At 46.0% G+C, this 72,089-nt stretch overlaps 1 protein-coding gene across 1 annotated transcript; it reads left to right on the top strand.

The window, feature by feature from the left end:
• The first annotated feature begins 17,469 nt into the window (after positions 1-17,469).
• Positions 17,470-51,007, top strand: ATP6AP2 (ATPase H(+)-transporting accessory protein 2). The gene is made up of 8 exons (XM_084595514.1): positions 17,470-17,571; positions 18,141-18,283; positions 21,028-21,159; positions 22,301-22,402; positions 26,518-26,709; positions 30,567-30,713; positions 44,033-44,149; positions 48,558-51,007. The coding sequence occupies exons 1-8, from the start codon at positions 17,544-17,546 to the stop codon at positions 48,831-48,833; spliced, it is 1,137 nt and encodes a 378-aa protein (XP_084451640.1). The 5' UTR covers positions 17,470-17,543; the 3' UTR covers positions 48,834-51,007.
• Positions 51,008-72,089: the final 21,082 nt, after the last annotated feature.

Raw genomic sequence — 72,089 nt, 5'->3', positions numbered from 1 at the left:
GACGCAGGGACCTCATCATCGCTCACTTCTGGACTTCATAAAATCAGCCAACCTTTTTTCATTCATTTAATCATTTATTCATCCTTCATCTCACAACCTACTGATGCCCTGAGGCAATAAATATCGACTAAAAAAAAAAAAGAACTTACAAAAATTAACAGTCAGCTTACCATCCTTTAGAACCAGAACAAACTTCAACCAACCAAAGAACCAAGCAGGCTTTCGTAAAGGGTACTATATACTATCGACCATATCCATACTATCAACCAGGTGACAGTAAAATGCTTGGAATATAACCAGCCCTTATGCAAATATAGCATTCATTGATTACAAAAAATAATTTGACTCGTGTCGAAACCTCGGCAGTGATATAGGCACTGCGAAATAGGGTTAGACGAGCTATCCATGAAAGGATATTGTGGAAGATATAAATAGTGGCTAGTACATAGTAACCATAGTTCGGCATAAAGAGAATAATATTCCCATAAAGAAAGCTGTTACATATGATAGGCAAGGAGACATATCTCCCCAGTACTATTCACAGATTGCTTAGAGGAAGTATTCAGAGGCTTGGAATCATGAGCAATTAGGAATAAGGTTGATGGATTCGCTGATGACCGATATATATACTCATATCTTGAACACAGATTATCTCACATGCCAAAAAAAGGAAAATATTAGCGAAGGGATTGTAGAAAGCGCTCAATGACAAAGTTTTGGTATTGTATTTGTGGTTTAACATGACGCCGTACTGAATGTCTGACATAGCGCATATCGTCGCGTAGTACACGAGTGCCTTGCGTTTCGCCAGAGTCCTAGCTCTAATTGAAGGACTGTGTTTTCACTTCCATGAAAACGCGGCCACCGAGGCCGAGATTGAACCCGCCTGTTCGGGCTCAATAGTCGAGCACCGCGGCGGTGTGGAACAGTTTTCTCTGCATTGAATTTTCAATAAGTATTAGTACAGAAGGCAGCTTTCACAACTTTTGCAGGAAGAAGATGAGTATACTTTATTTGGAGGCAGTGTATGAGAGCATCACGCAGAGAAGAGAGAGAAAAAGGCTCTTTCATGAAGCAGACATTTTAGCTGCGTTAAAGTAATGTCTCGTAGCCGTTGAGCCAATATCATAAAAATATAATGAAACTGTGTATATTTTGGCGCGACTCTGATACGAAAATCTTATTACGGTCAGCCGTTTACACTATGCCTACTTCGATACCTCTCACATATATGGAAAAAACAATTTGAATTTCTAGCAATTGTGCTTGCATTCCGGTACACAAAGTGTATTTAATGTGCGCGATGGGAAGATCGGCACATGCGGCTACGAAGACGAACCATTGGCGACCGAAAAGAGGCGTTTTGCCTAAACTGCCATTATTCCACGGCTCGGAGATCCGGCTGCCTCTTGCGTATCACTGCACCATCGAGCCAAATCGATGCAGTACATCCGCGTGCACGAAGCTGTCAATAATTGAGAAAGACCAGATATGCTTTTTTTTTTCCACTAGAAGACGTGTAGCATATCAACCTTAAACCTATCTGTTCGACTGCACTCGGACACCGCACCGACGAGTAACAACGCGATCAGTCAAGTATTGTAGCATTACCTGTTGCAGGGAAAATATGAGTAGTACACTTACACACTGTCACGCACATGTCTGTAGAGTGCTGCAGATGCAGAAGAGGTCCCGCCTGATGTTGATGTGTGTCGGGTTCAGGGGGCGAGCTTCACCGCAGCGGTCTCAGGAGGCGACGAGGCATCGAGGCGGGAGACAGCCAGGGAGGAGAGGCAAAAAGTAAAATTTATATACACTTTCTACATACTAAAGAGGGTACAAGCCATGAGAGGAAAACGGAGCTATCTGTACAAACAAAATCCGTCAGTTAAATATGGTTTGTTATCCCCAGTTCCCTAGCTGGGGAAACTAAGTTCATCGATGCTATCCAATCAGTGGGGGCAAGGGATCACTCGAGGTGCCGCCCACTGCCGAGGGTGAACCTCCTTGCACATCTTCCGGTGGCGAGGGCAAATCTTCTGATGTCGATGACGATTTTGTGCGGGCGATGGAGTTTCGGTAACAGGGCAAAATGGTCCGAGAAGTCGCCTATTGACGGTGGTCATTCACCCCGCGAAATTCCAAGGGGGCCACCTGCTTGCCTCGAGAATTCGGCGAGTGGGGTCAATGCTGCTCGGCGATGCGTCTCGTGCCCATTAAAGGGGGCATGAAACGGCTAGAAAGGTCACTGACAAACGTTTTTAATGTGTAGAATAAATGCTTCCGAGCAGTCGTCCAAAGTAAAACTCCTCGGAAAAAATCCAGCGAATTATTAATTTTTAAAAACAGCGTTTTTTGAAATTCGCGGGCTGCACCATTTCCGCGTGGCGGCGAGATTCGGGACTATTATGCCGTGATTACCTACGTCAGAAGTCACAGAGTGACAGGCCACGACAGGCTGCCATTGGCTGCAGCCGCGACGGTCACTACGTCACGGACACACTTCCGGTAGCTGCGAAAGTCGTCTGCTCGAGTGCTGCAATGACATGTGCAATGCATGCCAGAACCCAAGCTTGGCGCTTCGGTTCGCGATGTTAACCGAAAAGGTGGTGGCGTCCGACTGAAAGTGCGCGTCGCTGCAGGAGTGCGAAACGAGCACCAGCTGGTCTGATTTAACACCGTACCGAATTAATAGGCAGCATAAACCTTCATGTACCGACCGACGGCGCAGCGTACTGTACTGTCCAAGGAAAAATTAGCATGGTTTAAACTAAGGTTAAACCGAGTTTACGTACGGAGTCTTCTCTCCCGTTCCAAGTAAGCCTGCCGAGCACGGCACGCTTCTTCGGCCGAGACAGTATAGTCCCGTGTCCCGTCTTGTCTTTGCCGCATTGAGCATTTGTGCGGCGTATTGATAATTGAATGGAACGTGCGTCAAAAAAAAAAAAAAAAAAAAAAAAGGTCTACCCTCATCTTCATCGCAAAAGTACACAAATTCGCACTGCGTAAGTAGCGTAAGTGCAGCACCCGATGCCGCCAGGCGCGGGCGCTGCGGCCGACGGTACTCCGGTCGTGCGCTGCTCCCTGCTCCTCGCTAGGCCTTGTTTCTTTTGCATCGCAGCCACGGCGGACGGCGTTTTAGAATCGTCCGCTTCGCTGCGTCTCTAGTGTAGTCGCTCGCGTGCTCCTGTGCACGATTCTTGCGTGTAGCTTCGGAAAGCGGTGACAACCTGCGCTGCCGAACTGCATGTGGCGAGCTGCTTTGCTCATGTTTTGCGCCGTTGTTTCTGGCTCGGCCGATGCGTACACACGAGATAAAACACGCGTGCACGTTACGCATTGGCACTTCCTAAACGATGTGCGTCCGACTGAAAGTGCGCGTCGGTGCAGCAGTGCGAAAAGAGCCCGAGCTGGTCCGATTCAACACCGTACCGGTTAAAAAGGCAGCATCAACCTTCGTGTAAATGAAAACGTGCGTCAAAAAAGGTCTGTCCTCAGCTTTATCGCGAAAGTACAAAAATTCGCACCGCTTATGTGCAGCACCGGATGTCGCCAGGTTACTGCAGAGATGCCGTCCGCGGGCGCTGCGGCCGACGGCACTCCGATCGTGCGCTGCTCCCTGGTCGTCGCTAGGCCTCGTTTATTTGCGTTGAAGCCACGGCGGACGGCGTTTTGGAATCGCCCGCTTCGCTGCGTCTCTAGCGTAGCCGCTCGCATGCTCATGTGCGCGATTCTTGCGTGTCGCTGCGAAAATCAGTGACAACCTGCGCTGCCGAACTGAATGTGCCGAGCTGCTTGCTGTTCTGCGCCGTCGATTCTGGCTCGGACGATGCGTACACATGCGATAAACACGCGTGCACGCTACGCATTGGCACTTCCTAAACGATTTGCGAAAGGACGTCAAAAAAAAAAAAAAAAAAGCACTACACTATCCTTTTTGTTAATCTCAATTTTAAGATTCGCGGACGAATAATTCGTGCTCACCTAGTCATCCGATATCCAAACTCTGTAGCGATCATCAGTCCGTGCTCTCGTCGGTGATACGTACGCGTATACATTCCATTCGTTATGCACAAGAAATGCCTCTCGCCGACCATAATGAAAGCAGCTCCGGACTAAAAACGACGACGGCATATGTTTGCACACGGGCAACTCGCACGCTCGATCGTTTGCTAGCATCCATGCAGAGTCGATGCTATCGCGTCAACTCCGCGAGGGGTCACCGGCCGCCGTTGGTCAAACCGCAGAAGACGGTACCGAAGAGACTGACCCAGGCAGCGCGAGAGAAGAAAGCGGTCTTGTAGAAAGCCGTGCTCGGCAAGAGTGCACGCTAATTTGCGCTGAATGGGTGTCACGAAATCGGCGCCCATTTTCATCAAGCCGGTACGGCGCGAGGCCCGCACGGCGTCGCGTGGAAGGCATGGAGAGAAAAGCCCCCCTTCCCCGCGCGGGAGAGCGCGTAGCTTTGTACGCGTTGCCGTCACCCTCTTTCCCCTTGCCCGGGGAAAGCGGTGGTTCATTGGTATGGAATGCGCCAGAAAAATCGAGAATTATCTATGGGACCTGGCCAATGACGACGCGCGGCTCGATGGGAGGAGAAGAGAGCGCTATAACCAGCGAAGCTATAAGTGTGTGTGCGCATTAGCTTTGACGCGTGCTAACAAACAGACGCGGCGCGCCCTATTTAAAGAGACCGCGCCGCTTAGTCGGCCAGTCAGTCAGTCAGCTCGTAAGTGTTTTGTGACGTGCTCACTTGTGCTTCGGCTGGACTCCCGGGGATCACCCACTGCTGGCAAGCCCACGGACTTTCAAGGGAGCGGCGCTCGTCTCGTATGGCGGCCACATCGTGACTCTTGAGGCGTCGGACTGCAACAGTGCCCGGTGAACAATTTGGTGTTTGTTTATGTACTCTCTCGTGTTTCATCTGTTGTAAAGCCTCTACGTTATTGGATACCTGTGTAATTGCATGCTTAGCGTTTGTATTCTGTGAACCTCTCGTCTATGTATTTCAAGTGATCTTGTGTATTCCTTTGTATCGTCTCTTGCTGTGCATAAATTGTGTTTTGTTTGTTACTTCTGACTCCGATCCTTTCTCTGGTTTGAACCGGCGACCGCTGGGCACCAAACGACCACCCCCTTCTGTCACCACAAGGTAGTTGAATTCCGGCTGAGCTTGCCACGCAGGTCGAGGGCATCTCCTTTGCGACCGGAACAGCTACCCCCACTCACTCTAAGGGTGTCTGGGAGTGTGCGCACCGTTAAGGGCACATCGTTAATAATACCCCCTAATTATTAACGGGTGACAATGGGACAGGGATATGAAGGAAAGTGCTCCCTCCGCGGCGGCCGCCGGTATGTGTGGACAGCTTCCCACCTGCAGGTATGCGCTTGCGAACGACCCGAGTCGTTCGGGCTGCTGTCGCACAAAATTCAGAGAGGTCAAGAAACTGAAGAAACCGGCGGCCGAGGTAGACAGCAGACAAGGTTGAAAGCCATGCAAACGCAGACGGGACGGGAAAGGCAGAGACCGTGAATGCATGGGCGAAGCTTGGGGAAAACAGGCGCGACGACCGGAAGTCTGAGAACCGAGCGTCACCCGACGACGCTTCGTGGGCGGGGCTAGCGGGGCGGAGTTCCCGCGCTGTTTTCTTCGTTTTTTTTTTTTCTGGTTTCTCCGAGTGTTGAGTTGAGGGGAGCGAGTAGGAGCGCCATTTTTAATAGCCTATATCTCTGCTGTTAATGAAGCTAGCTAAAAAATTCTTGCGGTGAATGGACCTGTGAGGGAGTACCTATCTCTCGACCGATTTGCTTTACCCAGTTTTAGGCATTGCATGACCCCTTTAAGCACAAGAATAGGTGCCCTGTTGTCGCCGTCGCTTCGCTGCTTTTGTTCGCGGTCGCTCGCCGGCGTCCGCTAAGTATGCCTCCATTGTGAGCTGCTGAAGCCTGGCCGGAACTCCGGTTACAACAGCCTCCATTGTCAGCTACTGAAGTCTGACCGGAACTCCGGTTACAACAGCCTCCATTGTCAGCTACTGAAGTCTGACCGGAACTCCGGTCACAACAGCCCGTCCGGCGCCCGAAGAAGTCTCGTAGTGTTAGCAGCCAACGCTGCACCCCGTAGAGACCTGGAGTTGGTTCAGCCTGGTTGGTCTGGCCACGTCAAACATGGCCATCCGGTTCCTGCTTCCTTGTTGAACAGCGCTAGCAGACTCAACCACTCAAAGCCCAAAACACAGCAAGCAGCGAGCGCAAAACAAACTCTGAGAAGTGCCAGGCTGCCTTCATAACAATGATTGCCATTTCAAAGTAAAGAAAACAAAACAAAATTCGTCCAGAGAATATTAAGTTTTCTTCCAGAAAGTGACCATGTCTGAGAGACAAGAAAAAAAAACAAGATTTTTTTTTTTTGCAAATATGCTAGCTAAAATTTTGATCCATGTCGTAACATGAAAGATGCCATAGAAGGCCACTTCCTGTGAGAACATATCCCAAGGTGGAGCGGTAGGTAAACGATAGTAAGAACATCATCAGCAACAACAACAACAACAAAAAAGACGACTACGCAAGAAAAAAAAAGAAAAATATATGATATGCGTAGCCAGTTAACATCTGGGAGCCCAACCAGAGAGCTTTACCTAGGGAAACTTCGGCTGAGGCCATCAGCGTTAGCATTATCGCGCCCCTTTCTATAACGCACGTCAGATGCGTGCTCCTGCAAGGCTATAGACTCCAACGAAGCAGCCTGCCATTTTTGGCCGACATATTACGAAGCCAAGTCAAAGGACAATGGTCAGTCTCTACAAGAAACGGAGACCCTGCCAAATAACACTGCAGCTTCTGAATCGCCCACACGAGACAGGCGCATTCCTTTTCTGATGCACTATAGGCCTGCTCGCGTAGGGTGAGTTTCCTACTTACAAATACAACAGGGTGCTCCTCCCCATTGTCATCATACTGGCCGAAGACGGCCCCCATACCGCGGTCACTCGCGTCGCATTGTAGCACAAACAGACGCGTGTAGTCTGGAGTTCTCAAAACAGGCTGACTGGCCAGGGCCACTTTCAGGGCCAGAAAAGAGCGTTCATTGTCCGAATTCCATTCTACTTTGACAGGTTCATTCTTTCGCAAACTGTCGGTAAGGGGGCTGGCGATTTTAGAAAAATTGCGGATGTAATGTTGATAGTATCCGGTTTGTCCGAGTAATGAACGAATATCTGTCTTGGTGACTGGCCTGGAGAATTCGGATATTGCCGCTACTTTTAGTTCTTGCGGGTGCCGATAACCGCGTCCGACAATGTGACCCAAGTAAGTCACTTGAGCTTTTCCCAACTGACATTTCTCCGCTCTCACAGTGAAGCCTGCCTCACGTAACCGTGTCAGTACATCCCTCAAATGACAGAGGTGTTCCTCCCAGCTCTTAGAAAAGACAGCTATGTCATCTAAATATGAAAGAGCATAGTCCCCCATACCCTGCAGCACACGGTCCATGAGACGGGAAAAACAAAAGGGCGCGTTTTTGAGGCCGAAAGAAAGGACGAGAGGACGAAACGTTCCTAGAGGGGAAATAAAAGTGGCGATTCGGCTCGCTTTCTCGGTCAGAGGCACCTGCCAATACCTCCCAGTGAGGTCCAGCGTGGATATATAATGAGCACCACTTATGGCCTCAACCCTTCCCTCAAGATTCGGAATCGGGTAGCTCTGATCACGTGTGATCTCATTCAGACGGCGGTAGTCGATACATGGACGAGGGTCTTTACCTGGCGCCTCACACAATATGATGGGGGACGTGTATTCACTCTCGGATGGTACAATCAGCCCCTTGAATAACATCCGCTGAATCTCAGTTGCCAATATTTCCTTCTGCCGGGGTGAAACCCGGTAAGGCCTGCACCGAATGGGCTTGTCGCATATTAGCTCTATATCATGTTCGATCAAGTTAGTCCTGCCGGGCCGGTGAACGAAGCAATCTCTGATCTCTCGCAGAAGCGTTTCTAGCACTTCTTTCTGTTTATCTTCCAGTTTGGCGTCGCATACAATTTTCTGGCAAAGTTTTTTGAGTGCGGAATCTAGTTGTACTTCTGGGGAAAAAAAATCATTTTCCATCTCTTCAGGAACATTTAAAATGAGCTGCACAACGGCTTCCGTCTGTCTGTACGGTTTTATTAAATTGGTGTGGTAGATCCTCACCTCTTTGCGTCTTCCGGGCATTCTAATAACATAGTTAGTGTCCGAAATGTACAACCTCTGCGGAACCCTCCCATAAAACATCTAGTTTGTTCTTCCGCGACGCAGTCAGTAAGAGCACTTTGTCTCCAACAGCAAAAGTTCGTTTTCGGGCGTTCCCGTCGAAATATAGTTTCGCCTTGCCCTGAGCTGATTTCATGTTAGCCTCCACTAGCTCGCGACATGACTGAAGACGTTCTAGTAGCTGCAACACATACTCAACCACTGTGGGGTCCTCTCTGTGCCCTTCCCATACCTCGCAGAGCATCTGAAACGGGGACCTCATAGAACGGCCGTACACTAGTTCTGCTGGGCTGAAGCCGGTGGCCTCATGTGGCACGGACTTCAACGCAAGCATGGTAGCTGGCAAGGAAGCCTCCCAATCTGTTTTGTTTTCATGGCACAAAGCCCTTAGCACTCTTTTCAACACGGAGTGCTCTGTGGGTGCCGCACGGAACTGTGTATAATGCGAATACCGCATCTCTCAAGGAAGGTAGTTGTCAGAGCGCTGGTAAAGACGCTGCCCTGATCACTCGGCACTTCGGCCGGAAATCCCACTCGAGAAAACACAGAAAGCAGCGTTTCGACCACCTCTACCGAGCTTACTTTCTTAAGTGGGACGGCTTCCGGGAATTTGGTGGCCGGACATATTATAGTCAAAATATATCTGGAACCTGACGTAGTTACAGGCAACGGTCCCACTACATCTACAACAACACGCCGGAAGGGCTCTGTGATTATGGGCACTAATTTTATAGGTGCCTTTCTTGTCTCGTGTGGTTTGCCAATTCTCTGGCAAGTGTCGCATGTCTGAACAAATTTTTCGACGTCTTTAAAACATCCGGGCCAGTAGAGTTCTCTCAGCAGCCTGTGTTTAGTTTTTTTTATACCCGTGACAGGCCCAACCTTTTCCATGCGAGAGGGTGAGAACCTGAGCCCTATACTTAGATGGGACAACATGCTGGTCGCGTTCTACTCCTTTCCTGTCCTCATACTGGCGATACCATAGGCCAGACCGGCGCTGGAAAGCGATGTTTTTGCGTGACACACCCGTTTCTCTTTGGTCGCTCAAGTTTTGCAGAGACTGATCTCTCTCTTGCTCAGCGGCAAACATTTCTCGGTCCACCCGAAGGTGCTCAAGAAAACCCTCTTAATGCGGCAGCACCAGATTCGTACTGACTTCCTCTCCTGGCTCAGATTGAGCAGTTGCACATAATTCGGGACAGTCAGTGCAGCCAGCACTGCTATCGGTGCTTTCTAGATCCGCGCTATTAGTGAGTAAATCCTGTTGCTGCTCGCCACCGTGATCCTGCACTTGACTTACAGTTTCATGCTTACCCTTTTCCTCTAGCTTCGTCTGCGCTGCGATTTCTCGCGCCTTCGCACGTGTGAGAGCCTGGACAGCATGGTTTCCAAAACTCAGCCCCTTTTCCCTGAGCAGCATGTCCGAGCGATTAGAAAATATGTAGGGATACTGCAGTGCTTGGGTAGGTTTTGAGAGACGGCTGCCTCAGTGTGAAGCACCCCGAACGGTCCCTTGATCTCGACACGGGCAATCGGCAGACATACGCTATTCTCCTCACCCACCTGCCGTATCCAGGCGCATCCAGCCCTAACGTATTCAGGGTGGATGACGTCCATTGTAGCAGCGTAGTCGCGGAGAACTTTGCATGGTTTGCCATTTACGGTCAGATCCCTAAGATAAGGCTGCAACAATCGCAAGTTGTCGTCCTCGTTATCCAGAAACGAAAACACCACTTTTGGATTACGGCAGCCGGCCGCTACGTGCCCAGGCTGCTGGCAGCGGAAGCAGACGACCGGCTTCTTAGATTCGAAAACTTTTTCTTTCCTCGCGTCTTCCTTCGAGCTGCTTACTGCACTTTTTTGTTGTGCAACAGGGACATTAGACGACGCAATTCCCACTTTTCCCTGTGTGTGAAGAGTGCGCCCGATTTTCCCTACCCACTTTCGCACTGGATCTGATGCGTGCTTTCTCCGATTCTCGACGGGTCGCGAACTCGTCAGCTAATTCTGCCGCGCGTTCCAAGGTCTTTTTGCAGGGCCTGTCCTGCACCCATTGGCGCATTTCCTCTCCCAAGCTACCGTAAAACTGTTCAAGGCAGATTACCTCAATATAACGCTATCGCGACTGTCATAAGCCTCTTCACCTTTCAGCCACTCGATCAGATCTGCTTTCAATTTGTACGAAAAGTCCTGAAACGTCTCGCCTTGCTTCCGTGCTGCCTCTCGAAAGCGGCGCCGGAATGCATCAGCTGATAGCCGGTACTTTTTAAGGAGAGCTGCCTTACCTTTATCGTAGCTTTCGGCATCCTCTTTCGACAATCTGGCAATCGCTTCAGCCGCTTCACAAGGAAGTACGTTTAATATTTTCTGGGGCCAGATGTCCCGTGGAATTCCCTCCTTTTCACAGATCCTTTCAAAATTTACGAGGAACAGCCCAATGCCCTCGTTTGTCTTGTAGGGCTGCAGGAGATCTTTAATTTTTATTGTTGCGCCCGTCGGAATAGCCTGTTTGTTAGAATTATTTCCGGCGTGCGTTGCCTCAGCAATTTGAAGATCTAACTGCCTGAGTGCAATTTTCCTATCCTCCGCTTCTTTAGCCTCCCTGGACTTCTCCTGAATGAAATCCCAAGTCTCCGAAATTTCATTGCTATCCGCCCCACACTCCTGAATAGCCTCAATAAGCTGTGGCTTTCTATGGCTTTTCCCCACCTCAATACCAAGCTCTTCGCAAAGCAAAATCAACTCCTGTTTCTTTAACTTGCTGATGTCCATGGCCACTTTTGAACGATGACTTTCGTAAAACACTGCTGCTTCAAAAGCACAAAATGAAATCTACTAGTTTTGATAAAGTCCCTGAGTTATCAAACCTGGCAAATTCTCAGAGAAAGTCAAGCGCTCACAATTTCCGATGCCAGGACCAAGCGTGGACGATTCCACCGCAGCCAACCAGTTGATGTGTGTCGGGTTCAGGGGGCGAGCTTCACCGCAGCGGGCTCAGGAGGCGACGAGGCATCGAGGCGGGAGACAGCCATGGAGAAGAGGCAAAAAGTAAAATTTATATACACTTTCTACATACTGAAGAGGGTACAAGTCATGAGAGGAAAACGGAGCTATCTGTACAAACAAAATCCGTCAGTTATATATGGTCTGGTATCCCCAGTTCCCTAGTTGGGGAAACAAAGTTCATCGATGCTATCCAATCAGTGGGGGCCAGGGATCACTCGAGGTGCCGCCCACTGCCGGGGGTGAACCTCCTTGCACATCTTCCGGTGGCGAGGGCAAATCTTCTGATGTCGATGGCGATTTTGTGCGGGCGATGGAGTTTCGGTACCAGGGCAAAATGGTCCGAGAAGTCGATTGACGGTGGTCATTCACCCCGCGAAATTCCAAGGGGGCCACCTGCTTGCCTCGAGAATTCGGCGATCGGGGTCAATGCTGCTCGGCGACTCGTCTCGTGCCCATTAAGCACAAGAATAGGTGCCCTGTTGTCGCCGTCGCTTCGCTGCTTCTGTTCGCGGTCGCTCGCCGGTGTCCGCTAAGTACGCCTCCATTGTGAGCTGCTGAAGCCTGGCCGGAACTCCGGTTACAACAGCCTCCATTGTCAGCTACTGAAGTCTGGCCGGAACTCCGGTTACAACAATGTATAGAGTAGAGAACAAGAACTATACTGCAATGCACTAAGCATCGACTGGCTGAATGGCGGAGCATCTAAGTCTAGTGGCCCGAAGCCTAGGGGTTGAAGCTTTATGAAGTGCAAAATTATCGCTCATCCGCATTCACAACATCAGCCCTACTGACACATTGTGACGCAATTGCTTCTGCACCTTTTTCTTACATGGGCTCGCGCGACCTGCGAGAAAGCGGGGAAGTAAGCCGCTCTTTGGGAGATAGGTTGGCTTCAGCGCATGGGAGCGACGTGCTACGTGAAGTGAGTGCAGGAGAATCGCGAATGCCATCCTGGAGTACACCCCGCCGCGCGGTTTCACAACGGAAGAGCTGCCAACAGGTGCCCATGGCCGCACAGCCAACCGGCCTCCAGGCACGAAAAGTGATGCATATAGCTGCTTTAAAAGAAGCGCTGCTTGCAGGGGCGCAGAGCGCTGTTCGATGGATGTCGAATCTTGCGTTGTACACAAGTTCGATAAAAACTAATAACAGTGCTATGCTTACGCAGCTGAAGTCTACATATGGGTGCCCAAGGGCAGGGGGGCAGCCCCCCCTCCCCCCACTTAATCGATTGTCTCAGGGGAGCGCCATGTCGACCCGTTCCTTTATTGTGTCGTATCTGTGCCGTCTTTTTTCAAATGTGCAGGATTATGGCCCCACAGGTTTTTTGAAGATACTGGCGGCCGAGGACCCGGCCGTGATGTTGCATTCCAAGAATGGCTTGCTTGCGACGTTTACCTCCGGAAAGACTCAATTGGAACCGTTGTGAGAAGCAAGTCGTCGCGTCATTTTCAATTTTAGATCCGCTAAATTTTTTTTTTTTTTTTAGGCGCCCAATATTGTGTTTAGAATGAAAAAACAAGCGCACCGAAAAAGAAAACGAGGGAAAAAAACGACAAGACGAGCGCTAACTCTCATAAGAGTTAGCGCTCGTCCTGTCATTTCTTCGTTCCGGGTGTGTTTTTCAGTTCACTTTTTCCTCTTTCAAAGCTATATGCTATCAAGCCTAGATAGTTTTGTCAATATTTTTTACTTGTTGCAATTTTATTGCATCAAAATAAATGTCTTATAGCCATTCCTCATCTTTGTCTGGTGTTTTGGCCGTAGGGGCTTTTGTGGGAATGGGGCTCAACGGTAAACGGTCGCGGGTCTATACTGCTTCCTCCGCATCGGTTGTATGTCAGCGCAGAAGTGCCCCTGAACGCAACCTAGAGATAAGACATACCCACTGAAGGTGGGATATAATTGCCGAAATAATTACGGAAATAAATATTGTGAGCGTTCCACAAACAGCATTTGATGTTGCCTCCCAGCTCGTATACGGTTGGTTTTATAGCAACTTAAGATTAAAAGCATCATATAATGCAACCTAAAAGGAAACAGCCCCCCCCCCCCCCCCCCCCCATGAAGTATGATAGGAATTTATTTTATTATTTCCGATTGGAAAAAAAAGTGGAGAAAAAAAAAGCCGCACGAAGTTTATTCGAAGCGATGTTTCTCTGCGTTCTAAAATGCAGCGTTAACCCACTGTGCCACACAAGCTTTCTTTCTTTCTTTCTTTCTTTCTTTCTTTCTTTCTTTCTTTCTTTCTTTCTTTCTTTCTTTCTTTCTTTCTTTCTTTCTTTCTTTCTTTCTTTCTTTCTTTCTTTCTTTCTTTCTTTCTTTCTTTCTTTCTTTCTTTCTTTCTTTTGATGTGTTGAATATTCCGTATGCCGCCTCCGCTACTGCAGTCTTCACGGCACGACATCTGGGCCATCCCACTGACACCGGAGGATGGACGTATACGGACTGGAATCCCCCATTCTTCCCCGCGGGGTTGCGTGTTGTGGTCGGTGGGTGGCGCGAGAGGGATGCTCGAGTGGAAGAGAGACACTCAGCGTTTCCGGAGCAGTGCGGTTGTTCTTTGAGACGCTCTCCAACCAGTGTCATAGTGGGTGTAGTTTGGACTATTAAAAGTTATGTTGTTGTTGATCTAAAGTTCTCCCTAACGTCATTGAATAACGAACATGATGATAAGAGCGGGCTTTCATTGCGCTAAGCTTCTTCGATTTAACAATATTTCTGCTGGAGAGGGAGGGGGAGGGGGGGGGGGGCACAGTGGTGAAAATTGGCTCCCCTACATGCAGAACCCTGCACACGCTTATTGCCAAAGAAAAACATATCTGGAGGTGCAGCAGCTTGCCAATGTAATGTTACCCCTGCAGAACTGACGACCACGAGGCCGGATCTCCTACATGCCCCGCAAACGAGAATATAAAGGCCTCTTCGGTTTGGCTGCACCAGCTGCACCGGTTCAAGGAGTGCAGGAATGCCGCGCGCGCCGTCTGCACTTCTATTCCTATTTTGTCAAGGTGCAGGAGTTGTTCTGCACGAGTTCTGCACCATCCACTCGCTCCAAAGGAGGTGCAGAAAAAAGTTTATCATGTCATACGTGCCGCTTAGCCAAAAGCAGTGCTCTGTAAACTTCGTCTCCTTCAGAACCCGGCCGGTTCGTCGATAACTGACGCGGATGGTTGCTGGTAATTAATATTTTGCTGGTGGTCAGGAGCGGTATTATATGTAGTTGTGGCCACATATATGTAGCGGTGGCCACGATATGGCATCTTCACACGCGTTGTCGTCTGTCGGTATTTTTTTTTTTTTTTTTTTTTGTGGTATCGTGTTGTGTGGCGCTGGTCTGGACATAAGAAAAAGGGCGGCTTCGAGCATAAAGCACAATTGCGTTTGAGTCATTTCCGCGCTGTCGTACGTACCAGCATATGACTTGGCGGCTGACTGATGTCAGAATTAACCGAGTCCTGAGCGTGCACATGCGACTCTACGGCATCAAATTTGTCGCCAACGGAGCACGGAACATAAGATGTTCGTGAGTCAATGTATTTACCACGCATTGATGAACGTGCGTCTTTTCAGCAGCGGCGCTTTTGGACTGAATATCAGAACCCTGAATTTATTACCGCGCTAACAAGTCGAACATTACTCGCGGAGTCGCGCCAGCTGCTTACAGCGCTCTATTAAATATATAATATAATATAATATAATATAATATAATATAATATAATATAATATAATATAATATAATATAATATAATATAATATAATATAATATAATATAATATAATATAATATAATATAATATAATATAATATAATATAATATAATATAATATATGACCATTAGATATATAACGATCGTGCAGCCGTGCGTAAGTTGGTGAACATATCGCAGTAAACGTCACTGTGGCCATGTCATCGTCACTTTCCGAAGGCAGTATGTATACGGCAGCTTCGAAATTAGCCATAGTGATCGTGTTATATGAAAAGCGATACATTGCCATGTACTGCGCGCACATTGGCCTCTGCTAGGTTGCAGAGTTCTCCACTTCCGTAAAGGTTTTGACAGCTGCCATCGCACGCCAGCGCCGGAACTGGCACTGCATGCTCACGTGATCGCTTGACACCTCTGCAGCCCTTTTCAGAACTATAGTGCAGCCAGTGCAAGCAAATCGAAGCGACCTAAATATTCGTCGTGGATTCAACAACGGTGCAGACCTTCAATCGATTTGCAGCTGTTCAGTGGGATGGCGACGATTGCCCCGTGGAACCACTCTTTCATGAAATCCGTACTCAAAAGACTCATAGCGATAAAGCGCACGCCGCCAAGAGATTACAGAGGCGGAACCTCTGCATAACGAGATGACAGCAAGTTGATGACCAAGCTGTACGTCTTCTGCTAGAGGTCGACCCATAGGCATTCGCAGGGTTCCACATTAGGAGGCGCCAAGTTTCACTCCCCTCCCCCACCGGCATGCCCCCAAGAGCCAAAACACAGCGCGAAGATGAGTAATAGTTAGAAAACATTTATTGCGATGCGATGGAATATCAACACATACAAAGCATTCTGTGCTTTAAAAAAAATTAGAGCACTGTAGAATCTACATTGGAGTAATGCGAAAGCACGGATGCCGCTGTTGGTTGCTTTTAGTGGCTTAAGTCACTTCTTGTTTGCCCATTTAAATAGGCCTTATACGCATCATCCGACATACCGTAAGGCTAGCACCCCGACTACTGCGAGGAGCCGAGCCACAGCCCCATTTTATTCTCCTAGCGTGACGTCACAAACAGCGAGCGCCCTCTTTCGGCTGCGACACAGTGCCGTGTGTGAACTCGCCGCCACCATCCGATGGCGCGAGCCTCGGTCTCTCTGGGTCTGGCGTGACGTCACATGGTCACGTGAAAATGGCATGACGTCACCGCTGCGGCTCCTGTAAGGACTCACCGCCACCATCCGATGGCGCGAGCTGGGGCCCTGTCTCTCGGTCTGGCATGACGTCACATGGTCACGTGAAAGGTCATGCATGGAGGCGCCACGATACGCCAAAGGCTCGAAGTGCTAGCAGTATTGCTTTCGCAATAAAAAAACTTCGCCATGGATGCAGAATCAAAAAAAATTACTTGATGACGCGCTTCTCACAACAGTTCCTTAATTGAGTCCCCTGATTTCCTGAGGATATAGGGTGGCATATGGAACCCAACAGCACGAGTCCTCGGGCGCCAGTATAGTGAAAACCCGCCTTCTCTGCGCACGCCTATGGAGGTCTCTAAACTCCAACAAATCCACAGCCGCAGACTTTCAACTGTCTAGGAAACCAAACTCAGCTCCGAGACGACTTCAATGAGTTGCCTCAGCTTCGTCCTTTCACGCGCCTAGAGCTGCTAAAGGTACTTGAATTGACGGCTTGAGTACGTCTAGGATTCGAAGTCTTCTAGAAATGCCCCTCAAGCTCATCTGTAGATCTGATATACTGCATTTTTTTAAAAAGTAGGTGTCTTAAATGGATGCCAAAAATAGTGTTAACTTGATCTAGCGATCTGTACGCACGAAATAGCTCGTATGCGTTTCAGCAGTCACTGAATGTGTTCATCACAGTAACTTATTCAGCATAAAATATGATAAGAATAAATAATAATAATAATAATAGTAATAATTGGTTCACAGGAAGGGGAAGGCGCAGTATCTGTCACACTTGCTCTGTAGGCACCTGAACCGCGCCTTAAGGGAAGGGAGGAAGATGCGAATTAAAACTGAAAGAGAGAGAGAGTAGCAGTAGTGGAGGGCTACGGACCATCTGTGGTAACGTGCACTGACATCCCACATCACACAGACGCCACTTCGTTTCGCCTACATCGAAACGAAGCCGCCGATGGAGGCGAAACGAAGTGGCGTCCGTGTGCTCAGTGCGAAAAGCATGTCACTTTTTCTGACTGAAGAGTGACCTGTGTGGGGTTGTGTTCAGAAGCGTAAGTATTGTGAAATGTCGCTGTCAACACAGTTCACTGCGGCTGTAGCAAAGTCGTATTTCAAATTGCCCGCCATTATCTGATATTTTGGCATCTTGTGGATGGCGCAAAAACTATATATATTTTTAAAAATATTTTTACAATAGCAAGTAGGCTTTTTTGTTTACAATTGCAAACAACTCTTCGGTTAACGTTTTATAAAGAAAGTTTGCTGCCCATTTCTCTGGGTTTGTAGCACATTTACTAAACTGCGGCCAGTGGGCCATCTCCGGTGCCGTTGTTATCGTCTGTGCGTCGGCTGGTCATCGGACTGTCGAGGTCGTTCAAATGCAGCTTTCGACGCTATTATTACTCGGTGAGAATAATTATTTGCTTTAAAATTATTGTTGCGTTTGTGTTAAACGATCTGAACTAACTACGCGTTGAATCGGGCCACGGAAAAGCATTCTTAGGGCCTCTCTTCGGAGGCAGTAGCAAATGTAGCCATTGCAGCGGCCCCTTCACGTCACATGATTCTTTGATTGACGCTGTTTGGATCACCGTCTGTGAATTCTGTGACAGTACTAACCTGATATTACGGCATTCCGACAAGGTTGAGAAAGCCATTGGGTAGATTTTTTTCATTCGTGGTTGCCAGCGCTTGTGAGAAGTGCTCAATTCTAGCGATTTAGCGGACTCGCTCGGTGGTTTTGCTTCAGACACGGCTGGTCGTGTTGCTTCCATCCGTAATGAAGGTATCAGAGCGGTTAGCCGTGCGTTTTCATTTGTGGTAATTACCAGTGCGATCACAAAATGCTAGTTGCAATTATCTATGAAACAAGCATGAAACGAACGAACCGAGCAGTGCGCTCTACTCCGCGTCATTCGTGTCTGCGCTCATTTCGGCATATGTCTGAACGGCTGCTACACCTTCTTTTATTACAGGCTTAGCCGGCACTGTATGTGCGACGGAGAAGCTTTTCATCCCTCTCGCTCCGGAGTCGGTGAAGTTCGTGTCCAGTGAAACCATCAAGTCGTCCCAGATTGGTGATGTCCTGTCGAGCATTCTCGGTTTCACTGTGAAAACGGTAAATTATTTCTTCGTTTCTCATATGTGTATTTCGCCTCGGGAGATCGTAAAGATTTATTTCATACTTATGCCAATTGAGACATAACGAACGAGCTTACAAAAACGAAATTTATGTTACAGGTGGCTCGTAAACTGCTGTTTAAGGAGGACTATTACCTCACTTACCTGGAGGGCCTAGCTTATCACCTGCAGCTTTCAAAACTAGAATCGATTTTGTAGCATTTCTGTACTTGTGTCCTAAAGAGAGCAGTCACATGAATTTTTTTACTACAGGAGGACACGGAAAAAACATTCATTGAAATTACCACGGAAACTAAAATGCAGCTGTGTGGTTTGTTTGAACACACACTAGGAATTTTAAAACATTTGATGTTACCTTGATACCAAACCTACTGAGGCTGCAGGGCTATTTCTGTATCTATAAGGAAATCATGACTTCAATGTCTGCAAGTTCAGTTAAATAGTTGTCTGCTTGTGGTTCACTAGCTTCACATATAGTTCTGTTATCTGGTTCATGTCGCATTGAAGGAACTGACTGGTTTCTGCCAGGCAGCGTATTTGGTATAAAAAAAAAACTTGTAGATGGGTTAGATAAGTTGTTTTCAAGAAGCATTGTGTTGCATATGATGGACACAGAATAGGTGTTAACGTTCAAGGAAGCATCCAGATGTACACAGCATGAACTTACTGCTCAAGGTACATAAACTTAGTCCTAAAGGGCACCATAGATGTAAAGCTGATGCTGTCATTCCCCTTCTTTTTGTATATGAAAGGTTTACAACCTTTTTCTTGCCTTTGTATCACAGCTTCTACCCATAATCCTTAGTTTATGCTTCCATGGCTCCCAACTTCCACACTGGACTCAATGCTCAGATAAATGCTTTCTTTTTTTTCTTTAAGAGTGCAAATGTTTCGTTCTGTGGTCGTTAAATGCATTGTCTCGCCTGGCCTGTGCAGGCCTTCCTGCAGGCCAGTGAGATTTCATATACGACCCGAGTGCAACAGTACACAAACAGTTTGGCATGTTTTTTTTTCTTGCAGCTTCTCTTTCTTTTATCGCACTTGATGTGTGAGCAAAGTTGGGCAAGCTTATGAAGAGCAGAAAACATAACGTATTTGCCATGTCTATTCACCACTTTCTTTACATAGTGGGCAATCTCCTGCTCATGGATTCCACCCATTTCTTTGCTCTGCTCACATCGTTTCTGAAACATGCCTAATTTGTTTTTCTAAACTAGGGCTTCAGCGCCTAATTAGATGGCCGTACAGGGTAGCCCGGCTGAAAGTAGCCGTTCAACCTGCTTTCTAAGCTTGACAGCATGGTATGAGGGCATACCCTCACGTTTATGTACCTTGAGCGGTTTGCATAAAAAAATATTTTTTATGATAGTTTGTACTGCATATGTCTCATTGCTTACGTATATCTTGCTAGTGTTGGTTTTGCCTTGGTTTTGATCTAACTAGCACAACAGGAACAGTCGCAGGTGCCACTTTTTCGTAAATAGGCAAAAACACTGACCTGTTTTGGTATGTTGGCCTGGTTAGAAGTATGTATTCCATTTTATTCAAATCAGTGCCATGTAAATTTTTCAGAACTTTAGAAAGTATTTATGGAGAGCATGTGTGATTCTAAGAAGGCCCATAGACCGCATGCAGTTTTGACACATGGCATGCTACACCACTGCTCTCCTGTTCATAATCCCGACTAATGAACTGGCATGAAGACGCTTCAGCTGCATCCTAGATGGCTTGGTATAAATCCAGGTGCGCACCGCTTTGCCTCATATTACATGCGAATCGTTTGGAATGCATATGGACTACACATTATGCATTTACTCCAAGGTGCTGCAGGCATTCGTATTGTCTCAAAAGTATTGTCTTTCATTAGGGTGGAAATTCCTTGGCGTTAAAAAAAACGACATTGTTTTTACTTTCTACTTGCTCATGCTTGCCTTCTTGGGGTGAGGGGACTTGAGTTGTGACACTTGGAATTTTGGCGCTTCGTCTCAAGGTCATACTCAGCTCAAATAGCCATGTTTCATGTCTGGTAATGACACTGTCCAAAAGTAAGGTTCAATTTGCATGTGTTCGAAAAGCTTGCATGCTATCACCGCTCAGTTGTTCTTGTAATTGTCAGTCAACAATTTGGAGTCCAGCATAGCGCATCTTTTCCAATTTTTCAAATTGTCGCTTACGATGTCTTGCACGGTGGTTTCTGAAATATTGAGAGTCTCCGCTATCATCTGCACGCTCATGCGACAGTCAGTGTTCAAAAGATCATGAGCACGAGGCACATGTTCATCACTTTTGCTCACTGATGGCTGTCCAAAGTATGATTCATCATCGCCGCCTTCTCGGCCTGCCTTAAAAGCCTTCAACTGCTTTGAAAATAGAGAATATGACAATGCGGAATTCCCGGAGGCTTGCTGAATCATTGGTAGGTGTGCCAACCCTCTTGGCGAGTTTGGCACAGAACTCGATCGTGTGCCATTGTTTGCGTGCGGATGCCATTGCATGTTGCGACACAGCAATATCAGTAGGCACATGGAAACAGTGATCCTGACACTCCCAGAGCTTGGAGCAGACTTTGCTAGGCAGTGAGTAAAAGTTGTCCCCGCCACCTAACCCAACCAATCCGAGCGTGGTAGGACTGATAGCAGTGCCCAGTAAAAAAAAATTCATAATTGCATTACTTTGTTAATAGAAATTTGTGATGTGCTGTTTTACCGTTTCCCATTGCAGGCTGACCCATGGAACAGCTTAGCAGCAGTGAATCCTTTCAAGGTCCCCAAGACTACCCTGGTGTTGGATTTCGATGGTTTTGATGGAGACACGACGTTGGACGTCTCGGGAAAGAATTTCCCTCTGGAAAATGTATGTTTGCTCAACTTTCCCCTCCTACAGCATTTAGCAGGTTTCTTTCTTGTGTGGGAAAGGTAAACATTTTATTTAACAAACTTTGTTATCTGTTGGTATAGTAACACATTACACCCAAGTCGTGCGGAATGAGGGCAGTCTTGTCGTCTGTGAAATGTGATACTGTGTCATCCAATACAAGAGACCAACGCAGACGTCTGGTAGCGCGATTGGACAATAAACATTATCTTCAATCCCCACTTCCAGCTTTTGACTTGAAACTAGCAGTACCTTGCTCACGAAACTCCACATGGTGATATTCTTTTTGAAGAGCCCAGAAACTGTAGTCTGAGAAATATTGCTACTATCAGAAGATTAGCTGGAATTCTGTGCACATTGGCTAGTGCGTGCTGCAGTTGTTTGAACTATGTCAGTGTGGCTCAATATATGGCACCTGTTATTTTGAGTGCATTTGATCTAATCATTGCTGCATGTTTTGATCTTAAAAGGCCAGAGATAGCCTTTCCAGCAGTTCAGCCAGAGCTATATGTCACTTCACTTCAGTCTCTTGTCCAGAAATGACATTGTGGGCTACAGAGGAAGTAAGTGTGCCTTATTAAGGCGAAAGCCTTTGTAGGCTCATGGTGAATATTTTGCGTCTGCCAAATGTGTCAGTGAGAAGTCGCAATAGGTTCTGACATCGACATAATTTCCCCTTTCGGGAAGTTAGGCCTTCATTCTTGCATGTTGAGGGGAAGAGTACTGAGATATTGATGTCGCTGATGATGAAGCCAAAGAAAAGAAAGTAGTGGAATTACAACAAGTTCACAAACACGCAAGATAGAGGAAGAACAGAAGAGATAGAAGATAAGGAGAAGGAAAGGCTTTTGCCTTTAAGTGTTAAGTGAAGCTAAGGGCTATCCTGTAATTTTTTTGTACAGTAGTTTGTAACAACAGATGTTATATAAATGTGACAAAGGAAAACAAAATGGGGAAAACTGATGTGAACTTTTTAATGCGTTGTGCGCTGATCACTGGATGATATCACTGCAGAATCACCAGGGCTGTTTTGTAATTCAGCGGTTTGTAGATAAATTTAGTGGGACACTTACACTATTGCTGTAAAAGCTTGCTTTGGTTCTCTTTGTTGTTGTTGCAGGATGCAAGCCTCCAGCAGGAGTTGGAGAAACTCTCCGAGCGTACTGTGGAGAGGTTTGCTGAGCAAGAACCCATTGTTCTTTACATGAAGACGGGAGAAAAGGTATGTTGGCTGTAAGGGTTCTAAGTTGGACCTTCCGGGAAATTTTGCTCTTCACTGACGTTATTATAGCTGTAGCTCTCGCTCTCCTGTTGGAGCTTCCTGAAAGGTCGTGTAATGTTAAAACTGTTGCTATTCGAAGCAGCAAGATTGCACTATCCCCAATCCCTGTAGCACATCCAGCCTATGGCAAGACTGAGAGGTTATCAGGGCCCTAGTGTGACTTCCAACTGCTATGGTTTTGTGCTTTTTTTGTTCCTTGCTGTTGTCGGCCACTGTGGAGCACTTTTATTGCAGCTGCTGTCTTCACACTTGCATCAATTTGTTGATACACGATTATCATATCGACTTCGCCGGGGCAGTAAACTTCTTATTGTTGGTTTTTGAAGTTTCTTTTTTTTTTTTTTTCTTGTTGGTGGTCTCGTCTCCTTGCTTCGCCGAAAGAAATCGCTCCAATGGGCCAAATTAAATTAACAAACTTCTTTAATTAAAATAAAAAGTTGGCCAGATGAACACGCACAGCACGATCGAAAGAAAAACAGAAGAGACACTGAGTTGGGTCACCCTCCTGCTTAGGACAGTCCGTTGTCTCAAGCGAGCATACGGGAGAACGTCTGTCTTCTCCATTGCTCGGGCTGCAACTACTGGACTATTCCCCGCAATTCTTGGTTGTCGCGCAGTACCTCCTTCGAGAAACCATTCCTGGTACCCCACTCCCCCGTTCATGCAGTTTCGCAGAATCCGTAGCCGGGATCGAGTTTGCCGAAGCGTCCCAACCCCGGCCATTCCACCACTGGCATGCCACTGTCAAGGATGTGCATGAGGCTTAAGACATACCCTCGTGCACTCATTAACCGGTCAAACACAGACCAGCCGAGCGCCCTTCAATGCGCGAGACCCCCACCCCTCAAGAAAAGATCCAGTACAGGCAACGTGCACACACAGGGACACTTCACACTAAAAAGCAAAAACAAGCCAAAGGTCCCTACTTGAGTACGGGCGCCGCTCCGCTCGCGCACCACGTGAGAGGGCTCCTCGAAATGGGACGAAACACACACACGCACACACAAAAAGAAACGCTGAGCAAGCATGCACAGTTGACGACCTTACAGTGGCCTTTGCGATTTGCTTGTTTAGTGAGAATGTCCAAAGCTTTTTAACGATATTTGCAAACAAAACAGTAAAAACAAAACCATGGTAATTACACATTTCATCAGGGATGCTGGAATGGAGGTGAAGGTGCAACTCCCCTACCTGGCTCCTGCCTTATTTACATTTTCTTTTCTCTGACTTACCGTAAAAACTTGTGCATAATACGAGGTTTTCTTCTCAATTTTATCAGTTCATATTTCCGCCTCGTACTACTATTTTATTTATTTATCTATACATACTGCAGCCCGTTTAGGGTCTGGGGCTATATATGGATCCAAACAAGTTTCAGCCTAAATTCACAGTTCCGGCCTTGTTATTAATCAGCGCCATCGGTGTCAGGCTTTCCAGCAAGAGGAGGCGCTATTTAGCGGTGGCATCTGCTGACTGTTTCGATGGTTTCGGTTTCACTACGCTGATTCCACAATCCTCGCGACTACGGTGCCTGTGACGCACGCACGACTGGAAGGAGGTTGATCGCTCCTCGTACGATTAGGGATGCTGAAAGGATCACTTGGCACGTTGTATGGGTCTCTCACGGGCCTCCCCAGTCATGCTGGCCATGCTCTACGTCAAAATCATGGATGCTTCACCAGTATTCCCGAGGATGACATTGGTTGAGAAATGCGGGATACTGAATGCGTTGAGAAGTGCTAAAGAAGAGTTTCTACTGAAAGATGTATGCAGCAAGGAACTCTCTGCAGACGATACACATACTGGACAACGACGCTCGCAAAAACCATAAATCTGAGAACATTTCCTGGGCACGCACGGCACGCACCTGTATGTGGTGGTGACGCAAACAGATGTGAGCGCAGCACATGATAATCGGCAGCTCCTGCGATGCCGTCCCGCTTATGGGCTGGAAGCGGCCTGTTTTAGAACAACCGGAGAACCACGTGGCTTTGGTGATTGCTCTTCTCATAGTGTGTGAAATTCTTTGACCGAGCTTGTTTGCGCAAGAAGGGGAGTGAACCAGTACCGGCACACGGAAAGTTCGTGGCACTATTCGATGCCTGTTGCGGTGTGGTGTCGGACGTGATAACACTGAGCGCATATGTCTTTTGAAGCCATTGTGAAATGTAGTGCAAATAAATACTTCGGTGATGTTTCCTTGCTCGCAGTGTGTGGGATAAAAACATTTTTTTTTGTCTTCAATTTTTGCTATCTTGAAATTGCGCCTCATATTATGTACGGGTTTGTATTATACGCAATTTTTACAGTAACTTCAGACCACCTCAATTTCATGAAATTGGCCACTAACACTATGCCGTAGTAGGCAAGTTTATGTTTGACTATTACTAAGCACGAAAACAGGCAAGTATTATAGAGGGGCTTGGCGTCATTTTAGTTTTCATAGGACCGCAATTTTAGCACTGGAAGCAAGTTGGTTAAGTACCATGGTCGGTGCAACTTACTCATTGGTCTGAAATGTCTGAAATGGCATATGGATTGAGTACTTTTGAAGTACATAAACAGGAAATAAAAAGAAGTATAAAATTTTTTCCTAAGCCATACTTCTGGTGTCGAGGACATTCATGGTAGTGCAGACGGTTAACACTAGCAGCTCTTCCATTGTACATTTTTTTTTTTCCCTCAAGTTGTTTTACAGCTGCTGCTGTTCTGGTTGTGTTGTGCTGTTAAAAAATTGCAGCCTTCTTCCTCATTCCTTCCATCGTGCATTTGCTATACTGTGGGATCTGCAGTACAGTTGGGATGGCTTGTTTTTAGCTGAATATCGACACAGGCATTCCGCGTTTTGTTTTACTCTTTGGCTCATTAGGTATTGTAGAGGGGAGGGAGTGTGGGGAGAAAAAAAAAAGCCAGGCCTCATGTGTCCATTGAGAGGTTGCAATGTGGGGTCTGGTCACCTGGTCCCGAAAATTGTTGTAGCTCAGCAGTTGAGTGCTTGGCTGTTAGGGTTAGGGCTGTTAGCAGTTAGGGTGGTCCCACCTGTGATTGTCCACATGTCAGTTGGAGAAAAATGCAAAAGGTGCCCACTCCAGGTGTTTAGATTAATTCGGAGCTGGCCACTATAACATGCCTTCGTAGCCTATGTGTCTCTTCATGGCATCAAACTCCGCAATTTACAATTTTTTTACGAATGTGGCCGTCATTTATGATGGAGAAAATGGGGATGGGGCATGTGTTCCCAGCCCGTCTCCTTGTTCTGGGTGTAAAGGACCTGAAATGTTTCAAGTGAGTAGTGTTGAGGTGTTGAGGTTCACCCCCGCTCTATCTGTGGTCACTGCCTAGTGGAGGGGCATACGGAGGCATTTATGAAAGCAGGAACTGACGTGCACGTTTGCAATTTGGATAGTTGTGCTCTCTTTTTAAGGCGAAATCTTCTCTTTAGTGGAGTACACGGAAACATGTCAAATTACACAGATCCTAGTCAATCCGATCCAATAGCCACGTAACAAGCCAACATTGCCTAAATTGGCTAAAGTATTTGAACATTGGGTAATCAATAGCTAAAGCGCCACAAAAAATAAAATAAGGAATGAAAATAAAAGCAAACAAATTATATTAAAAAAATAAACAAAGCTTTTTCGTTATTGCCCCTAAGCAGGCTTAAGTGTCTCCTAGAATTTTTTTCTTATGTGTGCAGTAGAAGCCGGGAGTAGGAAGCAAAGAATGCCTGGTGGTGTAAAAAAATCCAAATAGGCCATTGGAATACAAGGCATGGTGCACCATGGAGCAAGATTTTCTTGATGCGTATTTGGGGCTGAGGACCCTAGTCCAAGGCTGTTAATAAAAAAATTTAAAAAATGCTCTTCGGTGTGCATAGCAAGAAAATGTGCTCTGGATCGCTTTGGGAGTACGTCATTATAATTCTCTTCCTAAAAAATCAAGCCCACTATGCCTTGAGCAGTTAGTACTTGTTCTGCCTGATTGCCTACTGTATATATTTTTTATTCTTAAAAGTAATCCTCTGAAGGTAGTGACCTGCATGTGCTTTTGCGCAGCTGTATGGAGCCAAGATGGCCTACCCCGAACTGTTGCTGACTGTCTCGCCAGAGGTCGACAGCCGCCTGAAGGAAGCCGTGAAGGACGCTGAGCTGTCCAAAGTGCTTCGTGACGGCACGTTCAACGTGTCACTGCCTGGTGACGACCAATTTGCTGTGGAGCTGCACACGGCCAAGTTGATGCTTGAGCAGGTATCATTGTGACTGTGGAACAGAGGCCGCTTGCATAGTTTGCTGTTTTCATTTTTGAAATCTGCATGATGCCCTATTATTAGATGTGGAGCTGTTGGAAGCTCAAGGATGGCAGAACAAAGGGGGGAGGGGGGGACCCCAGACCCCCTTCACTTCCATAAAATTAGCTACCACCACAATGCCACAGTAGGCAATATTATGTTGATGACACCCACAAAACGCGAAAATAGGCAAAGATTAGATGTGCTTGGTGTCATTTTGGTTTTCATAGGATGTCAATTTCAGGAGGAGGAACAGGTTGGTGGGGGCGCCACGCTGAGTGCAGCTTGTTCATTGATATTGTTGTGTTCAGAAATGTGAGAATGGGCACATAGAGTAATTTTGAAGTATGTGTATATAAACAATAGATAAGCAGTTCTTCCCAGCCCTCCCTCCTGAAAATATTTTTCGAGCATCAGCATCACTGTGGAAGCTTGATTGGTCAAGTGGAGAAACAGAACAGTGCTTTGCAGGAGTATTCGATGAAAGCCAAGTTCAAAATTATTTTGTCACAAAGGACATCTTGATTTCGTAATAAGCTAACGAGTTTGCTACATACTGCATTTTCTGTGAGCTTAGCTTCGAATAAAGTGCAGCAAAAGAGAAATAGGTAAGGTTAGTTGAATTAAATCAGCAGTGGGTTGAAAAATGGGGTTTTGTAGTACAGTAGAACCCCGTTTATACGTTTATCACCGGTCCGAGAAAAAAAATGTAACAGCCGGGAAAATGCAACAGTGAGGAAGGCTTTGAAAAGGAACGAGAACTGTGCAGCTTTCACTTCAAACAATTTATTCCCGCAAAGTGACTTTAGGACTTAAAAAAAATCAAGAATAGTGGACTGCCGTTTCTTTCGCTCGCTAGAAAACACCAGGCGCTTCTCAATAGCCTGGAAAGCCGCATTGCTGTCCGCGTCGCTTTGAGATGCGACATACCTACGGAGGAGGTCCAGAGCTGCGACCGCTTCTCCAAAGCTCGGATCTGACAAATCCTCGGAATCGTGTGGCTCGAGCTTGTCATCACAATCTGCGGCTTCACTCGCGACCGAGCTCGCAACAATATCACCGATACTCTGGCACTCCGATGTCACGACGGCAGCATCCACTGCGACATAGTCGTCGTATGTGAGTCCCGTGGCACCCAGCACATCCATCGCCTCAGTGAGCTCTTGATCGCAAGAGGCTGCTTCCGACTCCCCAGCGTCTGTGCCAGGAAATTCCCCTTCGCCGTCCGTGCGAAAGCCACACTGCGCGAAGCAGTGCTGTGCAGTTGATGCGGCCACTGCAGCCCATGCTGAAGCGACATAGTGCATAGCGTCAAGCACCGAAATGGTCGTAGGCTGCTGTCCACGATCAATACGCGCAAGACAGCGCTTCACAACACACTTCCGGTAGGAATGCTTCAGGTTCTTTATGACTCCTACATCTAGTGGCTGCAGATGGCTTGTAGTGTTCGGTGGGAAGAACACAAGCTTGACGTTCCAAAGAAACTGCGGCTCTCTTGTGTGGGCAGCACAATTGTCTAGAAAAAGAACACTCCTGCACTGGGATCCCATCTTGTTGTCGAAGTAGTGAAGAAATTCTTCGAACAACGAACACGTCATCCACGCACGACTGTTACTTCTGTAGTGACATGGCAGCAGGCGAGTGTTCTTCAAGCACCGCGGGTTCCGATATTTGCCGATTACCCATGGCTTTTACTTATTGGAACCATCTATGTTGCAGCAAAGGAGCACCGTCAATCGCTCTTTGCTGTTTTTGCCTCCGTGACACGCTTCTCCTTTCAGGCTTAGGGACTTCGACGGCTACACCAGAAAAAAAAGGCCTGTTTCATCGGCGTTGTAGATGTCACGAGGCGCATAGCCCTAAGTTAGTATAGCAGATAGTTTGGCCTTCCAATCGTCGACTGTTGCCAAGTTCACACTTGCTTATTCACTGCTTACTGTCTTGTACGCGGTGCTATGCCTCTTGCGGAAACGGTCAATCCAGCCATTCGACGCCGCAAAGTTTGTGATGCCCAGTCTGTCGGCGATGTCCACTGCCTTCTCGCGCAAAATGCTGCCATTAAAGTTGGCGCCGGCAGCGTGAGCTTGCTTGAACCAGGTCAGAAGAGCCTCGTCGAGGTTTCCATACTTGACCTCACGAGCCTGCTTAGCTTTCGGGCTGAAAAGTGCTGCATTGCCTTCAATCTTGGCATGCTTTGAGACGATGCTGTTAAGCGTAGATGGTGGCAGACCAAGGTCTTTGGCAATATCAATTCTTTTCAGTGCTGGCTGCCTGTCGACAGCGTTGAGTGCGTCCAGCTTTTCCTGGAGGGAAAGCGCCTTCCGCTTGCGCGACGCCATCGAAGAACGTCAGATCACGATCGTCGGATACAAAGAACAAGGGTTAGTTCGACTGGTTCACGACTGGCTTTGTCGTGGACTGGTTCGCCGGATGGATGGATGGATGAAGCTGAACCCTTTGAATCGGGCGGTGACGGTGCACGCCACCTAGCCGACGTTCACGAGGCAGATGGCCATCTAGTGGCGGCCTCTCCAACTCGCGTGCGGCTTCTTAAAGTTAGTTCCATAGCCAAGCCTAGCCATGACTCTTCAAAATTCAAAATGGTGGTCGACGTGCGTTGCCTCAGGCGGGTTCGCGGTGACCAGTTGTGACATATCATGCGGGAACGTTTTCACAGCTACAACATAACAACGAGAATCCCAATACATTGGATCCTACGGGAGCAATGCCGGGACCGGATGAAAGCGACGTAACAGCTGGGAAAATGCAGCAGTGAGGAACGTAACAACGGGGTTCTACTGTAGTTACCTCCTCCTCTAAGCTTCCTCAGGCAGTGACGGTCATGAACACAGAGCGCAACTCTTGGACAAAGCTCACGAGAAGAAGCAAGCTGGCAATATAGACTGTCCCATTAACTCAAGTAGCAACAGTGATGGACAAATAGTGAAGCCTATTTGATCCAGTCTGTCGGAATGACTCCTTTCGATTTCAAAATGGTGTGCTCCATGGCTACAGAGTTTGTTGTTTCAGCGATGACTGCTTGCATGAGCTCATGTTAGGTAAAAAAAAAAAAGCGCTATTTTTCGAGGAACTGTGCAAGGTCCAAAATATTGCACTAATTTGAATTGTTGCAATCTAACACGCTTGATTGGTCACTGTACCCTCTTATGTATGTTTCTTCGATCACAAAGCAAAAATATAATCACAATGAAAGACGGAGAAATATTGCAGAGTTTGTAAATGCAGAGGTCAGATTCTCATTATGTATAATGTTATTTATGAACTCTTTTCACTATGGCAAGTTCAGTTAACTTCCAATGCATTTCTTGTCAACAAGTTAGCTTGGGTCACACGTCACTCATATTGAGATAAGCACTTGTCATTTATCTGCAAAGAAGCAGAGAAATGATTCAAGCTAATTACATTCTAGTGCAAATCAAGAAGAAATGGCCATGGGCAGGGCATGTAGGGCTTAGAGAGGGCAACCGACGGTCGCTTAGGGTAACAAACTGTATTCTAAGGGAAGGAAAGCGTGACAGGGGCGGCAGAAAGTTAGGTGGCCGGATGAGGTCAAGAAGTTCACAGAAGTCAAGTGGATGCAGCTAGCACAGAACCGGGTTTTAATTGGCAGGATATGAGAGAGGCCTTTGCCCTGCAGTGGGTATAATCCAGCTGCTGCTGCTGGTGCTGCTGCTGATTTGTGTGGAGCATATCAGCCATTGCCTCTTTTTTTTTTTTTTTGGTACTAATTAATAACGGTGTAGTGGGATGGTGGTACCACAATTGCAGACAATGCATTGGTTTTTTGCCCTGCAGCTCTCCCGGCAGGCGTCCAAGGGTGGCAGCGCGCCGAGCGTGGTCTGGTTGCGACTGAGCGGCCTGCGCCACGTCATGGACCGCTACACAGAGGAGTCCTACCAGGCGTCCCATGCTCTGCGCCTCCTCCGAGAGTTTGTTGATAAGGTTAGTGTTCCAGCAAGGGGCAAGGATGGTCTTGCTCTAAATGTGTGTGCCATTTTAATGGGACGGTCTACTGTCGGAGACGAATATCAAGATATGGGGATACTCTGGTAGATCTGACCACTCGTTGATCGGGAAAGTCAGGTTTTAGGAGATGGTTGCGCCATAGTGTGTAGTTTCGTTGCTACCAACATTTCATCTGTTTGGAGTGTCTGAAGTGGATATATCACATTTTATGACTGTGCTTGCAATTTTTTTCGCTGAAAATTGGTGCGAAGTTAGGGGGTGCGATAATGCGGAGAAAATTTTGAAGCAAATGTTTTGGAGCTCTGAAATCAAATTTAAATAGGTGTGAATGGGGATTCTTAGGCCAGCTATTGTAAATATAACTAAAACATTACTTTCAAACAGAACTTATAAAAGTGCAGGGTCGCCGAAAGCACGAATTGCTAAAGCACTTTGTTTGCCGCACGCAGCCTCATCATCACTCCCCGCGTTGATGGTATAATGTTCACAGCAGACCGTACAGTTCTACTCTTGATCCGAGTCCGTGCCGACACTGCGATCACGGTCTCCAGTAATGTATGCAGAACTTGTTGATGCTGAAGTGCCTGTGCCAGCACGGTTGCCATGCTTTAGCGCGTGCTCGATAGCCTTCAGTTTAAAAGCAGTTTTACAGCTTGTGTACCACCCCGTCGCGGCACCAAGAACAGTGTAGAAGGTGGAACAAAGCAAGTAATATGGATGGAAAGAAGTAACAATGACAGCGAGACACGGAGATACCTCACAAAGTGGCGGAACGAAAACTATGCAACGACTCATTGAGCATAACCTGTGACCATGATGATATACGCGAGCATGCTATCACTGACTGGTAATGCACGCACACAACTAGGCCAGCTTGCTCCAGTATTGCTCCAAAGATGGCGCTTGCTGCTACTAGCAGGAGACTCTCGCGGCAGTAATTTTGGTGGTGCGATGATTATGCGAGGAAAAAAAGAGTATCCAGTTTTTGACAGCCTATCTGGGAGTGTGTGAGCGAGCATTACGCGAGTAAATATTTAAAGGCTGCTTTCAATGAAATAGCGGTCTATTTATGATAGTACATATATATTTTATAATGCACTCAGCAATCACTCTGTGTTCTTTTTTGAGTGCTGTATTTGGCTCCTTCCAACCATTATCGCACAGTCATTTAAAGGCGTGCATCCAGTCTGTGATGTGTCGCACCTCTTGACGACAGCTGTTGCAATTTTTCCTTCTATCGCCCTCTTTCTGCATTTTTGGAAATTGATTGAGGCTCTCCTGCCTTTCACTACCATTGATGGCAGGGCTTTCAGACTGGTAACATGCATCAGTGAACTGGGTGACAGTAGAAGCTGAGGCCTGGTGGTCAGAAGGGCTGGTTCTGCCACGTCACGCAAGAAATGGGGCAGTAATATGGCTTGTTTGAGCTAAGCTGGTTTGTTGACAGGGGATAAGCGAGAAACAGAACAGCTGAGGTAGCTAGAAGCTATCGACTGGGGATGGGGAAACTGAGTATTGGATTAAGTTTGGGTGTTGTGCATGAGAGACTAGCAAAGGGACTCCCTTGGTCATCTTTCTCTAAGATCTGTCATTTGACATGAGCAATCTTGTGATGGTGACAGTACTGGTTCAGGACGGACTGGATGCTGGCAACCTGTTTGAGGATGTGGTGAAGGTTAGAAGCTAAAAATGGGGAAGAGATAAATATATTTCTTTTAATTTTTTGGCTAGGCGGCGCAAGCTGCCGCCCGATACAAAGGGCAGAGCCACTATCATCCATCATCCATCCAGGTCACAATACTGGCAGGAAGTCTTGAGCCAGGCAGGGTCCTCGAAAATGGGGGGGGGGGGGGGGGGGGGGGGGCGTAGCTTCCCTTGGTTTCGCTGACTCTTTTCGTGAACCGAGTGGTGTGTCTCCGTCATCACTCACTCACCTCAGAATGATTTTCCATAATGTGTGGCACTTCCATAAGTGATGGCAAGAAGTGGAGGTGCGGCATGTGGAGTTTTGCCGGGCTTGACTGTCATGTGCATTTCTCATCTGTTGCCTCTTAAATGACAGAAACAGTGGCAGACAACGCCTTTTTCATGCAAGGCTTTGATTTTTCACATGAAATCACGCTCACTTCTATTTGTAGCCACGTTGTATTCACACTAAAGAAGTACTTCCACAAGATCTTATAACTCAAAAAAGTAAATGGCACAAAGAGATGACAAGACAGGTACGGAAAGCATTTTAGAGCATTTGCTTTTCTTAAAGCAGAAAGACATGTTTAGTAAGTAGCCATTTATTTACCAGACATCATCCTCAGTGCCATGGTATCACCAACGACTGATATAGTGAAGACCCTGATATTGTAAAGATTTTCGCCGGTCCAAGTGGCTTTATTATAAAGAGGTTCTGCTGTAAACTGATCATCAGTTTTGGTCACTTATTTCGAGTGATTTGATAACACCTTGACGAAGAGGCCAGTTTGCAGTTGTCAGTTTGCAATTTGTGGGCAAAAAGCCTGTTTGCAGCATGGTACCCGCAGAATGGGATACACGTGCAGTTATTTGAAAGGAACATGTCGTCTGGTTTTGCTTCATCGACCGCTCGTGGCATGCCTGAAGTCACTCCACAGGAAATTTCTAGCTTCATACATTGGGCTTTGATATACACCAGTTTAATCTTTCTTCTGGATCATCGAGGAGGCGTAGTTTCACTTTTTGTGAGAAGAGGAGCTTTCCCTAAACCATCGATGTGAAAGTGCTGAAGGGCAGAGTTACCAATTTGTTGTTCTTTCCTCCTTAACATGGCTCACCTCTGTAGGCTAGGGTCTTCTGGGTAACATCCGGAAAACGAAATGGTCTAATCAGGATTAAAAGTACTTTTTTATAGGTTTCCAGCAGAAGTTGAGTGTTATCTTTCACCTACATTGTAGCAGCTCCCTGGTTCCCCACTGAGCACTTTCTTGATGACGACGTGACACTTGTTAAAACATCACTACCAACTGATGTTCACGATGAAGCAAACAAAATGCATTATGTATGCGGAATCTCACTTTCCTTTGAACTGCTGTCCATTTGCTTCAAGACTACTGGTCTTGCTGGCCAAGTCGATTTTAAAAGGATCTTCTGAATGACCCTGATCTTATTAAGTGTAGGTGTCCACTGAAAAGGGAGACATATAGTACAAATACTGTGCCTTCCGCTGCCCAGAAAGCAGCTTAAAGGTATGCTGAATAAAAAAATTGCCGCCGAGATTTCCAGCGCAGATGGTCGCTATCACATTGGGAGTGACCAAAACAATCCACTTTATGATCAGAAATGAGCGGAAAGTAAGTATTTTAATGAATATTTCTCAAATTGCCGCACCTAGCGGGCTCCTGTAAAAAGCTCTGACAAAACCGGATATCACGTCGCAAGTACCTGCTTCGCTCATGCTTCCCTAGCCACCCCCGTCATGAGTGGTCGCACCTGTTCATATTTTTCTTTTCCCCTGTCACACTCGCGAAGCGCACAGACAGACATGGTTTTTTTTTTTTTTTTTTTGCTCTTTGTATTCCTGCGCACAATTCGTTTCCTCCCAGCGCAAAAACAATTGTTTGCAATACGTGTCCTCCGTACGCGTCCCGCTCGACCTCCCTCGTATGCCACACTTCGAAGCATTGTGCACGGTGAGGGAACCGACACTGCGTGTAGCCGGTCAACCAACTTCAGGTGCGGAGGCGGTGGCGGCAGGATTGCGGCGCCATGACGTTGCTGAGGGTAGATGTGACGTCACACCCGCCGGCTCACAGTCGGGAGCGCGCTGCCTCAGACCCGGCGGCCGCTCAGAAAACAAAAAATACAGCCATCTGCTCAAAGCTAACCGGAATCATGTGTCTGTACTAGTGTAATTGTGTCTTAAGAATGCAGTTGTGGTGCTTTCTCAATATTCTTGGATTTGCTCAGTATACCTTTAAACAAAAAAATATGTCCTAAATCTCGCAGTGAAAATTAAGGTGAAGCTTGAGCGTCCCCCTAGTTCAAATAGTCACACAGTGTACACCCTTGCTAAGCCATGCAAAACCATGCTGCTTTTGCCCATATCACTAGGTTCAAGCCATTCTTACACTGCCACCATTTTTTTCACGGGGCTGAGGACAGTGGACAGCATGCTCTGTGATGTCAAGGCCCCTTTGCTGCATAACACTTAAAACACTGGGCGCAAACTGTTTCATGCTTGCCTTGTGGTAAGCAGATTTCGTTTGCTACTGCTGGCAATCATCTCATATTTGTGAGACTAGCAGGATGTCGAGCATGCCAAACACACTGTCGAACGATTCAGTCACCCTGACTTCACTGGGAAAACAAGCCATGCTGCACGCAGCACCTTAGCATGGCATTTTTCTCGCTTGGGTGTTGTCTTTTTTTGCTTCCCTTGTTCAGCCAGGAGGTTAAGAATCTATTCTGGAGGAATGAATGCTTGCTGTTGAGGATTTTGATATTATCCATTTACAGAAGGAAGATTGTCACTTAAAATAAACCTTTATACTTCTTTTGTTGCAGAAGGGGAAACCTCTGTCGAGGTGTGTGACACCATTGAGTGGACAATGTACAGTCGTGAGCAAAAGTGGTATACAACATGCAGCTGATAGTGGAGCTCGGGAAAACTGCATTACGACGCTGTCTGGCGACACCTATCTAGGGTTTGAGACAGCCGTGGCGGTGCACTATTTTATCCACATGCATGCGTCACTGTCCCTGTAGTTATCGCTTGTCGCTAGATGGCATTTTCGACGCAGTTTTCTCAAGCTCCGCCACTGGCTGCATGTTGTATGCCCCTTTTCTAGTGGCTGTACCAGTTTTTGGCAGATGGACGCGCTAGCACTACTCGCGGACAAGTTTTTGTGGCTATAAAGCCAAGGCTACGAGGTGTTAGATATAGCTTGAGGCCCCATCGGTAGCGTTGGCCTGCGGCTCCATGGCTCGGCACAAGGCACCAGCTGTCCCGGCAAAGACGAGGCGTCGACTAACAAAACAACGTTTAATATAGCATCGCATAGGAATGGGCAGAGAAGCAGGCCCGGAGAGAAAACTGACACGCCCGCAGAGCAGGTGTCTGGCGTCAACTATGCGAAGTGTCTCTGAAATTTCTCTCGCAGTGGAAACAGCTGCTGCTTTTTATATGCGCGTCAGTTCAGATGGAAACGGAAAAGAATTCATGTCAGACAAAGCTCTGATGACTCAGTCACGCTGGCGTGACAAAAGTCCTCCACCTCCTGTTGACGGGCGAGGGCGACGCTGTCTCCCTCGAGTGCCGCGCTTGACTAGTGTTTTTACACACACACGCACACACACACATGACGGCACGTGTAGTTCAGCACGTGTGATCCTGCCTGTGGGAGGTAGCGTTGGGCGGCTGATTGCATGGCGATGAAATGGCCGAAATGCTCGCTGCTTCTAATGCACTGGCATTCGTTGCCTTACGCTGCGGCCGCGTCTGCTGTCGCACATGATGGTGGTTAATTGTAACAGAATGTGCCGCTGGGGGAGGGAGATCCCGAAGGGCAGGGGACTGCATCCACTGTCCAGAGGGATTGTGGTGATGCTGCTCGCCGGGGTCGTCCCGCTCTGCTTCTATTGAGCCCAGTCAGCCAGAAGGCCTCCTTCGCACGTTCTGGTTACCAAAGCACTCTGCAAAATGTCTTCCGGAGAGTTTTTCGTCGTACCCACAAGCGTCACAACTACGCTGAAAACTCAATCTGTCAGCCAGCAAGCATGGCACAAACTTCACCAAGTTATCTCGGACTCTTTCCCTCTTATACACCCATCTATCTTCAGGGCTAGCTCAGCAGCAGTTGGAACGCGTCCACAAATTCGAAAATCGCACTTCAAATGTACATCACTGTCAAACAAAGATAATACAATAGAATATGTTCAAAATCGACTTAGGCTATCGGCATTACCGCTGAGACCCCCCTTTTCATTGAAGCTCCGGCTGTCCTTTTCCCGGAACAACCTTACCCTCCTGTTTCTGTGCGAAGAAACAAACGAGCACAAGTCACTCGCTTTGCTCAACGACCTGTTCCTCTCCTAACGTGTTGCGCACCAGACGCATTTTTTCTCAGCACGGGCTCATTTCTGCCGTTGGGATCGTCGTTTTTTCTTTCGCGATAACTACAGCTTCCTCACGTTACGATAGCGACATTCTTTCTCGCACCTGCCTTACCGCTTTTTTCGGCGCAGCACTTGAATACTTGCTTTCTGCTTTCTTTCGGCGTGAGCTCTGGCAAGCAAATGGCAATTGAAGCGAGTATGGCACCGGCGTCGTCAAAGTGTGGCGCCGCATCTGCACCAGGGCCAGCAGCGCATGACTCACATTCAGTCAAGTCCGAGCAATAACCGCTCACGCCAGCACCCAAGCTAGGCATTTGCTCTGGCGGCTTGTCACTCAGTTTATCCTGGTTCTCCAGTGTGCCGCATCTCTTAGCACTAACCGGTGCACGATAGTTTCTCGGACAGCTGAGCCGCTTTGGGTCACGTCAGGGCCATGTGTGCTGCGTCTGCATTCGCAGCATGGCGTGTCAGGGCACAAACGATGCTGACTCCACTCTAATCGTTCGCTGTCAGTTGCACAAGTGTGGCTCTCTACAGCGGACGCGCACTCATCGTGGGTCTGCCCTGGCTGATCAGAACTCTTGTGCTGCGCAGTTTCCCTGATCGGCAATATGTTTTTCTGCGTACCCTGCTCTATCATACAGCTGATTTCGAAAACCGCAATTCTGTCATTTCCTGGCTGGTTTTCATCTTCACCACGCTCTACACAAGCTTCTGCTTCTGACTCGAGAGGCAGTTCAGTTAGTGCCAGTTCCCCACTCTCATTTGATGGAACCGTATCACCTACAACTACTTTGGTCGGCTGGCAGTTCACCTTGCTTGACAGTGTCCCTGCGGATTTCTTGCTGACGGAACCGGCCCTAACAGTCTCAGCTGCCAGTGGCTCGACCAAGGTAGCCAGAGACTTTCCCATTCGAGGCTCGGTCGGTTCGCTGCTACGGTCACGTTGCTTGGCCGCTTCCCCAAGCTGTACTTCACTCTTTGGTGCAATTTCAATTTGCTCGGCGATGAGGAATGGTTGCAGACCGTCTTACGGTTTCGAACCGTTGCACTGAATGGCATTGAAAGCTTTAAGCCTTTCTACGCACATTCAAAGTGCTGAAATTTCCAGCTGCATCAGTTTCGTTACGCGGGTAAACCGCTTTTCTCTGTCCTCGCGCTCTTGGCGTTCTAGCCTTTCACGCTCAGGTTCCTCTTCTCTTCCTTTACGTTCCCTACGTTCACGCTCCTCTTTCTCTTGACATTGCCGTTCCTCAATGATCTCAAGGCATTCTTAAAACTCGTCATCTTCAGCTTCCAACACAAGTATAGTCGTTAGCACTTCTAGTTTTCTGAGTTTGTCTGAAAGACTAAGACAAAACTCCTTTGCAAGCTCCAGCAATTTTGGTTTGCGCAACGACTTCAAATTCATACTGCCCACTATTGCCTTGTGGAAAATTAACCCAGCAACAATGACAACACAATTACCACCTGTTTTTTACACTAACAAAAGCCTGGAAAAATTGAATAGAAGAAAGTCCCGCACTCACCAAACTGCTTTTCTCTCTCCTCGCGCTCTTGGCATTCTAGCCTTTCATGCTCAAGTTCCTCTTCTTTTTCTTTACGTTCCTTACGTTCACGCTCCTCTTTCTCTTGATGCTGCCGTTCCTCAATTATCTCAAGCATTCCGAAAGCTCATCTTCAGCTTCCAACGCAAGAATAGCTTTTAGCCTTTTTGTTTTTCTGAGTTTGTCTGACAGACTAGTGAAGGGGCGTCTGTAAAGCTGCCGGGGACAACCAGCTCGTATGCGTGCGTATTGCATGTGTATGCTGTCCGAGAATTTTGCTTGTGGCTGTTTTGGAAAAAAGCCTGGTGGCTTTATTTTTACACTATAAAGCACTGCTGCTTCTGGGTTTCATTGGGTCTCAGGGCCTCTGGTCCTTCAAATTACCATGTGCTAGGGAACAGTGTGACTTCCAAAAGCTTTCCTGCTTTTGAGAACACCATGACTATAGTCTTTGGTCATGCGCTTGCAATTTCTTGATATCAAAATCCCAACATTTGAGTAAATAGTGATTATGCACCTGTTACTGTTACTCTCCTTGATGAAGTCTGTTATGCACAAATGGAAATACAGTGTTTAGTTTAGTTTATAGTCTTTAACGTCCCAAAGCAACTCAGGCTATGCGAGACCCCGTAGTGGAGGACTCCGGAAAGTTCAAGCACTTGGGGTTTTTCAACGTGCACTCACATCGCACAGCACACGGGCCTTGCTTTTCGCCTCCATTGAAAAGCAGCTGCTGAGGCCTGGATTTGATTCTGCATCTTTAGGCACAGTAGTCGAGCACCCTAACCACTGCGCCACCCCGGCAGGGTGGAAATAGTTGTTGTGAAAGGTATACAGTCAAACCCGGTTATAACGAACAGCATGACTTTCCGAGATTTGTTCGATATATCAAATATTTTTTTATAGCCGAGCCCGCTTTTAGCGAATTTTAGCGAATTTCAGCACCTAGTTCGCTATACAGGATATCGCGAAGTCGGCAAAAACATGCTAATAAAGGTAATGCACGGCACTCACCATGCATAATCTACTCCAAAAGCAATTTATTCAGCAATCTGCATTCACTTGCCAAAGGCGGTTATTTTAGATTGCACAGAGCGCCTAGCAATATCAACTTGAATTGCATTTTCAAGACGTGATAAAATGTCAACCAACTCAAGTTCGCTTCCTTTTATGTCTGCACAGTAGCGGCGCAGCACATCTGTTGCGGAAAGTGCTTCAGCAAAAATAGGGCGAGGGCGGTCGTCTTCCGGTGGTGTCTCATCGTCATCCATGTCTCCGGGCGCCAGCACATCAGCAACGATTTCTGAATCCAGCGGGCTTGCCGTCACGGCTACCTCATTATCCACCGCCACAAAATCTTCCAAGCAGACTTCTTTTGGCACCACGTCAGAAACGCGGGCAAGTTCTTCCCAAAGAGTGGCCAACTCTTCATCGTCTTCAGCTGCACTCGCGGCGCTGGTGGCTTCGGCATTCGTCTGGCAGAGTCCGGCATACCGAAAACAGTTCTTGACTGTGTCGCGTGTGACGTCTTGCCAGGCGCGGTTCATCATCTGGATTGCGCCTAACAGGTTTATCTTCAGATTTTCATTCATCCGCAGTTTCACGAGGAGTCGTTCAACTATGCGCTTTCTGTATCCCTGCTTGAACGCACGTATAATCCCCTGATCTAGAGGCTGCAACACTGCAGTCGCGTTTGGCGGCAGAAAACAGAGTTCAATGTTCCTGAGTGAGATGCCACAATGGTGGGCCGAACAGTTGTCCAGCAGCAAGCAAATCTTGCGTCCGCTCAGCGCAAGCTCATCGTCCCAGTCACTCAGCCACGACTCGAACAATGCCCTGGTCATCTAGGCTTTTCTGTTGGAGAGGTACGTGACCGGCAGCGAAGCACATCCCCGAAGGCACATGGGCGACTTGAACTTCCCAATAACAAGTGGGCGCAACTTAGATGAGCCGTCCATGTTCGCCGTAAGAAGTACAGTCACACGTGCTTTGTTAAGTTTGCTGCCATGGCACTTCTCATTTTTAAGTGCCAGGGTTCTACTAGGCAGCATCTGCCAGAACAAGGCGGTCTCATCCGTGTTAAATATGTCGCACGGCTTGTACTTCTTTTTTACTTCATTCCAAACGTCATCTATCCATTTGTTGGCACTGTCCGTGTCAACTGCCTGCCTCTCTCCAGCAACCACCTTTCCTGTTATGGCATAGCGGTCCTTAAATCTCTGCAGCCATCCACTGCCCCCCACAAATCCTTCAACATTCAAAACGCAGGCGAAATCTCTTGCCTTTTATTGCAGCATGGGGCCACTGACAGGAAGATTCTGTGCACGCATATCCACGAACCATACATACAAGGATTTCTCCAGTTTGTCGTAGGCTGGCTTCCGGATGCGTCGGCCGTCAGTGTTCGGTCGTACGCGAGCATTTTCCCGAATGGCAGCTTTGTTTTTGAGGATCGTGCTCAGCGCGCTCCTCGCGATCCCGTAGTGCGCAGCGACATCCGATTTTTTTTCTCCACGCTCGACACGGCGAAGAATCTCCACTTTGTCGCAAAGCGGCAGACCTTGCCGCTTCTTCGTCGTCATTCTGAAGCACCGAACGCACGAACACTGCAGGTACTACGCTTGTTCGGATTCTTGAGCGCACTTGTACACCACAGCAACACACGACGCGACGACAAAGAAAGTATGGAAAAGATCGTAGAGTGCACATGCACACCGCAGCAACACACGATGCGACGACAAAGAAAGTATGGAGGATAAAAAAAGGAGGAGTGTGGTTGATAGGCTGTCCTCTCCCGCGTCTTGAAACCAGCTCTGTCCGGTTTCTCCTCGTTCACGATTGGCCTGGAGCAGCAAGCACATAGCTTGATCACGTGGTAAGCAGTTGCAGATAGGAGCGCACCCTCAAAAAACTCGGCGTTGAGGAGAAAGGGATCGGGGGAGGATACGCCGAGGCAGCGGAGAGGGGCTGAGGGGCTGCTCGGCGTAGCTCGGCTGGTGCGGCGCTTGCCCTTTCTGCAAAGCAATCCCTCGCCCCTGAGGAGACAGTTGAACGCGCTGAATCCCCCTTTCCTCCCATTTCCAACAAGAATCGCTTCTCTCTCCAGAGCAATTCATCGTGGTGACGCTGCCCGGCCAGCCGGCCAGCCTGGCTTCCGGCGCGCCCGCGCACGTGGGTGTTCATCAGTCACATGCACTCAAGTTTGCTATAACCAATGTACAGTTTGTTATAGAAATTACATTTGTCATGAATAATTCTAAGACAGCTTCGAGTGTTCGATATAAAGGATAATTTGCTCTAGCCGGGCTCTTTATAAACGGGTTTGACTGTATAAGAGAACCATTTGGCCATTGGAATTCTAGCTTTGTGATACACACGTTACTGTTTCAGGGGAAATCACAGTATGTTATCAGATGCAGTGAAGCAGATGTAAGGTTTTGTCGCTGTGCTTCCATTATTAGCAGTAAAAGTAAACAAAACATGGCGCAATGCCAGAGAAGCAACTTTCCTTCGGCTCGCAGCTCAGATTTTTTGGCAGAAATGGCAAAGTGTGGTAATTATGTGCGGGTATGAGGTTCTTTTCTTTAAATCTTCTGGCCACCTTGTTCTGTGGCTTATTCAGAGACAGCAATCTAAATAGATGACCAGACCGACCAATTTAACGACGAATAATTTTATGTACACACATGGACGGGACGAGAGTAGGGACGAGCAAGTAGGACGAAGACTAAACACAAAATTGTCTACAGTCACCAGTTCGTTGGGTAGGCAGGAAAGTCGGTGGTCACGCGTTGTAGGGTCGCTGACGTAGGGCTTCGGCAGGCTTAGCGAAAGTCTAGGCCACCGGACGGGGCCCAGTGGAGGCAGGAGGCCTCGGGTTGCCGTTCCACTGCCGATGAGGCAAGTCCCCGACGTGCCTGGGTCCAGCACAGCGCCAAACGCCCGTGCCTGTGACGAACTGCCTTTAAAGCAGCGGCGATGAGCTGAAGCTGTGGTGCTCCCGGGCCCGATCGCCTGGGACAGCAGGAGGAACAGGACAGGATGCAGCCGGTAGGCCCCAGGTCTGGATCCCCGGATCAGGCCTGGCAGAAGACGCCCCGCTCCGAGCTCCGTGCACAACCGTTTGGCTCCGCTGCTCACCTGTTCTCCCCTGCTCGTGCCTCGCGCTCCTCGAGCCAACCTCCACGTTTTCCTCTTCTTCTTTCTCCAAACGTGGTTTTCCTTCTTCGTCTTTTATCAAATTCTCCCCACTCACACACATGTTCTTCACAGCGGGTTACCAATGAGAAATGTGGAACAACGTGGGCTCCTGGGCCTTCTCTGCATGACAGGGCACTGAGCTAGCAGCTTGTCTTGGTATGTGGCTCAGTTGGTGCAGTGGCAGTAGTGGCAGTAGCCAGCTGCAGTCTTGTGAGGTGATGCAGTTTTATAATGGCCACCCAAGGCATTCAGCGGGCACTTCTAATTGGCTGGGTTAGTTGCACAAGTTTCACGTGAACTTCGGTGGTGTCCTTATTTTATTTGTTTCCAATTTCTGTGTCTACTTTGCAATGAGCATTTGATGTTAGATTTTGTTGCAGTGCAACATTGTGATGATGATACTGATAAGTGGCAAGGTTAGGGCACGAAGGTTAGTCCAGGTTGACGCAGCACACAAAGCACAGAATCACAACAGCGTTAACCTTCTTCTAGCACTAAATGTTGCTACCACTTTGTCGTCTTCTCTGTCACTGTTTCTGATCCTTATCTTCTTTAACGTCCAGCGATGCAGGGCATATATGTCACATTACCCCCCCCCCCCACGAAAAGCACAGTCCCGGTGCGCACTGTGTAGTTTGATGAAATGAGAAGCGCATTTGTCAGTAATCAAATCAGCTTTTACTGACTGGCTGCGTGACCGCAGCAATACACTGCGCGACTTGCCATTGCCACGGCAACGCGCTGCTATGCATCTAGCCCACAAGCAAAACACGATTTTGCTTGGGATAGTGGCCTCTGGAACAGCACTTCCACACTAAAAGGGCACACAGGCACACGTAGAGATTGCCTTCAGTCACTCGGCACCCAATTCCAATGTAGAAATGTATTGTGACATATATACCCAGCACCTCCGCCAAGATGATACGTGGCAAGGTTAGGACACGAAGGTTAGTCCAGGTTGACGCAGCACACAAAGCACAGAATCACAACAGCGTTAACCTTCTTCTAGCACTAAACGTTGCTACCACTTTGTCGTCTTCTGTGTCACTGTTTCTGACCGTTATCTTCTTTAACGTCCAGCGATGCAGGGCGTATATGTCACAATACATTTCTACATTGGAATTGGGTGCCGAGTGACTGAAGGCAATCTCTACGTGTGCCTGTGTGCCCTTTTGGTGTGGAAGTGCTGTTCCAGAGGCCATTATCCCAAGCAAAATCGTGGTTTGCTTGTGGGGTAGCTGCACAGCAGCGCGTTGCCGTGGAAATGGCAAGTCGCGCAGTGTATTGCTGCGGTCACGCAGCCAGTCAGTAAAAGCAGATTTGATTACTGACAAATGCGCTTCTCATTTCATCAAACTACACAAGGCAAGGCATAAAAAGAGCAAAACCTGCGCAACATCGCTTTTTGCACAGTATTAGAATTTTATCCAAAATTCTCTCCATTTTTGTTTTCTCTCTGTCCAGGCCAAGGGCACCCTGAAGAAGGCGTACGGGGACAAGGCCCTGCTGGTGGTGATCACGCAGAACGACAAGACATCAGGCATGGTTCGCAGGGCCCGCTCTCTCCTGGCTGCCGGGGACGTAAGTCAGGCCCACACTTTGTTGTTTGTGAGTGCTGGAATGCATTTTAGTTGAGCAGTTGGAATTATTCTGGAGTTTTTGCTTCGTCTTCACAGTGTGAAATGTTTAGTTACTTTTTTTGCAAGCATTATATTTTATAAAGGTCACTCGTGTTCACGTAACTCTCATTGCAGATCATAAATTTCCGTGTCGGCCTGTAGTTGCAGATGTTTTATGCCACTGTTTGGCCACACAAGCCACTATGCTAATAAATATACAATCAGTTGTCATTGAAGGGATGCATTAGGTCTATGTCTAAATTTTCACTTTTTCACATCTGCACATTTTTATGCAACAGCGTTAAAGGCCTCATTGTTTTCAGGAAGTTAGCATTGGCTTTGTGAGAGAAAAATGATGGGCGTGGCTCTGGCAGACGGCAATTGGCTGGTCACATGGCCATTCACTGATTGGTCACCAGGTGGTGTGGCGCCACAAGACATGTCAAATCGGGCGTCACCTTTGAGACGGAGGGTCAGATCACAATCCTCCTATCCTGATTTAGGTACTGCTCCTCGGCCACACAGGTGGTTTATATCGGTGTCAGAGTTCTCTCCCACATAATAGAATATCTAATGACTGAGTTCTAATGAGTATGTGTAGGGTAACAGAGGCATAAAATGAAGACTACTGGTTTAGTGGGTAGCAAAGTACATAGACACGAACATGACCCACAGGGAAGCTGGTAAATGGTAGCCATTAACGCAGCCGTGTCATATCCCTAAAGTGGAGCTTAAGTGTCCCCTAAATTTTTTCTTTGCTCGCCTTGTTGGATGTTTTCTTCCATCAAAGCTGACCTAGACAGGAATAGGGGCTTCCTCTTTCTTTGCAAGCGTTCATTATATGTGCGTGGCTATGTTGTTACAAGGGTGTGCTCCTTGGAAGTGCTCCTTGATGTCACAATGGTGGACTTCATAGACACACAGGGTCCCTCACAGCGGCCTTCCCATTGGCCTGGTCATAGCAAGGCGTACCAGAGCTGCTGCAAAACACATGGAGCAACAATTTCCTGAATTTCTTTTGCATGCCTTGCTTGATGCATCTCTACACATGACTTTTCGACCTCAGCACATTTCATTGCATCCATGTTTGAGGACACTGCTGATCTTTGTATTTTTTTGTGTGAAATCTTGTACTGTTCTGGCTGTGTGCGCAGATGTGGGTACTATGGCTGATGAGGTTATAAATGCATGTCTGCACTAACCAGGTCTCGTGTTAGCAACAACGTAGCCACAACTTTTTTATTGATGTAATGCATGAGCAGCTGTGAGGAAGTTGCATAAAGGAAACTTAACTGGTAAGAAGCTAAAACAGCTGCTTGTGACCTACCAGAGGAATGAAAATACCGTAATATTGGCCACCGGGGATTGCTGTGCGTGGATGCTGCAAAAAAAAAAGAAACCCTTTCACGGCACGTCATGTTTCCTAGCGTTAGATCAGACAGTTTGTGCTGTTGGGTAGACCTCTTTTAGTGTGACTTAACTGTAGGCTGTAAGTGCATGCCACTAAGAATGGCATTGCAGATAGCCCGCATTGCAAATAATCTCGACTGTGTTCATCAAAAGAGGAGTGTGAGTCGCAGTAACTGCCAGGATTGCTGGAGGTAGCCTTTGAAAAGAAACAGGGTTAGATTGGAATGGTTAAAAAGAAAAAAAAAAAAGCACAGGATGATTAAATTTCCATAGATTGTCAGTGTCAGCTGGCACATGATGAAAATTGAACTGCGCGTGGCACTCTTGCTGTGGTAGAAGTGCTTTTCTGTTTACTGCATGAGTGCAAACAGCTTCCTCTGTAGCGCATTGCCAACCCTAGGGTGGATGTAGGTTGACTCATTCCTCACAAAGACGACTTAACTTCGCATGGGCTTTGCTTTGAAGGTGAAGAATCTTCTTGAAACTAGCGGTTTATTTTTGCACAGCTTGGACAGAGGGAGCCATTGGTGGGACCCACTTCAAGGTACATCTCTGCTCAGTTCGAGCCGGGCTTACTATAACGCTTTGCCAGTGGGGCCAACTCAAGAATAGAAAACCTGCAGCAGAAAGCCCCAAAACCAGCTAAAAGCTGCTAAATTTATTATTTGCTTCAAACAGTTATTTTCTAGTCATTTTATTTTTTCTGAGGTCTGTAAACAATGCTGTAAATATATTAGAGAGCACTTTTTCTTTTTTTTTTTTGCTAGACACTCTGGACTATGAACACTTTCATTTTCAGGATTATTCTGCCTGTCTGCGTTTGGAGGGTTAAATTAAAGCTGCAAGAGCACTCCTGTTTTTCCCGACTAAAAACTTCTGACTGCAAGCACTTCCACTCGCAAAAAGAAGTTGCCGGCTTCTTGATGGTTTGCCAACGGCTCTCTTCAATCCTACCGGCAGTTCTGTGTGGGATTCCAGCACTGCTGTCAACGCACACTTTCGTAATGTGTCCATTGTGTGAATTGCATTTGTGAGCAGTTCATAGTTTGAGCAGCATTTACTCTACCTTTGGATTCTGAGTTGAATGGGGAAAGTGGCTGGGGTCTGCCTCAGACATCGTTATATACAAATTTGTGGGGAACGATAATTTTTCTCCTTCTTGGGTTACAGAAAATGAGGGCTTCTGATGAAAACTTATTGAGAAATTGCTGGAGCAACAGTGAAGGAATGCTCTGACAACCACTGACAAAAAAAAAAAAAGATGGCAGCCTGCTTCGTATTCAGGCAATCTTTATACAATATTCGAGCCCGGAGGTGTCTCAGACCCCTCTTAAATGCTGGTGGAACGCCTCAGGATGTTTGTTGAAACCACCCCTGCACTCGTTCGCTTTGTCTCAGCATGCAGCAGTGTTTTAACGATTGCTCCAGCTGACGAGAGTGGGCTTCCTTTGTCAAAGTTGAATCGCAGCGAGTATTTCTCATGGCAATCATGAATTCAATAACTGGCGCCGACGATGACTCTTTAACTACACAAAGAACATTCATTTGCATGTGGAACTTCCTATTACTCAGTCTCAGAATTTAGAGTTCTGCATACACTTCTTCTTTAACCCCTGCACATAGCGAAGGTCCAAGTCCATCGGACCACATGCTCAGTGGCAGTAGACTCCATGACTACATGAAGAAATGTCACATAAATCAATTCAATGAGTATTGGTCGTGTTTCAATATTCGCCACCCTGAGAAGTCGTCGATTTGAATTGCTCGTATTAGAATGCATCATGAAACCGCGCAAAAAGACAACGACAGAGAAGAAAGCGACGGGTTCTCTGTCCCTTGTCTTTTTGCACGGTTTCATGATGCATTTTAATACTAGCCAACAAACTAGCCAGACTCTCACTATTATTCTTGAATTGCTCACAGTGGGTTTTGTTTACATAAATGAAAGTAATCCTAAAGTATTTGGATTATTCTTAGCAAAATGTAGGATCACCAAAAACCTCCAGGAAAAAAGCCAGCAGGACTTAAAAACTGCTAAATGTCCCACTTTCCGCAGTACAACATATTTACCTGCTAAACAAGGTAAAAAAATATGCCTAGGTTTAACCCTGCTGCACCTAGTTAGTCGAAGCGTAAGAATTGTTTTGCTTTGGTTAGGCTTAGATTTACATTGGTAGACATGGTTTTGCAGCCATCAAATTCCAAGACTATGGAGTTGAGGCGCTGTCAACAACAAGAGGGAAGTCGTGATGCTGTATCTGCTGTCAAAGGTCAAATGCTGGTACATCATAGGTGGTATTATGGTTAAGATAACCACACTCTGACCTCTGGCTCATTGAAGGTCAAGCGGCCTGCTCTGTCAACCTTGGCTGATGCATGGTGTAGTGAGGCTTTTGCTTGAAAACCCGCTACATTTAGTGGGAAAACCGCTAACTTGGCAACACTGTTCCCTGCTCACTGCACTGCCAATCTATCAAGAAAAGAGAGAGAGGCACTGCGAAAGTCATTAGCGAACCAGATAACCCTGCTCACTTGCTTTGGCATCAGTGTTGCAGGAGATTGAAGGAAACAGTCCAACTCAACCGCAGGGCATGACTTGAACTGCCATCCTGGCTATGCACAAGATTCATGTGAGTGCTACATTGGCACCACTAGTTCATGTGGTGCAAGATTGTAGGATTTGAGACAAATCTGAATTTCTGCACACACTGGAACTTGGGATCTACGCTACTTCTTTTCATGTGCATGCACATCCACACAGATGTACGCACCTTTCATTTTCAGGCTACAGACGCTATGAGGAGGAAATCCTTCATCTTGAGAGATCCTACATCCCATGAGCTTGTGATGGCAGTGCTACAAGTTTTTTACTATGAAAGCGCACATTAAAACTTTTGACGAAGGCTGTGACTGTTCTTCGCTGATGCACACATTCTCTGTTTGGCATGGTTCTTGTGCAGGAGTCATCGTCCAGCAGTGAGGCCACTGTTATCACCAGCCCCGCTCCTGTAGGCCCATCCAAAAAGGAGGCTGCTGCTGTGCCGGGGAGTGGCAGTAGCTGGAACTTGGCGACGCCCTGGGACCACGAGGCACACGTGGCCTTTGTGCTAATTGGATTCGTGGTGCTGCTGCTGGCACTGTCCCTGTTCGGCATCTCGGTTGGCCTCTGGTTCATGGACCCCGGTCGGGACTCCATCATTTACCGCATGACGACGCAGCGCATGAAGAGGGACTAGTTGGGCTAGTCAGTAACCAGCCGTGGGCAAACCAAGGGCACAGTAACAGTGGAACAGATAGATGGTGCAGTTTTTTTTCCCGCAGGCTAGTCTTGTCATTACTGTTACTTCCACAAAGGAACCTGCCAGCAGTGGGACACAGCAGAGGTGTGGGAGAAACCTGGTGTAGGCATCCCCTCAGCAGGGGCATATTGTTGTTTGCCCTTGCACAATGCGCCTCCTTTTGTTTTTGTTTTACTGACATCCAGAGCAATTATATATTTAGAGTGGTTGCCTCTCTAGAGGCTGGGATGTTTTTGTTGCAGAATATTAAAGCAAGATGAAGAGCAGTGTGTGGTTAAAGTTCTAGAGTTGCACACTCTGTGTCTATGGGGACATTTTTATTGTGGGTAAAATGACCTGCCTAGTAAATATTCTGAGTGAACTGGTTTTAGGAATATGTCTGCTTCATGCAGTAGGAAGTTGTTTTTAATTTTTGTCGAGAGGGTGGGGGGGGTGGGGGTGAGGAGGAAGAGGAGGAGGAGGGTGCACTGCAAGTTCTCTATGAATGTCAGTATCGCAATACATAAATGGTTGTGATGCAGGGCCTCAAGGCATTCTACAGGGATAAATTAAAGCATTTGCTGTTGACATTAACCAACGTGCAATTATCCTCATGGGGTTAATGTGTCTGGCAGCGGGCTGCTACATACAAAAATTGTTTTCTGTCATTCTGGTACATAGTCTGTATATTTTTGCCTTGGTTGTTGTCGCCTAGACTGCTGTTGAGTAGGAAATTGTTGGCTTTTGGCTAAGGAATTAGTTCATTGAATAGCCCAGACCTGTTGCTGCTTCTTTGTATGGCACTCGCTGCCTTTGATATAAGGTGACTTGCAAATGTTAAATTTTAAAAAGAGCTGCTGATTACATTTGTGAAGATGTTCTTGATCTTCTTGTTTGGTTTGTTTTTGAACATGAAAATGTTTTCTTTTGATTCTCGCTACAAAAAGAAAAAATGTTTAAACTGCGTGTAAATGTGCCTGGCCTGCAATTGTACTTCCTGATCAAAGGTCCTTCTGTTTTGTTTTGCTTGGGTGCTGTAAATAGTGTGTGTGTGTGTGTATATGTAGCATTCAATCTAGCAGCTTCTTCTTACCTGTATAAACAAGAGTACCACGTTCCGAGATAGTAGCACTGATTCACATATGGTACACTATATATGTTCGTGCTTGTACATATATGTCTGCTTGATGTGAAAGCTCCTTTTAAATTCTGGTGTAAATTTCAAGGCATGAAAAATGATTGCTTCCATTGTGTCTGGTAAGTTTTGTGTGCTCGTTACAGAAAAAAACATTCTCTCTCATGTTTTGTTTGAAATGGAACAAAAATTCACATGCTGATTTTATGTGCTCATCATCTAGTCAGTATTTGCTACAACCTCAGTGACAAGAAAAAACTGTTTGCAGACTGCACTGAACTGTAATAATTTGGCTTTGACATTTTCTGACAGCGCTTTCCTAGTTTAATCATTTGTATACATTGCTCAATTTTCACCAGCTTCAGTTTATTTCAAACCTTTAGGATTTAGGCTGCTTTGCATATGACTGCAGCAGTTCCCACAATATTTTATTTGCAGTTGCCCAGTTAAAGACTAATTGGGAAGGGCCGCTACACAATTTGACTAATTAGTTCCATTTTTTTGTTTGAACTAATTGGTTCCACTTATTTGTTTGAACTTATTGGTTCCACTTTTTTTTGAACTAATTGGTTTCACATATTTGTTGGAACTAATTGGTTCCACTTGTTTATTGGAACTAATGGGTTCCACTTGTTTATCAGAACTAATTGGTTTCACTTGTTGTTGGAACTAATTGGTTCCGCTTGTTTGTTGGAAGATTCAGGTAGGCCTTCTTTAACTGAGGTGCACATTGTGGAGACTGCTCAAGCCGTGCATAAAGCTGCTATTGTGCTTTCAATGAAGGTGGTACGTATTATCTGGAGGCATAAATTGGCACTGTGTTCCATTTGTGTTGAAATGCATATAAGTATACTGGCACGTGCACAGTTTGAACCTTCAAGACCTTCCTGTCTGACTTGGAACTACTGATCAGTGTCCACATTCCGTATTAAGAGGCACCTCATTATTTCGGCATTGTAAATGGTAGGCCAATAAAAATATAATTTATTCTGTTGCATGATGATGTTCCTTCTTGTTTACTTCAATGCAGGGAATCAGATCTGCAAGGAATCGCTGGATAGGTAGGGTTTCACAAAGGAAAACGTTCCCCTTTCACCACCATGTAGCTGGGAAGGTCAGCTTCTGAGACATGTCTAGAAGCACTTTCGGCACTGAGCTAGTTTCTTTAATTTTGGTGTGACTACCGTTCGGTGAAACACTTATTCTTGGTCACAGGAATAGTGTGAAGAATGTTTTTTCTTTTTAATTTTTTTTTTATTGAGCAAGTTGCCACTGATTTTTGAAAGCTCTTTGCTAAAACGTGTACGAGCTTGAATTTTGAACGCTGCTGTAGCATTGAAAGTAGTGTGACTTCTCAGGAGTTTTGATTATATCTGCGGTAAAAAAGAAAGTGTACCACTACAAGCGGCGAAGTCGTTGCGAGGTTCATGGTAGTACGGTAGCACTGTTGTGGCTGCTTGCTATAAGTGGAGTCGGCAAGGCCTGGTGCTTTTTTTGAAAAGTACAAAGCATGTTTGGAGTACGACAGCTGCAAAGTGGCTGCATAATCTGAATAGGAAGCGCTCAGGGATCGCCTTTGGGTTTGACGGACTCGAGCCGCCAGCGTGAGTGCGCGTTGTGAAGACAGATGGCGCTAGCATCTCCGGGATGGCTTTTGCGGCGCGGAATTTGAAACTGACGGAGGCACGGATCATTGCCGTCCAGCAGGTCATCAAGGCGCTGGCCCGGCAGGGAACCAGCGAGCCGGCCACGGCGAGCGGGGACCCAGGCCGCGCGGCCGGTGCCCAGAGGACGACGTAGGCCCCGTCCGGAGCGCGCGCGTTCTACTGCAAGCCCCGAATAAACGTTTTACCAATCCAATCCAATCCTTATGTATGCAGGAAAACTTCCACCCCACCCCTCTTTCGTGTGTGTGCGTGCGTGCGTGCGTGTAAGTGCTACAAGATGAGCCTGTTTCTCGTGTGTATTTGTGGCTGAAAGAGTGATGAATAACTTCTTTTGAAGCGACTTTATTTTTATTTTTTTTTCTGCGCTAGTAGTATGCGTCTATCTCGAACCTAGCCGCATCTATGTGTTTTAGATGGTATAGATGTGCTTTGCAGCTTAGGCTGGCCGAAGCACAACAAGCTTAAAAACTGAATAACGGGAAGTGGACGATGAAAAACGAATTACACAGCAGAAAAGAGTGCATTTCTTTGTGACCAAAAATCCGCTGGGCGATTGCTATGAGGTGAAATAAAAAAAAATAGAAAATTGAGCTTGCTTTGAAATTCGTATTGCAAAGAGAGATAACGTGCATTTAGTGGCGCATTCCCGAACATGCGTATGCGCGAAGAGCACGTAGCGCAGTGCCCCATTTGCCTGCAGGCTTTCTTCGCGCGCGTGTTTGCGAACTTGTTGGATGCACCCCTAACATACTTGATGATGTTAAAATAAAGGTATTTGTAATTATTTGTGTTTTTGTACAGTTGCAAGAACTCAAAGACATTATTCACTGGCGCCCTTGATTGCTGGCTCGGGCCAACACCCTCTCGGCCGCGCAGCAGTACGCACCAGGCAACACGGAAGGAGCCGGTTGTTTGTTGCTTGTGTAGACTTTTCCCAAGAAGAGCTTAAGTTTGCCGCACAGCTGGGGACACGTGGAATCAAGTCAAGCAAGGATCAAATGAGAGAGCGGGCAAGCGCTCTGCATGTAAGTGTTTACAGTAGTGAGAATAGCTTGTGTTTCGACTGTACCGCGTCCCAAAGTCTCGACGACAGTTGTTTCCTAGGATGCAGCTGACGAGGGCAAGCAGCAGGGAAGGTTTGTTTTGTTGTCTTAGCGGAGAGATTAAATCGTCTCGGAGTTGTCAGCGTGCCACACCCTCACGCTGTCGCCTTACTTTGGGGCGTAGAAATCGGGCAGAATCGTGTTTTATCCGAAAGCGAATATCTCTGTTTATAGTGCCTGGTTATATTTCGAGCATTTTCCTATCAGCTGGTTGATAGTGTAGCCGGCTATAAATGAAATATGCCCAATATCTTTGATGCCTCTTGCTTGACTGATATATTTAAATCTAAAAATGTGATTTCGTTTCACGTTGCGATAGTTAATCAGGTTAGTGCAGGACACTGCGGATCATATCTGATTTCAACTGACTGCCGTTATTGTAGCGATAGCTACACTACGCTAGTCAGAGTTTTGCGTGGTCAGCCGGAGCCAGAACTGCACATGCGCCTTTACCATGGCGACCAGCTGCGCTACGATGCACGGCCGGACTGAATGCAGCGGCGCGCGCTCTTCTGCATTCAGGTCTTCACCTCTGCGCGCCGACACATGACGTCACGCCTCGCCGCTGAGCACGCACCATTACCATGGCAACCAGCTGCGCTGTTCTATAGGTGTTTCGCAGCTGCGCGTGGCTACGGAGCTTGATGCATATATATATATATATATATATATATATATATATATATATAAAGATCGGTCTCCGATCGAAACGTCGAGTCTAATAAAATGTTTCTTTAAATGAAGCGTACCCTTCGCTCTATTATTTTTTAAGCGGCCAAGTACGTTAAATGTTCTCGCATCCTATATATATATATATATATATATATATATATATATATATATATATATATATATATATATATATATATATATATATATATATATATATATATATATATATATATATATATATATATATGAGGCATCCTCACGGTAGAAAAGGGGAATTATGAAGAGTTTTCACGATCCGGTGAGTGGCGCACATTTACATGATCCAGTATTGAAAATAAAATTTCATGTCTAACCCGGTCAAAAGCTTTCTCGAAGTCTAGTTGCAACATTGCAACGTGACCTTTGAACACATCACAGCAATCCAAAATGCTTCTGGCTACGTGAATGTTTGTCGATATGCTTTAATTCCATTGAATTCCACATGTTTGATGTGGCCCTACAATAACTTTAATCACGTTCTGCAACCGTTTCGCTAGCACCTTCATGAAGATTTTGTAATCCACGTTGGCAAGTGTTATAGGCCGGTATGGCTTCACTCAGAGCAATTTGACGGGGTCATCGCTCTTTGGTATCAACACCACGTGCGTCATTCTAAATGACGGTGGTGTTTCTTCTTTATCATATGCCTCGCTTTTTTAATACTGGATCATGTAAAGTAGGCTCAGTCATAATAGGGGAGTTCAAATGGCTTCTGCAAATTATTTCGCTAGTATTATTGTAAATAAGGAAGTCGCAAAAAGCTTTCAGATAAGATACTCCGTTAGACAAGGATATCCGGTTTCTCCTCTGTATTTGCCATATATATAGAACTTTTTTGGTTAAAGGTGATTAAAATTGAAAGGATCCGAGGATTTAGACTTATGGAAAGCGAAGTAAGCATATTTTCATACGCTGACTACATAGCCCTTTTTTGTCGAGATAGAGAAAGCGTTTCAGAAGCAATCAAAGATGCTACTCGATTTTGTAAGCAAACGGCCAGCGAAATCAACTGGGAGAAATGTTTAGGGCTGTGGCATGGGGTCTGGCGCAAGGCGTTGCCAATGATGTCTTTAAATAATGGTATAACTTCTGGCCATGATTCTATTGAAATCGTTGATGAAGTAAAAGCATTCGGTGTTTTTTTTTTTTTTTTCAGAAAAATATGTCCTGGGACAGGCACGTAAATGAAACAATTTCACGCCTGTCAAAAACAGTAGGTATATTAGCGAAATTCCATTTCTTTCTACCGGCCAAAATTAAGCTCCGTATATACAATTCATTGTTCTTGTCTCAACTAAACTACTGTTTCCTTGTATGGTTTAAAACTACACAAACAAATTTAAATCCATTATATGCACTTCAGAAGAAGGCGGTCCTCCATATAGCTGGAGCAGACTACTACGCTCATACCATGCCGCTTTTCAAGAATTTTAGAATAATGCTAGTGGCCTATCTCTATTCGTACAACTTAGCCGTTCGCTACAAACAGCACATAGCTACCTCTTAATCTACAGTACTTTCCATCGCCAATTTAAGAGCACTTACACGAACATACCCTTCACGTTCTACAGATACTTGGATTGTGCCTTTCGCGAGAACAACATTTGGCCAGCAAATGCTCGCATATGTTCTGCCCTCTTTTTTAAATTATCTTCGCCAATTTAAACTTGATATTGAAAATGCTAATAAGAGAACAATACATTAATTTTTTATGTCACAGATGTAAATATGCTGTGCTGTTTTCTTTCATTTTTTATATTTTCTGGGTTTCATGCTGCATTCATTTTTGATGGTATCCACTGGCCCTGTTGATATTTCATGTTGTGCAGTTATATTGAGTTTTTCCGCAGACTGAATTATGTAGGCTAAGAAAGACGATGTTTGTAACTCTTGTTTGAAATCACAGTCTGAATTTTGGATGCACCGATGTTGTAATCACGAACACCTCGCTGTTGCCAATGGGGCCCGAGCGCCGTCAAGGGAATTAACATTCACTTTTCGTCTCGGGTCCCTCATTCCTTCTTGAAATGAAAATAAACTTCAAACTTCAAAATATTTTTTGGTCTGTCACACATGCGAGGTACCTTGCAGTGTCGTTGGAACACTACAAGGATACGGAAGGTTACCGGAATGATGAACGTGTCTAGATTTGCGCGTTCAACTGTATGCATTGCAAGCATTATCCATGTCAAGGGTTAGCGTCTAGAAATTTCACAGATTGCTAGCGGTTTTCGTCTGGGGTTCGGTTTGGGAGAGAACGAGTCGTACAAATTTATTTCGCTCAGTTAAAAGTGGAGGACTTGACTTGGTTTGGCCTATTTATTTTTACGACAAAGTGTGCCATGATTATGTTCTTACGTAACCAAACCGACCATTTTCTGCATACGGTTTTCCAAGTTAGACTGAGCCAAGGCTTACCCGAATTTTTGGTGTCCTCTAGCAACATCAACTGCAGTAGACTGAGTGTTTTTTAGCGCGAGGTTGTGGCTCACTTTAACGCTTCAAAAGTGAAATTCCTTAGGAATACCTAAGTGTTGTAACCCAAAGCACCTGTATAAGGACCTGCTTGGTGTAATGATGCCAGTGCCCTTGTATCGATCATTACACTGTGCATGGGAAGGTAAGGATGTTTTAAAAGGAGTTAAAAAATGCCAGTACCATCGTCACCAAAATGGGTTTTCTTCCTCTTACACTGTGGTACATTACCTGTTAAACCGTGGTTGAGGGAAAAAGGTGTTTTTGTTCCGTGGTCGGTTAACTGCTTCATTTGCCATAACCCGGAAACCATAGGCCATATTTTTCTTGGCTGCTGGGATGCAGTCTTTCTGTGGGATATCTAGCAGAGGACTTTAAAAAAGGACTTGCCAATTACACCATATGGTATACGGTTCCTGCCGTTCCATAATCAAGGGGGTGTGCCATATGACTTATTCATGTTGCTTTGCCTCCACAGTGTGTGGAAAACGAGAATGGCTGTGAGACACGCGGACGTGGATGCTGGCTCAGCGAGGGAGTATTTCATTGAAATTATAGCTACCTGAAAGCCATATATGATACCCAAAGTGAGAAACCTGAATGGATGCCAGTTTTGAGCGAGTTTGCTAACCTAAAGCGTTTTTGAAACTTAGTGAAGCCTGCCTCTAATCGAGGAGGTCCGCGGGCAAAGTAGGGAGCCTCCATTCTGGTTAAAATAAAAGCACACACACACACACACACACACACACACACACACACACACACACACACACACACACACACACACACACACACACACACACACACACACACACACACACACACACACACACACACACACACACACACACACACACACACACACACACACACACACACACACACACACACACACACACACACACACACACACACACACACACACACACACACACACACACACACACACACACACACACACACACACACACACACACACACACACACACACACACACACACACACACACACACACACACACACACGCACACACGCACACACGCACACACGCGCACACGCGCACACACACACACACACACACACACACACACACACACACACACACACACACACACACACACACACACACACACACACACACACACACACACACACACACACACACACACACACATATATATATATATATATATATATATATATATATATATATATATATATATATATATATATATATATATATATATATATACGCCGACTGTTGGCTTCATGTATTATAACGAGCACCCTCATTTCCCCTTGATTGATCTGCATATATATATATATATATATATATATATATATATATATATTAATGAAGGTGACTCTGCCGGGCGTCCGATACAGGCGTCCGTGCGGCGCCTTTCATTTGGCGCAAAGAGAAGCCGACCCAGTGCAGCAGGCATCAGCGGCGTTTCAAATTGGTTTACAGGGGAGAGAGACGCGCAGTATCTGTCACACTTCTCTGTTGTGGCTGTAGGAAGAAGGAAAAGAATATGCACGGGCCTGCTACTGGCTCTGGAGCTGAGCCACCTTCGCTGCCTCGTGTGGATAGAAGTGAGAAAGTATAGAAGAAAAAGAAGGAGAGAAAGACGCGCGCTGTAACAACCGTCGTCCACCACCCGAGCAGAGGCGGGTGCAATGACGGCCTACACCAGATAAAACTTTGATGGCAGGCTAGCCACCGCCGCAAGCGTCGTTGACGTATACCAGTCCCAGCCCCGTAGGGCCAGGAACAGCACTGTCACACTTCTCTGCGAACACGTGAACCGCGCTGTAAAGGAAGGGAGGAAGGTGGACATGAAAGAGGAGAGGGAGATAGAAGTGCCGTAGGGGAGGGCTTCGATCTACCGCGCTTATAGAACGCCTCGTTGCACTTTAGTGGCCCAAACTGCCCTCTAGATTTTTTTGTTATTTCTGGTCCAGATTATTAGGTGTACGAACCATGTACTAAAATGACCACTTCCTCATTACACGAACCCCAAGGTACACGTGCTTTATTTGATTCACTCGGCTCATCTGTATTAGCAAACATAGTGGTTACTATGCTTCAGGTTCAGAATCCGTCGTAATATCATCTGTGTTGAAGGGGCGAGATATGAGATCCACGTCGAACTCGCCAAAATCCCCATCTTCACAGTCTTCATTCCGAAAATTTTCTTAGGTAGTACACATCTGCAGTCGTATTTATTGAAACTATTTGCGTTAGGCTGACAAAAGATCAGCGCTTTTATTGCGCAAATTTGCCATCTAGCAGGCATTTAAAGAAAAAGTGCGTTTGTTTTCGTGATCATACATTGCGATGGCCGCTCGGTCGTGGTATCGACGAGGATATGCTTACCCTGTGCAAGCCAGGAGGAGCAGAGTTGGGCAACCTCATGAGGTTAGGCTGACGAAATGACTGGCTGGACAATCTCACGAGGTTGCCCACTTCTGGTCAGGAGCCCGTGATTGGTTGTGTGATTTATTTTCTTGGCAGGAAAAGAGTAGATTATGAGCAACGCATTTCGTAATCGGCATCGTAGCATCTCGTAGCAAAAATCATGCCAGCTAGCACACGTGTAACCAGTCAGCCAAACAATATCGAAAAAAAAAAAACGGCGCAGATGTGACCGTAAAAGGCTTCGTGATTGTAATTAAGAATAATGGGCGATTCCATAAAGAACCTCCGCGGTGGTTCGATGGTTTCGGCGTTCAGCTGCTATAGGCAGGCGGTTACAAGCACAGCATAGCGCGGTTCGTTACCGTGATCCGCTTCCGCGAGTCACTCAGGGACTTTAACGGCAAGTGTTTTTCCCTGCTTTCAGACCCTGCTTTCAGTCTCCATTTCGTCCTCTTACTCACAGTGCGTTTCGGCTGTCTGCTCTTGAAGAGTCATTTGCTGCCACTTTACTCATGACCAATCGTTACAGAACCAACTAGTCCGACAACGCGCACTCCTCAATCATTACTACTAAAGCAAAAATAGTATATGTAATCCGGACCCGTAGACAGTCCGCGGATTTAGCAATCTGCAAAATGCAACAATTCAACTGTTTTGTTCATGCTTGTTTTGCTGTTGTTTTGTTCCCCCAATACATGGCATCAGCCTTCCCTTCTCATGCGCCGTTTGAGAGACGTGCTAGAACGGGCCTTTCTATAGTCGCGGTAAATGACTCTAGGTGTTCCGTGTATGTTAGCTACGGTGTTCCCCACTCCAAGCTTTGATCCAGAAAGTTAGCGCCTGCACGTATAATCTGTCTTTCTTGCTTTTCAACTACTTGGAGTTAAAAGGAACGAAAATTGACTTCGAGGAAAGGCAAAGCGCATGCGCCACTTCTTAATGTACATCTCAACCGTGTTTTGGGGTATTAAATTTAGTGGTGAATGATACGTGAAAGAGGTTAAGAGAGATAGATGCACCGTAGTCGAGTGCACCGGATGGATTTAAGCCACTTGGGATTCATTAGCTTGCACTAACGCTTTTACATAGGGTCATTTGGCAAATTGCGCGGTACGGACTAGGCCTAAGCGATCGCAATTATTTATCGTAACGCACCTGCGTGTGCAGCGGTCGCGTCAGGATGGACTCACCTTCACGCTTGACCGGCGGTGATTTGGGCTCACTCTGTAATTCTTAGTTAAAGTGGAGATTTGCATCTACTTACGTGGGGTGGTCCTTCACATGACGGAATATCTCGTCACTGTATGTGTATGGTGATGGCTGTGATAATAGAGGAACTAATTAAAAGATTGAGCGATTACCAAAAGTGCATACTCGAACGAGGATCCTTAACAGAAGTCGCAAACAAAGGGAATTAATGATGTCGCTTCAAAGTTTTAAAGTGTTTCTACAATTTTTCGTTGTGTTGCTGCGTAGGCTTTGGTGTGGATGTCTTATGATCTTGGCGCTAAATCGGTAAGTGGTGCGCGGCACTTGAGAGCAAAGTGGAAGTTACAAGGTAAAAGTAATGAAGGCCGATTTGGCGCGGTTAGGCCAAATGTTAATTAGATACGTTATTATCTACTTCGGTTTTCACTTTGTTTTCGGGTCGCACATACTCAGTGGAAGAGAGCCCTAATTAACTACATTATGTGAATGAGCATCCTACATACATTTAAAACACCGCTTTAATCAAAACGTACGGATGGGCCTGCATGACCTAATATATAGTGTGTCTGACCAAGGATCCTGAGGTCCCGGTTGGCTCAATTCCCATCGCAAAATCGCTGCCCAAGCTACCAACTCTTACCAATGATTTCACAGCAGGTATCGGCGAGACAAACACAGGCGAAATCGACGAATGGGGGCTCCAGTGCTAGCATATACTAAAAAACAAAAAGCAAAAAACATGGCAGCAAGAACCGTTTAAGAGGGATGACATGTTGATACATGCACGTTTGAAAACAAAAATACTATTATAGCCTAGACTTGAAGATAGCCCGGAAAGCACATAATATTTTAAACATTTAAGCATGTATAGTCTACCTTGCGCAACGAAAAAATGGTCTCAATTTTATGGCCGTACTGTCCCTCATTTTGAACGTTTCTGCTCGCAATAATTATGTCACACCTGCCTTAGTGCTTTTGCTCGGTGTATTGGCCGGAAATTTAGGGGAATCTCTCAATGTGGACTCGGAGTAGATTTGTAATAACGGAGTAGCTGCTTATTGGCATCCACCCAAGCGGAGCCATAGCTACAAAGGAAAGCTATACGACTTTCTCAGAAATTTCATAGTGGATTAAAAATTCGTATCGGTCCGCGGTTCGAACTCAGGACCATCGCCTTTCCGCGGCAGTCGCTCTACGGACTGAGCTAGCCTGGACGAGTAGCAGCGGTGCATTTCACTTCCTAGTGCGAACTGCACATTTTTGAAATTTCTAGAATCTATGTACTAGAACCAAGGCCGAGTAGCCATGCGTATATATCCCTAATTCCGTTATAGAAGCGCATCTGTAAGCTCGGGTACTACGGTAGTCGCGTTCAGTGTGCATGCAGCAGCCGACGAGCCGTGACCCGCTGTTGCAGCTCGCCGCCGCGCCCGCGCGACTGTGTGCGCGATACAAGACCAGCGGGCACCGCATGCTTCAGCGTCTTCACGTGAGGAACACCTCGTCGATTGGTCGTCGAGGGTGGCGTTCCCGCCGTGACGTCGAAGGATGGCTGGGCCAATCAGGAGGCCGGAAGAAGCGACCGAAGGAGCGCAGGCGCGGCCGTCCGTTAGCGGCAGGTCTGAGCCCGGAAGCCACCGGACGCCGGGATTCGGCCACCGCTGCTCCGGTGGGAGGCGGCTCCAGCGATCGATGCTGACGGAGTCCTTTGGCGTCGACGCTCGCCAGATTGCCTCGACGGCACAGACGGCTACAGTCGGCAGCGCGAGCTGCGCTGATAGCACCCTTTTCCTTCGCGTGCGGACGGCCAGCAAATAGAAATATTTCGTCGAGCTCGAGTATATAGGATTGAGAGAGATAGGGATTAATGACTAGCCCTACTGAGACAAAAGCAAATGCTTTGCAGTGTTGTCATCTCTTAAATGCGAGGAACAGAAAAGGGAAGTGACTGATGACAGTGGGACGACGGCACAGTCTTTAGTTTACTGATGATAATGTAGTCCAAGAAAAGGGCGCAAAAAGCCGCTTAGGAAGTGGAGAGAAATAAAAGTCGTCTGAACGACAAGCACCGATTTGCCCTGACTCCATTCTCGATGTGTCAGTAGTTTTGCAACCCCGTTCTAAACACCTAGAGGTAAAATCTGTAAAGCGTTCTTCACCCTTAGCCTTTCAGCAAACGAGGATGCGCACTTTAGGGAGAAATAATGGTCCAACATAGGGCTTAATTCGTTTTACCATTATTTCTGACTACGCTCAAGTAAACGAACTTGTATTTTGCACGACGAGTGAGAATATTTTGTTTTTATATGGAGGGATGAAGTTTCGGCAAAAATTACCGATTATTTTATCTAAAAATAAATTTACGATATTTTAAACTTTTATCAGAGGACAATTTTTGATAAGCCATCTAAGCTGTAGCAAATAAAATTATCCTTTCGGTATACTTGACGTCGAATTCTTTTGTCAAATTAAAAATTATTTTTATATCAAAACGATTACTTAAATACTGAAGGTGCAGTTTTTTTACAACTTGGGTAGGTAAATTTGGTTAGACATAAAATAATTTCAAAATGTGGATGATTTTGTACGGAACATAAACCGTGTATGCAGTAAGACCCCCCAAAATATTCCAGACGAATAGGTTATTTTTTGCAGAGTAATTGTTAAAATTGTGTTCACTAAAATCGCCGTTTAAAGGTTTGCCACGCAATCGCAATTATATAATGCGATTGATAAATAGCCTTCAGTTTTCTGTTATTGAACTGTCTTATGAAGATTTTACTCACCCATTCTTTCGTATCCTACTCCTTTTTTCTTTGTGCAGAACTTGGAAAATCTGCCGATGTCACCAGGCCACGTGGTTCAGTGCTAGATTTCAAAATATATCTTATACGACATACTGGAGTGCCCAAATGCGGCGTTTATCTCACGTATAGGTAGAGAAACTAGGCTTCGCTGTCTTTGAAATCTATTTAAAAAAGAAAAAAAAAAATAGTCGGCCTGTGTCAATTCCAAAAAACTCTGGTCGACCAATAACAATGCGGTTCAATGCTAGCAACTAGCTTCAGTGGGCCCGCAACTAAAGTGTTTAATATTAAAAACTTATATCCAGCATTTAAACCAAATTTAGAAAATAACGCATTTTAGGAGCTTTGCAACTGCTCTCTCTCTCTCTCTCTCTCTCTCTCTCTATATATATATATATATATATATATATATATATATATATATATATATATATATATATATATATATATATATATATTACTTGGATAATCACAGTAATTGGTAATGTAATATGTTTAGGGAAAAGATAATTAAACACAAAGTAGAAGAAAAAAACAACGTGCCGATGGTGGGAACCGAACCCACGACCTCCGAGCACCGGACGCGTTATTCGGAGGTCGTGGGTTCGGTTCCCACCATCGGCACGCTGTATTTTTTTCTTCTGCTTTGTGTTTAATTATCTTTCCCCTAAACATATTACATTACCAATTACTGTGATTATCCAAGTAAAAATTAAAAAAAAAAGAAGACAAAGTACAATTCCCAATGCTTTCCTTGGTCTCGCCGACTGTTGGCTTCTTTCCTTCATGTATGTATGTATGTATGTATGTATGTATGTATGTATGTATGTATGTATGTATGTATGTATGTACGTATGTATGTATGTATGTATGTATGTATGTATGTATGTATGTATGTATGTATGTATGTATGTATGTATGTATGTATGTATGTATGTATGTATGTATGTATGTATGTATGTATGTATGTATGTATGTATGTATGTATGTATGTATGTATGTATGTATGTATGTATGTATGTATGTATGTATGTATGTATGTATGTATGTATGTATGTATTTATGTATGTATGTATGTATGTATGTATGTATGTATGTATGTATGTATGTATGTATGTATGTATGTATGTATGTATGTATGTATGTATGTATGTATGTATGTATGCATATAAAGTCAGATGCGGAAATTCAATTCCCTCCATTCTCCATCCATTACCTCCCGAGAATCCGCCCTTTTCACAAAATGTGGCGCCCTTTGGGAGTGGTTGAAAATTCGTTTGATACTGGTTGAACACGTTCTTGGGAGATGCTGCTGCCAGCGAAATGATGGTGTCTGTTCTTGATAGCTACTGCCATCTGTGGCATACGCCTGTCACGAATATTAACTACACGTGGCCTCCGAGATCAGCTACGGCTGCGTCGATCGCGGAGGCCAAGAACTGCGCATGCGCAGCTAGAGTTGGTGGTTTGTTTTCAACCAGGGGAGAGGCACTCATGCGCAGAGCGACCTTGTGAAAAAGGCGGATTGATCAAGCTGTTAAGTTATTTTGTTCCACATGTTTGGTTTGTTGCGTATTGACCAAACTGAATACGCACTGTTCACGCCAGCAAACAAGTCTACAGATACTGCCATAAAAATTTTGTTAGATCGCAAAATGACAGCTTAAGCCAATGCACAAAATTCTTAGGTGTGTGGTGGTACGAAGAAAACTTATTCTGGAGGAAGAGGAGTAGGAGGAAAGAATTTTTTGTCTCCAAGAACTTCCTCTGGTGATAGGGGGTCGGCGTTAGGCGAAGAAGAATACGGTGGGCGCTAAAACCACTCTAGGTGGCTGAATGTCATTAGGCTTTGGCGACCACCATGGCCCAACGCTCGATCCTGATTTAGTCTCCCGGCTGTGAGTTGCGCAGAACATCCTTCCGTGGATCCTGTCGCTACTTTAAAAGAAGGAGTAGGTTCATTTATTCAGTTACCAATATATGTGAGTGAAGTCGGCTCACGGACTCGAGCAAAGACGATAATTTGGTGGAGCGTCACCTGGATAGATTAAGGAATTAAGATAATGTGACTGCAAAGTGCTCGTTTGTAGTCGGCTTTAAACGACTTGTTTGGCTTGGGTCAGGGAGGCGAGAGCTTTGGCAGTGTAATGTGATTTCGTGGTTGGTGAGCAGGCATTCCCACGCGCTACGGAAGGAACATAGACTGTCTACTCCCCGACTGAGGAGTGCTAAGGCGTGTTCTAGACGACTGTATCCTGGAACACTGCCGTGCTCTTCGCTGACCTTATAAAAACACTTGGCTGCCTTTTTAAATGCCTCTTATTACTGCGTGGTAGCGAAGTGTCCTGTATTACTCTTTGTATTATCTCATGTTAGGGGCACTATTTCCAGTCAAAATTACTACAAACTCTAAGAACTTTGCACAAGAAAGCGCTCTGAATATTTTAGCACCAGAAAGATTGCGAACAAAGTCATTCTTATGGAAACACCAAAATATTAAAGGACGACAAAATTTATTATTTCAAATTGATACAGCATATAGGAAATAAAAACATTGCAACGCACATACCTAGAATGCAAAAACTCTACAACTCCGCAAAAAAACAACAACAACTCCTGTCGCCAAAAGCAAGCAGGAGTTATGAACGACAACGCACTGAATATCAAACACGTACCATTTTAAATTATGTAGGAGAAAAAACTCACCTTAGTGCTAATGTCTCAATGAGAGCGCTTAAAGCCTTTTTGATTGACAATAAAATTTAAAAAGTAGAATTCGCTTAGTGTCCTCATGCTTTTATCTCTGGTGGGTCTGCACTGTGGCTTTCGTTTAATTGTTATTGCATATATTTGTTAAGTGGCTGGTAAGCGTGTAGTAATCATATTGATTATTATGTTTCGATTGTATTTCTGTAGCGTTGATGTTGTGTGCTGGCATTCACGTAGCCAGAAATATTTTTCATTTGGTGTTATACGCCGCCAGTAAAATAATAAAAGGAAAGACTGCTGCATATCTATTTATTTTTATGCTTGAGCAAAGCCGATTGTTGGTTGTTTCGTTCAGTGTATACATGAAAATACAAGCGTACACAGGATTCCGAAGGCTTGGCTGGCAAAGAACATTCAGTTTCTCACACATATATAAACAAAAAGCTCGTACGAAAAATCGTGGCTGTTTACAATAATTTCGCATAGTATGCAATACAAAAGTGAATATTTTCCACTTCCTATTATAAAGCCGCGACAATGTACAGCCTTTGTCAAAAGTTTATAGCCCAGGCGGTCTACTTCTGAGCCATTTCCGTGGCTCGTAATGGATTCCCATGTTTTCAAACTTGCTGAAAGCAAGAAGATTTTTCGTCCTACCCTCTACAAAGGCTAAAACTTCGACGATTATTAAGACGTCATAATATACGACTTGACAAAGGCTGTACATAACCTTTTCGAGAATGAACAGAGAACGTAAATGTACCAGAACATTACTTAATAATTACAAGAGGGTCAGGGCTTCTCAAGCTGTTCTTACAGGTTCTAACTATCGTTCTCGTAACTTTTTGTTGCGGTTTAAATTTGAAGCATGAAAATAAGGGCTATTTGAAATTCAACGCATAACTGTTGGGCGATGAAAAAAAAAAAAAAAAAACGCCGCTACAAAACTTCTAGGCAATCTACGAAACTCCTAGGTATTCTTCTAATACAAACTCACTACGTAAAATGGTCCGTTCGCCTAATTCCCAAAAGTAGATAAAGAGTCACTCTGCTAGTAGTCAGATTACACATTCAGCCGAACCCGCCGGCGGTCGACGAAACGATGTGAGAGGACCATTTCTGGACTGACAACAATATCTCTGTGAATGTTAAGTAGTGCACAACCCAACAATCGTTCTTGCGACGCGTGGTAGCTCTGACATAAGACTCGACACTTCAGAGCGTTGAAAAAGCTGACGTTCTACTTCGGCGGTGCTGGCGGGAACAGTGGCCAGAGTCTGCAGCAAATGGTGGAGGTTTGGATACAAAGCATACAGGCAAAGGGAAGCCGCCTGAAGAAAATGTGTTTTTTTTTTTTAGGGGGGGGGGGGGGGATAGAAAACGCAGGAGTAGTTGATTCTCCAAAGCAATGGCCGTTATGCAAAAATACTGAAGCTGACTTCATATCCCAGTTGACCAAGTCTTGACGGCAGAGTCTAGAAAGATTTTGCACATTACTTAAACAGCACGAAGTTGGGGCAGGTTGTATGAAATACATACTGGAAGGGTCAAGCGAACAAAAAGTACGCGTGTGCTGTTGTTGTGGTGACTGAAAATTAGCAGGAGTTATCTCTTTGAAACAAATTACAATGTGAAAGCACGCGCCTTTCCTAGTTTTAGTTGTTTAACTCGATATAATGGTTGTTTGGAACCGCGTCAAATGGCGAAGGAGTAGCCGAGCACACTGGCTCGAACTCGACCGGTTCTAATAAGCATCGATTTTTTTTCTTCTGTTGGCGTGAGAGAACTACAAGATGCCATGGTCAGTCTTTGGGTAGTCATTTGCTCTATTACTCTCTCTGCTGGCCGGCGAACTTCAAAGACCCGTCGGGGAGAGTCGCGTGTTGCAGCCGCTATGCCGGACTTAGTTTCAATTAGCCACGCGAGGCCACGTGGTTGTGACCTCACGAAATAGCCAATCAAAACGACGGCACAGACAAGATCGGACAAGATTCTCGGTCGCTGGTGGTAAATGTATGAGTGCTTTGAGAATAAAATCCACGTTTTAAGGCATATGTTTTGCAAAAGTAATTCTGATATGTGAGGAAACCTTCTTTACGAAATTTCGCATGAGGCCATTTCAGAGGAGGCGAGAGGAATGTGCGCAACTCAATTGGTCGCTAGTATCGAAGAAAATTCCACACAGACAAGAGAATAATAGCACGCCGTAATTGTAAGAAGACAAGGAAATTAAAAACAAAGCACGTCCAAAATTAATCCACCTTATAAAACAATAGCAAAGAAGCGAAATAAACAAAAGTCTAAATACATTTTTACCATGTGATGTTTTTTGTTATTATTCCTGAGCTGTGGGTGCATGTGTTGTGTTTGGGACTTTCGTGTCTGTCAGGAACAGTGTAAAGAAAACCTAAACATCTTATGTGGCAATTTGCATCATTTTTACGAGGAATAAACAAAATTACGCATATTCCACATGACGACACGCCCACCCTAGCACATGTGTTGCCTTCATATAATGTTATGGCTTCCGGTATGGTAACAGGTATATGTGAGATTTTAGAGGCGGAGGGAATAAGTAGCATGTCGCAAGCATGCTCCAAACCAAAAAAATTAAAGGTCACTGCAGAAACTTCATTGGGAGAATGAGAAAGCAGTCGCGCGACCTCGACGTTTTTGTAATTTTTTTCCTTTCTTTATAATGTGTTAACTTATTTAGCTTTTCTTTACTTTTATTTTTCTTACTTTATGCCAGTTTGCTTATTCGTTATTTTTTTGGCTTTGTTGTTTTTATTGACCACTATCATTGATTATCGTCCTCATAATTATTTATTTTTATTATTTATTAGTATTATTTACTATTATCACAAACTACCATTATTTATTTCCTTACATAGACTATACGAATGCTTTCGCATTAGTAATTGGTTTGCAAGAATGGAAATGCGTAGTATCTGTAACACTTTGGGCGCCTGAAGTCACTTTTTGCCGCCCTATAGCAAAGCCACCTAGACTACTCAAGGCCTCTCCGCTTGCTCCGTGACGTCACGCTATTTGCCCGTCCGCCGCTGGCCTCCGCTCGCGAACAACAACTCCCCTGATGGGGCTGGGACAGGTAGGTCACCGCCGCTTGCGGCGGGGGCCTGCCTGCCCTCGAATTTTTATCTGTTGTAGGCCGTCATTGCACCCGCCACCGCTTCGGTGGTGGACGATGGCTGTTGTTGCGGCACGCGTCTTTCTCTCCCTCTTCCTTTTCTTCCTTCTCTATTTTCTCTTCTGTCTGCACGAGGCAGCGGATGTGGCTCAGCTACAGACCCAGTAGCAGGCCCGTGCATTTTCTTTTCCTTCTTCCTACAGCCACAACACAACAACAACAACCCCCGCTCGCGGCTGGGAGGGTTCCGCGGCTGTTTTCAGCTCATTATTGTACTATCTGAGGTACAATGACTATAGCAATGCTTCTAAAGAATGTTTTTTTAATCACTTGCATATTTTCTCTATGTATTTTCCGCGTTAATTTATAATTCGTGCTTTCTTTCGTAGTCCTCGCGATACACCTCCTATTGCAGCTAAGTGCTTCGCTTTTATAGTTTCATGTGAAAACTTGGGAATAACCATTGCACTGCTATAATTACTGGACTTGAGTTTACTGCAGGTCACATTAACACAAGCATTATTTCTCAGACAGCATATAGCACAAGAATATATTTTATCAATGTGCAAATGCATTTTGCTGCTTTTAAGGAGGCGTACGTTATTTTTTTGTACACTTCGAAAGCGGATGCCTTGTTAAATATCGAAATAAGTAAAACACATAAAGCCGTACAAAACAGTAACATGAAGCCATAATGAACATTATATTGCTCTGTGCGTTTCATTAAAATATTTCAATTATTTAATTTTTCAAATTGCTGACAGTTGCCTTCCCGAAGAGTTTAATTTTCTTTTCCAGTCACTGTCTAGAACTTGGTGTCGCAAACATTTACTAGCTTGGTGAATTTTTGCATTTTTCTTCTCCGCTTGCCTCTGTAGGAATCATTAAGGGTTTCCTTGATGGTGTCATTTTCCCGACGCGCCCTCTTTCTTGCTGAGGTCTTGTAAAGAAAGGTGTAGAAGAATTGTACGATGACCAATTAGGGAACTTCGAAGGCACTGAGACCGCGCTTGAGCGACATGGTTCTTACCATTTGTGTATTAGGATATGATAGCTTGGTAATAGTCTTGCTCATGAAAATTGAGTGCGAATACCAGCATGACGACACTTAAATATAATATCATCCTCTCGTAACCACTATCCAACAACTTTTAAATTTACAAAATGTTTTTGTTGTGTGTTGGGTTTTATCGTGCGTGCCTAAGCTAATTCTATCGAAATGGGTAAAAATTTATTTACTTAGCTTGGAATGTACACGGTTGTAGTAAAACCCTTGCAGGAGCTCCAAGCTTTTTTGTGAGCTTCATTGCTGGGAAAACCAAACGCTAATGACTTATGGGCTCCCGTCGTAATCTAGGCACACACCATCGTCCCATGTCGTGGCGGTTGCAAAAAGAGCGTGCTTTTCTTCCGCACCTCGTTTATTATGGTATCAACGCGCACAATAAAGCCAAGGTAAAGCAGTTTGACTTCCTGAAGCTCGAAAAACGAGACGTCGGAAAAGAGAAATGCCAGCACGTTCGCTGCCTAACATAACCATAGGCAGATAGAGCGGAAAGATCCACCTGTGCTGCCTTCCAGGTGCGATGCCCCTGCATGCGTTGCCTCCCCTGCGCTGCACAGAACTCCTACTATCGTTCGCGGTCGGACAACTAGTGTGACGTAGACCCCTGTGGAGAGGAGGAGCGCGCAGGCCTTGTCCGGTCTAGGTGGCACTGACAGACAGGAGCTGCTGGGAACATATGGGTTCCGCAAATAGGGAACTACCCCGTCTGGTGCATGAATACACCCCCGATTTATTTCTGGCGAAATAATTGTTGACTCATCGTCGTCGCGCATCCACGGCTTGGTCTCACCAACACAGCCTATTAGTGATTTCGGATTATTAAGTTATGGAAGGCTTTAATCAATAAATGAAATTGTCATTCTTGCACTTGAAGAGCCATCTCGCAAACATGCAGCAAAATACGAAGTGGCGTTGTATCACTGGTAGGAGTGCATATCGGGGGAGGTCTGAGTGTGCGCGAACGAGGACCCACAAGGAGTCACTAAGATTAAATGTCCCTGATTTTTTTTTCGAGTCGGTAAAGATATTGCATGACGTGAGTATGTGGAGCAAACTTTTGACGCAGATTAACACACAATTTATCTTATGAAACGAAAAGACAGAACGAATTATCGTTAAGCAATATTGGTTTTGCAGTACTTTCTTATATGTCGCTTACAAACCTTTCAGCACGCACAAAAAACTAATTCCCTCAAGAACATGGTGGTTAAAAAATAAATAAATAAAAAAAGTTCGAACATTGCTGCCTTTCTTGAATTCGTTTCTATTTGTTTCCTACGCGCTTCTTCGGATGTCAAACATCCGGCAGTCGACGGACCTGTATAGGATGCATCAGGAGTTACAGCTTCTGGCCAAGCGAGGAAGAGAGTGGCGGGGCGATAACGAAGAACTGTGTACGCAGCAATAGGGTGTCCCCTGTCCGCTTCCGCTCTTCTTCGCACCTCGTGACGGCAGCCATTCTCCTGCACTCTCTTTAATGGCGCCAAGCAGCGCCACGATGCTCATCTGCCAGAGAAAGGCGTCTGGCCAGACAGTCACGTCCGAGCTGCCTCCGGAGCCATTCCTACCCAACGCGGTCACGCGAGACCTCGCACAGACGCGACACGCTTCGCACCATGCGGTGTTCACCGACCCTCTAGCGGTCGGCAGCATAGCCTTTAGTTCCCTATCGCGAGCGTGAAGAAATAAAAGGCAGGAGGTGAGGGAAGAAGCACATACAATAGGGGGAAGGCAACGAAGATACTACGATTTTGACCAAGTTCGAAAAAAAAAAGTAAGGAAAGATTAGATAGCTTCATAGTGTGAGTGAATATTTAACTGCCGCTGCTGTAAATGTCGTAAAGGTGAAGGTTGGGGATGCCCAAGTGCTGGCAACATAAAAAAAAGGAAACCAAACATGTACGTGGCAGTGGCCGCTCATCTTCTGGTTTTGTTGTTTATTCCCCTTTTATCGTTTTGTTGCTTCGCTGCCGAGTCTTTACTAAGTGTAATTTATTTTGGGTGTTTCTGTCGTCTTGCTGTACTCCTCAAGCCGACTTATGCTACTACAGATCGATTAGCTTGTGGCTAAAATGCCGGCAGTTTGTGCCACGTGCACCATGAGGGAGAGTATTGAACAAATGAAAATGAAAAGAGGACCGATCTCATAATTTTGAACTTAGTTCCTGGCCTGATCTTAACCTCTTGACTATAAAGTTTCAATCTAAAGCGCGGGCGTAATAGGTCGATCGCATTGACCCCAAAGTCTACCTTGTTTCTCATCTCTCTTCGCTCCTAAATATCCGCTTTTTCCTTTCGTGCCTCGAATGAGCCCCCCCCCCCCCCCCCCCCCCCCCTTCAATCCGCTCTTCCTTGAACAGCAACGCACATAACAAGCACCGTACCCAGCTGTAAAGGCTGGCTTAACAGCTTTCCCCCATTCTGGCGGGGCGCGCAGTCGGGCAACGAAACTCACACGATCGGTCTTTCATCGTCCCCGAGGTATAAACACACAAGGATGAACGCGCTCATGCACCCACAGAGGGCTTTGCTTTGCACGCGCAAAGCAAAGCTCGACACAAGAGGCAAGGGAAAGTGGGAGAGTCACTGCGGCGGGGGAGTGCAACTTCATCTCCCTAATGGCGCTCGCCGACGTTGCGGGAGAGGCAGGGGAAACGAGGGATGTGTCGGCGGTGAATTCCCCGAAGGTGGCGGCGCGAACATGCTTTTCCCCCTCCCCGTTTCCCTAACCGCTCTGTTCCCCCTCGTCGCGGCGCGGC

Source organism: Amblyomma maculatum, chromosome 2, assembly GCF_055883805.1.
Source record: "Amblyomma maculatum isolate TAMU_Amacu chromosome 2, ASM5588380v1, whole genome shotgun sequence".
In the NCBI taxonomy this organism is placed as follows: Eukaryota; Metazoa; Arthropoda; class Arachnida; order Ixodida; family Ixodidae; genus Amblyomma; species Amblyomma maculatum.
This window is presented reverse-complemented; position numbering and strand designations above follow the sequence as displayed.

What these genes read in the sequence shown, in the direction of transcription:
- ATP6AP2 (XM_084595514.1), top strand. Translation starts at nt 17,544, where the DNA reads ATGCAGCTTTCGACGCTATTATTACTCG. An exon ending in CCAAGTTGATGCTTGAGCAG is followed by an intron (nt 26,710 to 30,566) that starts GTATCATTGTGA and finishes TTTGCCCTGCAG; the next exon opens with CTCTCCCGGCAGGCGTCCAA. An exon ending in CTCTCCTGGCTGCCGGGGAC is followed by an intron (nt 44,150 to 48,557) that starts GTAAGTCAGGCC and finishes GTTCTTGTGCAG; the next exon opens with GAGTCATCGTCCAGCAGTGA.